This window comes from Ochotona princeps, chromosome 8 (assembly GCF_030435755.1).
Source record: "Ochotona princeps isolate mOchPri1 chromosome 8, mOchPri1.hap1, whole genome shotgun sequence".
NCBI lineage: Eukaryota > Metazoa > Chordata > Mammalia > Lagomorpha > Ochotonidae > Ochotona > Ochotona princeps.
This window is the reverse complement of record NC_080839.1, coordinates 80,078,941-80,151,029: the sequence shown is the minus strand read 5'-3', so window position 1 is coordinate 80,151,029 and position 72,089 is coordinate 80,078,941. Positions and strand designations below refer to the sequence as shown.

The following is a 72,089-nucleotide window of genomic DNA, read 5'->3' as shown; positions in this document are numbered from 1 at the left end:
TTCGCAGCCAGACAGACTGGGTTGCGATGCAAGCGCAGTGCTCACGGCTGGCCAGCCTGGTAGTGCTTCAAATCCGCAATGCGAAGCTGAGATTCTAAAGGAATAGACACTGTCCCAGTCTAGGCTGCTGTGAGGACTGAATGCAACAATGGGTGCTCCATAAGAACTGCTTGGATTCCCACAGGCAGCTATACACCGAGACCCGCTGCCCATGGGACGCTCCTCCAACTGCGAGGCCCTGAACATGCCCTGGGAAGCTCACAAAAACGTGCTGTCCAAACCTTCCTCCCACCCAAGCTTCTTCTGTGAGCTGTCTTGGTCACAGTACCCAGCGAATGTGTGGGGACCTCTGATCCAAGCTCTGGGCAGTGCAGAGCAGGCAAGCCACTTTCAGGCTGAATGAAGACACCTTGCTTTCTACTTGCAGGGTAGTGACGTGGTAAGGGTTGTTAACCGGTCTGGAGCAGCTCTGCTTTCAGGAGTCACAGAATCACCACGGTAAAAGGATGTGGACAGGCCCGTGCTGTGGCTCTTCCTCATACGGAGGAGACTGGGAAGACCGGTCCCAGCCCTGCCCCCAACACTCCCCCTGTGTCATCAGGGGCAGAGAGAAGTCCAAGTTCCTCTGGTACTCCTGGGGGATGTGTGTATCTCAACAGCGCAACTGAGGCTTACGGGAGATGTGTAAAGCCTGCTGTACACACTCAGTACTCAGCAGCTGCTGCCCTGGGCTCCTGAGCTCCTGCTACCGCCCCCCTTCATCCAGACTACCTCCTTCCTGCGTGCCGATGCATGACGCTGCTAGTAGCTGTCTAAGTGTGGCCCATGCCTCAGTACTGTCTGCCCACTATTTTCTCAACGCTGTAGGATCCAGGTTTTGAATCAGTCCTGCTTTGCCTCCAACCACGCATCTTGAGATATGTCCAAGGCCCCATAGTTCCAACCCTCAAGCCACATTCCCTTCCCCGCTAAGTCTGCCTGTCCACAGCAATAGACGGGAAGCAGTGAACAGACTGCAGATTCTATCTCTGACCCAACAGACGGGAAGCAGTGAACAGACTGCAGATTCTATCTCTGACCCAACAGACGGGAAGCAGTGAACAGACTGCAGATTCTATCTCTGACCCAACAGACGGGAAGCAGTGAACAGACTGCAGATTCTATCTCTGACCCAACAGACGGGAAGCAGTGAACAGACTGCAGATTCTATCTCTGACCCAACAGACGGGAAGCAGTGAACAGACTGCAGATTCTATCTCTGACCCAACAGACGGGAAGCAGTGAACAGACTGCAGATTCTATCTCTGACCCAACAGACGGGAAGCAGTGAACAGACTGCAGATTCTATCTCTGACCCAACAGACGGGAAGCAGTGAACAGACTGCAGATTCTATCTCTGACCCAACAGACGGGAAGCAGTGAACAGACTGCAGATTCTATCTCTGACCCAACAGACGGGAAGCAGTGAACAGACTGCAGATTCTATCTCTGACCCAATAGACGGGAAGCAGTGAACAGACTGCAGATTCTATCTCTGACCCAATAGACAGGAAGCAGTGAACAGACTGCAGATTCTATCTCTGACCCAATAGACAGGATTCTTGGGGAAACCAGAGCCTCGTAATCCAGGATCCCTGGAAAACGTCTTGCACGGTCAAGCAATTGCTAGGAAAAGTAGACAAAGAACTTTCTGGAAGTGGTCAGGTCTACCAGTAGATGTCCATATCGCTGCTCAGCATTTTCCTGCTTGGTATCCATGCCTCCTGTTGCTTAGTCAGGGTAGTGTCAGCATCGTGCGTCATCCTTCTGTAGAGAACCATGACAGCGCTGCAGGAGGGCTGTCCCAGGTGAGGGGACCATGAAGGCTGGTGGCATGCCTGTGAGCTGGCAGAGGAAGACCAACACATCTGTCGTCCCTGGCAGCCATCATAGGCTCCTTGAGTGGAGCCGCCTGATGTTCTGACTCTGTCTCTCATTGTGGGATGTGCCTTGGCGTGAACGCTGTACCTATCGTAGGTGTCACTGCATTTTCCTGATCATATCGCCACAGCCTGCAAGAGCTGAGGAGTGGTCTGGCTGCACTCACCCTGTGGCGTCATGGGAAGGTTGTTGGCTGTCTGGGGACATACTACAGTGCCAAGCTGTCTGCTGCAGGATCTGGCACCTGAACTTCGTCATAGATACATGCGCCTGTTCCACACAGCCTGCGTTGTGCCCGTCACCTGCTCATGCACTGGTGTCCTGAGTTCTGGAATTTTTCTCTTTTTTTAAGATTTATTTTATTTTTATTGGAAGTCAGATCTACAGAGAAGACAGACAGACAGAGAAGTCTAATGTTCACTGGGTCACTCCCCAAGTGGCCACAAAGGCCAGAGCTGAGCCAATCTGAAGCCTGGAGCCAGGAACCTCTCTGGCTCTCCCACGTGGGTGCAGGGTCCCAAGGTTTTGGACCATCCTCAACTGCTTTCGCAGGCTACAAGCAGGAGCTGGATAGGAAATGGAACAGCCAGGACACGAACTGGTGCCCATATGGGATCCTGGGGCATGCAAGGTGAGGAATTAGGCACTGAGTTATCACATCGGGCCCTGTTCCAGAATTTCTAAACCTACCTGCTCACCAATGCCTTGTAGAAAATCCTCTGTTCACAAACTGAAAGCAGCTTATCTGACAGGGCAATCTGGAAACCTTCCGTCTTCTAAGAACAGCAAGTCTATTTCCTTCCGCCACCCCCAGTGCTTGGTTCATGTTAGCCAGCGCCAACTACAGACAAGTTTGAGCACCTGGGCATTTGCAGTCAGATCTGAAACCAGGAAGTCACGCTCAAGTTTCCTTGCCCTGCTTCCCAGAAGTGGCCCCTAAAAACTGGGAGTGGCACTCTGGACCTTCTCCTTGAGCAAGGAGCCTCATGGCACAGGCACCGATGGCAAGGAAAAAACTGAATAAAACCTTGCTGACAAAACCCTGGTCAAGATCATTCCTTTTGGTTCTGTATCCATAGAAATACAAAAGGCCTTATTTCTTTGGGGCTTCACTCTAATGTAAATGAATGCGTTGTGCTTTTTTGTTAATCTGTCTTTTGTTAAAGAACCCAACTCTCCCGGAGCCTCCTGACGACTGAAGAGATGTTTAGCACCTTCACTTTCTGTAGAAGAATTGATGAAGTGAAAGCTAGGTGCTAAACATTAACTCACTGCGCTTTCTTTCCTCTTTCTTTCTCTTCCTCTTCCTTCTTCCTTCCTTCCTTTCTTTCTCATCCTTTTTCGCTTTGTTTCTTTCTCTCTTTCTTTCTTGATTTCATTATTTTAATTGAAAGGCAGAGTTACAGAAAACACAAAAAACGGAGAGACTGCTCATTTGTCTGGTGGTTCTCTCCTCAAAGCACTACAACGGGCTAAGATTGGGCAAAGCACAAGAGCCAGGAGCTTCTTTCAGGCCTGTCATTGGGGTACAAAGGCTCAAGGCCTTGGGCCATCCTCTGCTGCTTTCCAATGTACATTAGAAACAACTTGGATCAGAACTGAAACAGCCAGGACTCAGACCTGTCCACATATAGGATGCTGTTTTAGGTAGCAGCTTAATCCACTACAGCACAGCACTGCTTTCACATTCACTTGGGGTTTTTTTTATAGTTAGCCAGAGAGATCACAGTCCTACAACATCCCCCAAGCTGTTGATCCTCGTCCCTGTGCAGGCCTGACTTTGTCAGACATGGTATTATTAGCTTATGTGAAATGTGAAATCTATACCGAAAGAAGGAAAGAAGGAAAGAAAGAAGGAAAGAAAGAAAGAAAAGGAAAGAAGGAAGAAAATATCGTTTTGTAAGGTTTTTTTTATCTTAAAGATTTATTTTCATATGACATCAGTTTATTTTAAAAAAAAATTTGTTTATTTTATTGGGAATTCAGATACATAGACAGGAGGAGAGACGCAGAGGAAGGTCTTCCATCCGCTGATTCACTCCCCAAGCGGTCACAATGGCTAGAGCTGAGCCAATCCAAAGCCAGGAGCCAGGAGCCTCTTCCAGGTCTCCCACGTGGGCACAGGCTCCCAAGGCTTTGGGCCGTCCTTGACTGCTGGATGGGAAGTGGGGCAGCTGGGACATGAACAGGAGCCCATAGGATATCCTGGTATGTGCAAGCTGAGGACTTCATCCACCAGGCTGTAGTGTTTTGACCTCTTGCCCCTTCCTTCAAGCGATCTTTGGACTTCATTGCGGGGGTCGAGGGGGGGAAGCCATCTCTGTGGCACGGGGTTCACAGACATTGCAGTTGCGGTCTGCGTTATTCTTTTATAATGGTGGTATCAAACATACCAGCTGTCAGAAGTGCAGCAGCGTTTCTGGAATGGATTTACTGTTTCCAAACATAGTTTCTGTTGGTTCCATAAGAAAAGAGAACGCTAGTGATTGGCAATGTGAAGGAGTTTTTAAATTTAAGTCAGAGTTTTCTTTCTCTTCTTGGATTATAACAATGTTATTGTGACCATTTCAGTTAGCTCCCGCCAGCTATCAAGTTTCCCCAATCAAGAAACACTTCTTCTTTTCTGTTGCATGTCCTTGCTCTGACAATTGATGCGTGCTCTAGCATGGATCCTCTGCGAATGGCAGAGACTCACCCAGCCAGCCCCAGCTGCTCAGGAGGCAGAGCCTGCGGCTTGGAGGCCACAGCTCGCCCTGAATCTTCCATGTCTTTCTCGTGATTCCTGGCATCTGAGAGCCAGCAATGAGGCACAGAGGACTGTCTGCCGGAAGCCTGTATGGCAGAATCCTGCTTCCAGTCCTACAGCTGCTCAGCTTCCGATCCAGCTTCCGGCTAACATGCCTGGCCAAGGCAGAAGCCCAGGGTGCAGGTACCCTCAGTGTGAGAGGCCAGCCTGGCCCAGCCTTGGCCACTGTGGCCAGTTAGGAAACGAATCAGAAGAGGGCAAGAGCCTCTTTCTTTCTCTGACTCGGTCTTTTCTTCTGCCTTTCAAGCGAATAAACAAATCATAAAAAAACCTTTTTAATATCTAACTTATTACCCTGGATCCCCTAGATTTTCCTGAAAGAATCTTATCAAGGCAAGCTTCTATCTGGAATGAAAGTCTGTGAGAAGAGCTTTCTCTGGACGGCGCATGCGGAGCTCCCCGCACCCAGGCCACAAGGAGCCATGCTCTGATTGCTAGCCCAGCGGCTGAGGAAAGCCAGGCTCAGCGTTTTCCCCAGCCGAGCAGTCTGCAGGGCAGCTGGTTTCCAGTGCAGGCAGTTCTGAGCGACCCACCTGCTCCTGACTCTTACTGCTACAGTCACTACTCACCTTACTCACATGGGTCTCCGTGTATGAAGTGACAAAACGAACTTTCTAGTTTTGCCTTTGAGTCTAAGGATCTTTGAATCATCCTGGATGTGAGTGGAAATGAGAAGTAGCTCACAACACAAATGTACTCCGAATTTTGGTGTAACAAATCTTATTTCCTCCTGCATCCAAATCCAATATTTTTAGTGCAGGTTTCAATTTGATAGGCTTTACTCACACAGCAATGCAAACCAGTTGCCTCCTAGAAAGAAGCTTAAAGAACCAAGTAAGAGATCAGAATAGGAAAGCCACTAAAACACGTGACAGTTAGGTACATTGCAACAGCTAAGGTCCATTCACTGGGTTGAAGTGAAGAAGGAGGGGGTGGAGAATAAGGAGAGATGAAGAGAAGGAAGAGATCGGAAATGAGGAAGAAACGAAGCAAGGAAGGAATTAAAGATGGGGGGAAGGGAAGGAAGCAAAGAGAGCGAGGGAAGACAGGGAGGAAGCGGGAAGAGAGAAGCCCTCCTGGTGAGCGAGGCATTCTTTCTGCCTTCCTTGGCAGAGCCTGGCGACCAGCACCTGTGTCTTGAGTCAGCCCTGGGAAGGGCTGCAAGGGAAAACTCACTGTTACCGAAGAGAACGAGGAAAGTCCTTGGCTGCAGGTGCTCTCAGAGCGTGTGCCCAAAATGGCAGCCCAACTTCCGGGGTATACTTTTTCAAATGTTTCCATTTTCTGTATTTTCAAATAATAATGTCACCCTCATCTAGTGTGCTTTATCTCATCACTTTCCAAGGCTGATTTCTAAAGGGTACCTAAGAAGAATAAATTAGTGTAAAAACCCAGGTCAGTGGGCACTCCTCAATGCTGGAGGTCATCACTGCTCTGTGTTCAAAACCAGCTCTGAGCTTATGAAAACACAGCTGCCTGCCTCATGAAGAATCCATTTTTAATTTCTTTACATTACAATGTAATTTTCAGGATGAGCACTGAAGTCTCAAGACAAAAGCTTCAAATTAAAGGCAAGAAAACTTATTAAGCTTTTCCCAAAATGTATGTGTGTGTGTGTGTGTGTATATATATACATATATATCAAGTAATACAAGTACTATGTCATATTTATTTAATCTCTCTATGGATGCACATCAATATTCATATCTCTAATGTTCTGAATGTTGAGTAACACTCGCAATCTGACTGATTTGACTCAGTGAAGCTCCCTCAGAGGAGGCCAGTGGAACTCCTTCTTATCTCTGCGTGTGGACCGTTGCAGGCGTGCAGATTCTCACGTCTATTAAATTGCAGCTGTAAATCATTCCTTCCCTTTCTTTATGACTCCACTGAGATAGGCCAGCTGTGAGTAGGAAGGAACGGCTATCAGGAAGGAGATAGCCAGGGGCTTTCGCAGCAGCTGGCAGCAGGGGCCAGGAGGTGGGGGTGGCGAGCCTTTGCTGTTTGGTTTAGGAGGGTGTTTTCTCTCCCTCCCCGAAGGGTTTCTTTGTAATTCTAATGATAATCTTACCTAACAATGAGGTGGGGGCCCCTCCACCTGGGGCTCAGTGTCAGCTGCCCAGCTTGGAGGCAGTTCCTCTACCTGCTCTTGCAACAATGCCAGTGCAGAAGCTAGAATGAGCGCATCTCAAGATGCCTTCCCGTGATGAAAACAAGGGCAGTTAATCTGAAGAGAATCTTGCGGAAGCTGTTGCCTGTACACCGGCCAGAGCGGTGCTGGCATCTCCCTGCTTTTCCTTTTTTCTTTCTTTTGATGGCTCCTTTTTTCATCATCCCACTATTTCTGTCTGAGTTACTGAGAAGTAAATAACTGCTTCAACATAAGCAGAAGAGTTAGAAATTTGGGTTTGCAAAGGAGAAGAAGTGTAAGTCAGGCCAGTGCTTCGCAGCGCTCCGCCTCTGGGCTGGAGTTTCACAGTGCAGGTGTGTGTCTGTTCTGATTTTGCGTGAGATGGTACGGCAAGTGCGATTTCCTCACTTGCTCTGCTCACCCAATAGTAGCAGAGACCTTTTTTTTTTAACATATTCATACTTTTTATGATTTATTTCTTTTTATTGGAAAGGCAGATTTTACAGAAAAAAACAAGAGACAGAGTAAAAGATCTTGCATCAGCTGGTTCACTCCCTAAATGCTCACAAATGCTTGAGCTGAGCTGGTCCAAAGCCAGAAGTCAGGAACTTCTTCCAGGTCTCTCACATGGGTGCGGGTCCCTAAGGACTTGAGCCATTCTGGACTGCTTTCCCAGGCTGCAAGCAGGGAGCTGGATGGGAAGAAGAGCAGCCAGGACCTGAACTGACACCCGTATGGGGTCCCGGTGCGTACAAGGAGTAGATTACTCACTTGAGCCGTTTCCTAGGGCCCAGAGGGAGGATGAGAAAACACGGGAAAAAGTCACTTCCAGGGCTTGGAACTACCCTTTCCTTTTGCATCCAGAAACAAAGCAAGAGGCCTTGTGAGGAGACCCCAGCAGCTGGGAAAGATTTCTGGACACCTGGGCTCAGCAGAGCAGTCCTGGGCACAGCAGGGGCAGTCCTTGGCACCTGGCACAGCAGGGGCAGTCCTGGGCACTCACATCATGGAGCACTCTGCTTAGTGATCACCAAGCATCCTAGAATGAAGATCAGGAGCACTTGCCAGTTCTGGTCTAAAATCCCACTTGACTCTTGGGACAATACTTCAACATTTGGGGGGAGGGGTAGGAGTGGGAGAGGTGCAGTATGGGGCTGGGAGAAGGGTCAGGATGTATGATGAGGGAAGCAGGAGGAGAGCGCAAGAGAGAGCAGGGGTTGAGAAATCCAGCAAGGCTCTCGAAGCTGTTTGCAGCAGCCCCTCCGCCTGCAATTTGAGTGCACTGTGCCTGTGTATGTTTGCTTTTCCAGGCCCATGCTGAAATCCTGAAATCTGACCCCTCCAGGAGCTGGCTTGTCTCAAGCTCGGAGGCCCCACGCAGGACCAGTGGCGGCTGTCTGCTCCACCGGGACAAGGCAGGCTCTTCAGACAAAGACATGCTCCAGCTGCTTCCAGGGAACCACGTCCCTGCACCCGCCCCGCGTGGAGAGGCGCAGAGAACTGCAGTGCAGTGCCTCTCCCAGTCCTGAGGGCTGCGTCTGAGCAGAGGCGGCTGCACGCAGACAGCTGCGTCATATCACCCACACTCTCAGGGAGTCCCAGGGATTCAGAGATCCAACTCGCATTTGGGCAAGTTTAGTGCAGAAGTCCCTGGGTTGCTGTGAATTACATTCAGGGTCATGGTTTTCTTCTTCTAATATTTAGTACCACCTTTATTATAATATCTCTAAGCTGCAACTTACAGCAGCAAAATATAAAATAGAACCAAGGGGAAAACACATGAAGAAGCTTAGTCTACCATTACATAGTATTTTGCATAGCTTCATGTTAGTTTACATTTTGTCAAATTTTAAAGATGCACTTATTCAATGTTATGATCAAACTATTACATTTGGCCATCAATAGGATAGGTGCTTAAAAAGAGGTAAGAAAATATGATAGGGCCTTGTTGGGATGCCGTCCATTTCCAAGGAATAGAAAAAAATAATAATGTATGTTTCAATTGGTCTCCAATGGAGTTCTCATTTTTATTTGTATTTATTTATTTGTTTTTTGGCCCACATGCACAATTAAGGTCTAAATCAAGTCTTTCCAACAGCTCGGCCCTGCCACCACTGTGCTTGGATGAGTTCACGAATCTGCTGTGGTCTTTCTCTGGCCTCCTCTTCTGTTAAGCCATGTTGCCTAGCAGTTGTTAAAACTTTCTGCCAACCACAGCGGCACTGAAGGCAAGGAAGAAAGTTGTTGCCTCTCCTAAGGTTGAAGTCAAAGCAAAGCCAAAGCAAAGGCAAATCGTTCTCAAAAGCGTACACACACACACGCGCGAGTTGTATGTCACCCACATTCCCACGACCCACGGCACTAATGCTTCCAGTGACAGTTAAATGTCTGCAGAAGACCACCTCCAGGAGAAACAAGCTGTCATCAAGACCCCCCTGAACACTGAGACTGCAGTGAGGAGTATAGCAGAAGATACTCACGCTCATTGTGGATGTGAAAAAAATCCATGAAACCGATGTGGCCAAAGTCAATCCCCTAATCAGCCCTGATGGAGAGAAGTGAGCATGTATTCAGCTGATTGCTGACTGTGATGCTCTGTAGGTCACCTACGAGCTCGACATCATCTCAACTGAATCCAGCCATAACATTCTAAATAATTCGCTCCCCATGAAGCAAGAAACAAGCATCCACGCCCCCCCCCCAAAAAAAAAGCTTCTGTGCCACTACTGCTGCTCCTGGAAGCACCACAGCCACCGGGACTTCGCGGTCTGGCAAAATCCTTGTTGCAACATCCACAGAGGCCGATGAATCTGTCTCAAAGTTCCAAAGCTTCATGAGTCCAAAAATTTTAAATTAGCTTGAAAGCGTGCTAATTGTCAACATCATTGTAGCTTCCACTGCCTCTAGAATGGCTTCTGCTGTCAAGAGCACATTGTAACCATCCCCACTGCCACCATTCCCACAGCCACCTTGGTGCCACCAAAGCCAGCATGATTGCTAGTTGCCTTTACCATCAAAGTTATCACTGCTCCCCAAACTGCCTCATGACCACCACCACAGCTCCCAGGACCACCGTGAGCTCTTCACGTGACCTCCACCACAGCTCCCAGGACCACCGTGAGCTCTTCACATGACCTCCACCACAGCTCCCAGGACCACCGTGAGCTCTTCGCATGGTGAAGCACTGCCCGTGTTCCGCTTGCCCAGGGTTGACTTGACTTACAGCTGTGGCCACTCACCGTCATGGATGACAGAGACAAAGCCAGGGTTAGCCGTGGTCTCAGTCTCTTCAATTTTTCCTCTCTGCTCAAAGCCATCCCTGAGGCGATGTACTTTAGTATGTGATGTCAGCAACAGGAGGCTTTTCCCAGGTGGGTGAGCCCCTGCCCCTTGAGAAGCTTCCCGTGAGGCAGCCAACTGACTTCTCTACCCAAGCTTCCACTTTGTGTGGTCTGGTGTTCACAGTGACATCCCCCTCATCCATGGTGCCTAGGAGAGAGCCCAGCATCCCAGGAGCAAGTGGCGCTTGGCTCCTCCATCCCACCCTGACCGTAAGTATTCCCTTGGCTCAGAAAGGCTCCTTGGGTACTCCTCTGCGTCTCGAAGCTCAGTCCTGTGGGCGTGGGCGTCCACAGCTGTCAGGATCTTCAGGAGGCCCTGACTTGGACACTGGTGGAAAGAGAGCCCTTGGTGACGCCTTCTCGGCAGAGGCTGTGCACAGAAATGGGCCCTGATTCTAGCATGATTATGTCAGACTATATAGACATAGGAACGTACATGTATACATGTGTGCCTTTATAGACAATCCTCTAATAACAAGGAGTTTCCAGGTGCATAAAATACCATAAAAAGTGCTATACTATCCACAATGTTAGGAATTAGTGGCTTCTGTCATCAGGCACCCATCATAACACTGATGATAACATATATAGTTTAATAATAACAAGAACTGTTATTATTGTGGTTGTGTTTTATTCTCCTCTTGCTAATTCAGAATGCAAGGGCTTTCACAAAGCACACAGAAAAATAGAATTAGGAGATAATTTTAGGGACAAGTGTTGGCTTGGTACTTAAAATGCCACCTCTGATGGTCGCACTGCAGATCAGAATGCCTCCATCTCAGTGACAGATGTGCTGCCAATTCCAGCATATGTACCTATTGACAGAGGCGGCAGACAGATAGAGTGAAACAGACTCCACTCCATGCTGCTAATCAGATAGCGAGTCCAGGAGGCCTTCTGGGATATCTATTACCACAGCCCTCAGGGGGACGGGACCTCACACACATTAACCCATGCATTTTCCTACACTCGCTGGGTTTTTCAAACACATATGTTGTTGGAGATCACCACGAGAAGCTTTTTAATGTTTTATCAATAAATGTCTTGGTTCAAAAGATAGCATTCCTTGTCTGTCACCCTGATGTGCTGAGCCTATAAAACATGACATATGCCCAATGTTTCCTAAGCCAAAAATATTCCCACGTGGTGTTGTCTGATGTTGGTGAGGGTGCTGTCTCCCATAGCAGAAGCATAAATGCTTGCAAAGGAAGCTCTCCAATTGCCTTCATAGAACACCACACCAGGTTTTCTGCTTTGCTGTCCCTGCAACACTGAGATCTCATTGCAGGGCACCAGGCTTAAAGCATCTTGGAAAGTTTCATCTTCTTAAAAGTTCCTCTGATTAGCTACACTCCTGTTTGGGAACATCTATTTTTGCACAACACACAGTCTAGGCTTCCCAAGTGTCAATGTAAAATCCCTTCAGAATCTTCCCCAAAGGGAATGTTTCAAGTGTTACTTCGTGCTGTTCTCTAAAGCTAACTTTCACTTCACACTGAAAGCCCTTAAAAATGCCACACTCAACATTCCTAAGCCAGTGTCTGCAAGCCACACCTAAGCTGGCACATCTCAGTAACCTGTGCTGTTTGCGGACTGCCTGCCACCCAATCCACAGAAACTGTTGCAGGCCTGTGTCAGTGTGGAACACTGGCCCCTGCCCTGACCTGAGCAGGGCCCTGGCAGGGACTTCCTCCAGCCAAGCCTGTGCAAGGCGCCCTCTCCCAACCATGATGGTGAGGAGAGGAGGCGTCCGCATCGTACGAACGGATGTGCCCGGTAGAACACACTTCACACAGAAGCGTGAGTCTTGTTTAATCCTCAGCATAACCTCATGAGGCTGCTGAATTCCCAGAGTGAAAGGATGGTGAAACTCAATCTCAGAAAGGTTAAATGATGTGTCAGAACTGTTATTTGGAAGGAGTGAGATTCAATTTCAAGTCTTTCTGATTCCAAAGGTCATGGTCTTCCTCCTGAGCCAAGAGCTGTGTTAAGTAATGAGAGAGCTTCCTAAGAAAAGGCTATGTGATACCTGTGCTCAAGTGGTGGATGGCCTAATTGAGACACAAAGATAACACATTCGTCTGGCAGGAAACCAAATCAGGGAAGAGATTCTCCCAGTGGGGGTTGGCCTTGCATTGTCTCCAACTCAGCAAACACAAGTGCTTTTGCTTTGAAAGGTGGACTGGGCAGAGCAGCTGCTCCATCATACACATCAGTTTATAAAGCAGGACCCCTACTGCCTAGCATGTCAACCCAAGATCGCTTGTGGGATCATGTCATATCAGTGCACACGCAGTAAGCATGTAAAGCATAAAGATGTTTCTATTTAAACACATTGTGTTTCCATGCAATATATGGTGGTAAATGCACTTTACGTATTTCATCTACTGGCTTGTCTCTTGTTACCAACAGAGAGAAACATAAACACCAAACTAAACAAATGGCAGAGTGAGTTGTTCTGTGAGAGGTGGCCCTCCGCAGCCCAATCAGCCTCTTTCGCCTTCTTGTCAACTTCACGCTGAGCTTCCTCTCCTGCGTTTTTCACTCGGGATTCTGTGCACCTCTCTCTCTTGTTTCCTTTTTTTCACATTGCCTCATTTTTTTTCCTAAGAAGGAAAACAAAATGTGATTTCCAAATGGCAATACCACTGCTTCAAAAGCCACCGTCGTCTCTCCGTTGGGACTTGTGCGGGGTCATGTGTGGTGTTCATAAGGATTTGAAAGCAGTTCATCTGTATTCTTACCAAGAATTATTTCTAAGAAGTCACCTCCTATGATATCCAACAGTACAGAAATATGAGTCATGGGCCTTACATTTCAAAGAGATAAAATTTTAAATTATCTCTATTGTTTTGAATATGATGACCAGATGCACATGCAATCTTTGAACTGTTTTGCAATTACCCGATATGACATATAATCTGAGTACCAGAACTCATACGTTGCTTGTCCTAGACCAGCAGTGACAGGGTTAGCCTTAAACCCAGGCTCTAGGTGGAGTTGGTACCCTGAGTTCTTGGGTACACCAATCTTTAATGGTACATTAGGAACCTCAGAAGACAAATTCAAAATCACATCAGAGGACTGATCGTGTAGGCCATGCAGCCGAACTGGCTCATCTTGAGGCTGCGGCCGCGTGAGCAGACAAGAGACATAGAGGGAGAGCAATCCTCTCCAAGGCAAACCCAGTAATCAGGGAAGGGCAGCACTGGGCAGAGCTCTGGAGCTGGCAGCAATCAGGGGATAGGCAGATTCCAAGTACGTTCAGTGCTGAAACCTGTAGGGTTTTCTAATGGCTTGGATATGTGATGCGAAGCTTAAGGCCACAACTGTTAGTATGGTGTTTCCCAAATGTGGGAAAAAAGAAAAAAGATTCTGCATAAGGCATCTCCAAGAGGTCTGCTTGAGTTCCACGCGGAGAGGTCCAGTTCCAACTTAGAGACACAGGCCTCAACTTCAGGTAAGAGGCATTGGAAGGTAAATGCGTGAGTCGCCACAACAGAGCTGATGCTTAGATCTTTCAGGCTTAAGGAAATTTCCTTGAGAGGAATGTGGGAAGAGGCAAGGCAGAAACTTCAAGGACAAAGCCTATCCTTTTAGACATTTGAATGTAGAGAAGAGCTGATGAGAAATGAAAATCCCAGTGACTAGAGAGGTTTGGCCAGGGATGAAGAGGAAAAATCAGAAGTCGGGCAAAGCAAGCACTTCAGAGAGGAGCAATGGATGGATGGCATCAGACGCAGCTGAAAAACAGATAAAACGGGGGCTGACCAACAGATTGAGCAGCGATGAGAGCCTTGATGAATTCAAACAACTGTCTCCCTACGTGACTAAGGCAAGAGCCTGATTTTACTGATTGAACACAGAGCGCAATGGGAGACACCCAACACAAATGAAACAGGCAGCATCTGAAATTTCTGTTGCAAAACCTGAAGTAAACAAATAGATAAATAAATAAATAAATGGACTGTTTGTTAGAAGAAATCTGGAAGCCACCGCAGGGATAAGTTTTTAGCCGAGAGAAATTATGACATGTTGGCACATGGGTGATAGAGCCAAGAGGGGGAAAATCAATGATTTCATGAAAGTATGATGATATCCGTGAGTGGACCAAAGGCAGGATCTTATTGCACTTCTACTGGGTGGGAACAAGGAGTCTCTCACAGGCATAGGAGCTCAGGCTGCAGTACCCCAGGAGCGTGCTGTAAGGGATTCACTCCATTCTTCTCAACAATAGGAGGCAGCTGAGAGTTAGGGTAACGAAGACTATACTCCGATGTGAAAGAGAAAGGAGCTACTTATCCTGGACAGACAACACTTAAGGAATCGGGAATCTGCAAGGGTTTCTGGACAGCACTGAGCGCCCAACTAACCATGCTGATCAGCTGTCATAAGGGGGGCTACCTCCATACCCAAGCCCCTTTCCTGGACACAAGGACAGCCCAGGTAGAGATCTGGATTTTACCAGGGTTTTCATGACAAGAGAAATGAGCAAGGGAGGGCTTATGCAAGTCATTGATTCTAATTTGGAACAGGGAGGAAATGAGGCCCTGAGGGAGATGAGGTGCAGAGAACATGGCACAAGACGAGCTGAATGTCTTCCTGCTTTTGTCACATTGCAAAGTTTCCGGAAACATTGGAGGGCACACCTTATGATCAAAGAATGGGACACTTGAACGCATGCTTCTTAAAAAATAAAAATATCTATGATGAAGGAGCAGTCCACATCTAACATGTGACCTGGAGGCTGAGGATTTGAGACAATGGGGAGCAGAAACACCAGGCCAAGGGGAGGCCAAGTTGTTGAAAGGCAGGGTGCTGAAAGGGTGGGCTCTGCAGCCAGAGTGCTTACGGAGAGGAAGGGCAGAAGCAGCTGGCCCTTCATGTTAGCACACACTCGTCCATCAGGGCCCCTAGTTCTCTTGCCTTGGGACGGCAAGGCTGACACCAAGGGTGGTGCATCCCCATGCTTGTTCTCAGGCCCTCATACTCAACCTCAATCACACCTGTAGCTTTCCTGGTTCTCTAAGTTGTAGACAGGAGTTAGCTGGACTTCTCAGCCTCCATCAGGTTATCCATCTCCCTCAGTAGGCCCTCTCTAGGTGTGCTTTTTATTTATCTCCCGTGTATATAGCCATCTGCCTGCTAGTTGCTTATCTCCCAGCTACTACCCGCTGTTGCCATCTCCATGAAATATGCTATTATAGTCACTGAACTCAATGTTTTGCCTGTTCTTTATTTATAATTCAGAAGAGCTGAGCACTTTTGAGAAAGCATGACTTACTGTTTGCTTCCCTGTTCCTTCGTGGCTGCCAGCTTCAAGTGACGCATTAGCTACACAAGGCAATGCCTCTGTGTTTTTCTAGATTGGTGATGGTCAAGTGATATTCTGATTCAAAATCCTGTAGGATGGGCATTTAAATCTGCACTACTGGGCTCCATCACCAAAGATTCTTTTTGTTAATAATAATAATTGATATTATTAACATTGTTGTTTAAAGAGAGTCCCCATCTGTTGTTTAACTCCTCAAACATCTGTAACAGCCAGAGCTGGGCTGGGCTGAAGTCAACAGCCAGAGCAACTTAATCCAGGGCTGGTACTCAATCCGGGTACAGATTTCAGCCCGCGTTTCTCATTATCTGCTCTCCCCCAGGGTGTGCATTAGCAGAAAGCTGGATCACAAATGGAGTAGACACTGATGTGGATGTCCCAGGAGACGACTGTGGCCCGGATGCCTGCCTCACGTCTGAATCTTCAGTACTAATGTGTTAGACCACCACACACTCTTCTCAGATCTTTCCCTGTTCTGTTCAGCATCAAGGTCAAAACCTTTACAATGGCAAGTGTAGATCCTCCCCCCACCAGTCCTCGGTTTCTCTCCCAGTACCCAGGGCCCTCTGTGTCAGTCACAGGAGTCGTCTCCCAGCCCCTCTGTGCACTTCCTGTCCTGCCCTGCCCTGTGCCGCCCATCGTCTCCAGTGGCCTGCAGGACCAGCTCCTCTGTGCACTTCCAAACTGTGCTCCTTGCTAGCACTGTCTCCACACAACTTCTCCCAGGACTCGGGCAGCGGTTCCTGCTGCCCTTCCCCTGCCCTTCCCCTGCCCTCCCCCTGCCCTCCCCTGCCCTCCCCCTGCCCTCCCCCTGCCCTCCCCCTGCCCTTCCACCTGCCCTCCCCCTGCCCTCCCCCTGCCCTCCCCCTGCTTTCGTGCTCTCCCTTGCCTGAGCCACAGCCAGAGCTTGTCCTGCCTTTCCCACACAAGCTGCAGTACTGGCCCCATTTTTCTCTGCTGCTTTCCACATAAACTGATAAGCAAAGCCATTTTCTGCAGGAAGGCATGAACGAACACTTAGGGGCTGCTGGAGCGCTCTCTGCTCTGCCCGCTCGGGGGCTGTGCTCCAAGCCCAGGAGCACGCTCACCGCCACGAAGTCAGATGGCCAGTCGTCTTGACACCAGGCTCTCTCTGTTACTGCTTCCAGCCTCCTGCACATTGCCCCGGGGACTTCTGATGAACTGCCAACCCCACAAAAGCTGCTGGCTTCCAACTGAAGGACACTGTCCGAGCAGCAGAGGCAGCTTCTGTGACTACGATCTACAATAGATGATTAACTCTCACAACATTCCGTATGCTAAATGTCAGCTGAGTTTCCAAAGCAATCCTCCTAATTCTTTCCTCATGTTGGAGGAAAAACACGGAATTGAAAAACATGGAATTTTGCAATGATCCAGTCTTACTTAGCTGATTACCTATATTCCTGAAGAAAAGAACACCAAAGAAAAGAATGCTTGTGTTCTGAAAGCTGTGTACTGTTTCCGGAAGGACTGATATCACCTTCACAATAATGACTCACCTTGACACAATCCCCCATTGGGGATTTGTTTTTAAAACCGGTGTGCTTTTTCCTGTCTGCTTATGCTTCCTGTGCCCGCATTTGATGACGACAAGTTCATCCAGATGTCAACTTCTGTAAATGCTGAGGGATCGCTGGCACTGAACACAATATCACACTTTTGCCATCGCTGTGCTTTTAGTGCTGTGGATTTTTGGCAACGGAATGGGACCGACTGTTAAGGGAAAGGAAAGAGTGACAGCAGGTTTGGAAAGGACTGGGCACCTCTAACAAAGGCTGCTGAAGCTGGCCTCACAGTGTGAAGGTGACAGCCCACCGAAAGGGGACTCCAGGCACCTCTGCCACCTGCAGCAGCTGGGAGTCTCAGCTTTGGCACAGGGAGGCTACAGACCCTGCTGGGTGTCGAGATGGCCAGTGGGCACAGCAGCACAACTTGTAGAATGCTATCCAGGAGCCTCCATCGTGGCTTCTCACTATCCGGACACAGCAAAACCACTACCTGGGTGACCCGGGACCTCTGTGCCACGTGGGCGACTCGGGACCTCTGTGCCACATGGGCAGCTCGGGACCTCTGGCCACCTGGATGACTCGGGGCCTCTGTGCCACCTGAGTGACTCAGACCCTCTGTGCCATCTGAGTGACCCGAGACCTGGTGCTTCAGGGGCTCCTGACTGGCCGGACGGAGAAAGCAGCTCCAGCGGGAAAGTCCTGTGCGCCCAGCTGTCACGTCCACGGTGAGGGCTCAGCAGGGCCTTTCTCCATGTCCTGCGTTAGCACATGGTTGTCTTCAGGGATAGAGCTGCACCTGCACCTCACGGCTTCACCTAGCTGGGGAGTTCAGAGCACCACTCCGGTTTCGCCCTGGTCATCTTTCTTTCCCATTTCCACTTGAGCATGTAGTCACTTAGGGCAAACGCTGCATCAAAAGCCATACTGGAAATCCTGGTGTTTACAGAATTCTCTTGTTTCTTCAGTTTCCAGGGGGTCCTCTTGTCCTGAACCCACTTGGGCCATGTGAAATTTAACTCATCCTTATCCTCTAAACACCAGGAGTGCAAGTATCTTTCTTTCTGCTCCAGCTCCCTCCCCCCACGAAGGGCCCCAGCCTTCACGTCACTCCCAGTTGGGGTCAAGTACCAAGTCAAATCCTCTCCTCTGGGCTCCAGACATACCAGGTTCCCCTGAGAGTTGGGTGCTCCTCTTTGGGGGATCTGCTGCTCACACAGCCTCGGGCCAGGAGATGTGGTGGGGGTTTAGGGGTCAGCTTACTCTTCCTGCTGACCACCCCAGTTTCACAAGTGGTGTCTTTGAGCTCTCCACTTCTCTTGAAGTTGAGGGAAGAGATACAAAATAATGCCGTCTACTTGTGCAACTTCCTGTAATAAACACTCACCCTGTGGCATCTCCCTGAAGGAACGTCGCTGTGCATCTTGGGAGTTTACAACATGGTACTGAGTAGACACAACTGGAAAAATGGCTCCTAGTGTGAAATATAATAACATATCTATCATTCAATAGCTGTTTTTTTTCTGTGACAAAAGCAGTTAAAACCTGCTTATTTAACAGAACTCCTTAACAAATGCAATTGTGTGATTTCAGTCCTCATGTTGTCTATTGGCCTTCTCTCCACATCGCTCAGCTTTCCTGCCCCTGCTCACGGCAAGCAGCCTCGCTCCCTCTCTCTCTGTAAGCTCTTCCTAACTGATGGCACGCTAGTGACACTGGGTAGCGACTGCCTCACCTCACTTGGCATTCTGCCTGGCAACTTTGTTCTCACTGTACCAAATGCCAGGACTCTCTCTCTTTTTTTAAAGATTTATTTGTTTTTATTGGAAAATCAGATTTATGGGGAAAAGGAGAGACAGAGATCTTCCATCCTCTGGTTCACTCCCCAAGGGGCTATAATGGCCAGAACTGAGCTGATCTGAAGCCAGGAGCCTGGAACCTCTTGAGGTCCCCCACCGTGCGTGCAGGTCCCAAGGCTTTTCCTCTATTGCTTTCCCAGACCACAACCAGGGAGTTGGAAGGAAAGTGGAGCAGTCGATACACAAATCGGTGCCTTTAGGGGTTCCCGGTACATACATGGCCAGGACTTTAGCCACTAGGCTACCACGCCGGGCCCAGGACTTTCCTTTTCTTTGAGATTAAGAATATTCCTTCTTGTACACACACGGATTTTTCTTTGTTTGCCCATTAATGAGCATTTAGATTGTTTTCATATCTCAGCTACTGTGACTAATGCTGTAATGTATATAGACATGCAGGCTTTTTTAAAGATTTATTTATTTTTAGTGGAAAGGCAGATATACAGAGAGGAAGAGAGACAGAGAGGAAGATCTTCCATCCAATAATTCACTCCCCAAGTGGCCGCAACGGCTGGAGCTGAGCCAATCCGAAGCCAGGAGCTCTTACAGGGGTGCAGGGTCCCAGGGCTTTGGGCTATCCTTGACTGCTTTTCCCGGCCACAGCAGGGAGCTGGATGGGAAGCGAGGCCTCCAGGATTAGAAGCAGCACCCGTATGGGATCCCAGCATGTGCAGGGCAGGGCTTTAATCACTACGCTATCATGCCGGGCCCAACATGCAGACATTTTACCAGTGATTTTATTTCCTTTGGATGCATACCTGGGAAATGGATTGCTGAATCCCAGTCTAGTTCCATTTTTAATTTCTTCAGAAACTTCATCTTTTTTATAATGACTGAACCAGTTTACACCGCTATCAAAAGGACAGCCTTTTCCGTGTGCCCTCACCAACACTTGTTTTGTCTTTCTGATGATAGTTATTATTTTAGGCATAGGGTATCTGAATTAGGTCGACAGTGGGACTATTGGGGTAACAGCTTTAAACTCCCATCAGGCAGCACTGGGGAAGTGTCAGTTTTTTCCCATGAGAGCCATTGTCTGTTTTTCTTTCCATAAAGTTCAAGGGGAGTCCCAGGACAATAAACAAAGCCCAAGCCCACCTAACACCCTGGTTATTCCTCACGCTGGGGCCGCCGGACTGCTGGTGACTGCATCCTGTTTTCCCTACCCGTAAGGATGCTCTTGCAACGGAAGCACTGCCCAGGAGGCCCCTGCCCTCGTGCCATGGCACAGCTAGCGGAAGGCAGGCCTTGATTCTCCGAGAGTGTGGCATATACACAAGGCACACGCCGCCCCACAGCGCTGGTTCCCGCCATTCTCCCTCCCGAGGTTTCCCAGGTTCTGTTGGTAACTTCCCCACCCAAAGGAATGTGAAACAGTAGACCACGCTGCGACCTGCCTCCCAAGATGAGGCGAGGGGCATGCGGACTAGACGGACACAGTGAAAGGAACTTTGGGTCCTCCTCTCCGCTGGAGGGCAAGAGGGATAGAGGAAAAGCCCCCTTGGGACATGGGGAAGAATACCTGTGTGTTCATCTTAGAGACAAAACAGTGTTTACAGGCTGTTGCCTTGCGTATGGCCACTCCTCAACACTTCAATTTCTGTTGGAATATTCTTTAGCCCACTTCACATTTCTTTTTTCTATTTCTAGAAAGTTTGTCTCCTCACGCTCAAAGAATCAGAGAGCTCCCTGCTTGAACATGGAAACTCTTTCCAAAACGAGCAACACCCCAATGCTATTAAGCTCATTATACACTTCACTCGGGGGCTTCTGAAATAACACTACCTAGTAAAACCCGCTGTGCGTTCCAAAGTCCCAAGATTAGAATCCCGTATGGATCTGAGTTGGAACAAGATTATCGTTTATATCATTCAAGAGCCAATTTGGAATGTGAACAGAATTCCCAAAAGGCCCGGGCGATGCTAGTTGTTTCAAGGCTTTGGATCCAAGAAACCAAGCAATTATTTATTTTATTTTTTTTTAGACTATATGTGCCCCTTTATTTCATCGAGAACTGTATTGGACATTAGTTGCCATACAACCTATAGATTCATTTTTTGTGTGTGTGTGTTTCTATGGCTGAAAGCAAGCAATTATAAGGTCTAGAGCCATCCAGTCCCTGACCCGAGGGGCTCCGCTGCATGTGTGGAGCCCAGAGTAGCCTGGCATAGACTTCTGAGGGCTGTGACCCCACCCCCCCACTCACAAAGTCTCATTCCTGTTGAGACCTCTCGTGGCAGCTGGGTATGTACTTGACATTTTTTCAACATAGGTCAGAGAGAAACCACCTGCTTGTCACTGGGCATCCGGGCTATCGAGAAATGTCTCTCAAAGGACGTTCCTAGAAATGCTCTAAAGCCTGCAGGCCCAGCTTGGTGTTCCCACATCTGTGATGTCATGTGGGAAAATGGGTGGCCCCACAGAAACTCTAATGGTGGGTTTGGATGGCTTTCTTCTAAGACACAGCTTGATAACTCACCGCGAAGGATGGCAGGGTGAAGAGGGAGGGGGTGGAGAAGAGGGTGCGAGGAGGAGGAAGGATGGAAAACAAGGAAGAAAAAAAAAGGCAGCCTTTTTCTTCACATCTGAATGCAGGAGTTGCGATTTGAATGGAAAGAATGTCTTTGCAGACTAGCATCCTATGCCGTGCGCTGTGTGGGGAATGCTGACCCTGCAACATCACAAGAGGTACAAGTTCTGGGTCAGCTGGCTTGTGATGCCAGGCTTGGGAGGAATCTGCTACAGATATTGCAGAAGGAAGGCTGCGCAGAGACTCCAACCCCACCCCGGCAATCTGCACCTGCTCTTGGTCTCCATCAAGGAGACCTGAGTAACCTACATTGGTTTCTAACGAGAACTGTGCCTGCCCCTTTCTCCCCAACCCACAGTTATCACTGTAAGGAAAACACGTGGGCATTTCATAATTTGATTCGAGATATGTTGTAGAAACAGTTTTCCAAGTCAGAGTGGAATGAAACAATGTGGCAACGCCGTTGACTGTGGCCAAACTGTTTAAAGAACTGAAGTGACCTTTGATCTCTCGTGAGTGCATGAAGAACTCATGGAAACATACATAACGCAGGTTGCGTAACGGAGACCATGGATAAATGCTATTAAAGTGTGAGTTTGTTTTGAGGCAGAAAGTTGTGAAACACATACATAGTATATACTTTCATGATACACATTTTCCCATGAATTTTTGGTGGAATCCTCATAGGCATGGGTCTCAAAATACTTGCCTACCATGGTACACTTCCATTTTACACAAGCTTTTGGAAGTCTCCACGTCCTTTCAGGAAAGGGTCATCTCTTCACTGATTCTGTAAATTAGAACTTAACGCCTTTCCCAGACTCTCAGGCTCCACGGCAGCTTTGTCCAAAGCTGCTTCGTGGTTGGGACTTGTAGTTTTTCAAAAGCTGATCCCAGCTGCCTGGCTCAGTTCATCACATTGCACTCTATCCAACCGCTAGCAGGTGGCAGGCAGCACTGGGGCCGTCGGGCTGCACAGCATTATCCCTTGGATCAGAGACACCGGATGAGCTCCCCGACAGCTGCCCCAGCTCCACTTCCTTCACTGTACCCATCAGTCTTAGCCTCAGTCTCAACTGGGTTATGTTTCATTTCCAACTTCTGTTGCCTAAACCAAGATATGGACAAGAAGGTTAACCCCTAGCAGAACCCCCTTGCAAAGCCAGGCTCAGGAAAAGCCACGGCTGTCAGAGTCGAGTTTACCCAAAGCAGTGAGGTGCCTGGAAGCTGGGACACAGCATGAGGTTCTTGTCACTAGGAGGTTGTTGACTCTCAGCCAGCAGTTAGGGTGTCAGCTAACTGTGAATTTGGGAGGAAATAGTAGCCTGTGGAACACATTGATTGCTTTCTGCTGGAGCTACTTCTGATCTATTCCATTAAATGAAGCTTTTGAAATGCTTCTAACAGAAGCAGCTAGAATGGATGATATCGAGAGAGTAGGGTTCATTTCCATCTTGGATTTCTGATACAGCAGCCAAAAGCCACAGGTGCCTATTTAAATTTAAACTTAAATAAAATTAGGTTAAAAACCCAGATGTTCAGTTGCAACAGTTGCATTTCAAGTGATCAACAACTCAATGCAGCTCTGTTGCATTTTGTGGGTCCAGATTATTTGTCACCCAGAAAGTTTTACCAGGATGTGCTCATCTGGAGGACGATATTCAAATTGTCAAATGTGACTCCAAAAAGCCAGATTCCCCATACATACACAGGATGAATTTCAGAAAGCATAGTTACAACACACTAGGAGCGTGCAAGAAAGAGTTACTCTTGTTTCAAAGGTAAGAAGTTTATAGCCAGAATACAGAGGAATCTGGTTTAGTATGAGTTATACATGTAGCAGCAGTTCAGTTGGAAGAGGAGAGAAGCGAGGTTCTTTGGGGGGGCATGCGAAGGACAGAACACAAAGTGGGAGCTAAGACAAGCATCTACTCTTCATTGCACGCCAGCTGTGCATCAGTCATTATGTTCAGTACTAGCGACACAGCGAGGGTCCACATGGGGTCTCACAAACCAAGTGCAAGGATGCTTTCCTTAGCTTTCCAAGTGGTACCAATGTCCTCTTCCCATCAAGGAGCAAAGTGAGGCTCGTGGGCCCACGCGCATTCAGCAGAAGTGGAAGGTGGAAAGTGATGTTCTTCCCGTCCCAACACAGTATCTGAGGCTCTACCAGGTACAGATTTGATCTCTTCCGGTTTGCATTCCCAGCACCCAAGCTCTTATGTTATCAGTCAACAAGAGTGTGAGGGAAAGAAAACCATAATATATGTAAACCACAAAGCAATTCCAGACACAGACTTCCACGCGTAGTGAATGCCACAACCACCAGAATTTGCCATTCTGTTCCATACAGCAGGTGTCAGCAGCTCCTGTGTAGCGTCCTGCTGTTCTCATCTCCCCCAGGCCAACACACAATCTAAACTAACAAGCTCTCCTGACCAACCTGGCTCAGGTCTTCAGGCCTCAGGCAGTTCCGGAAGATGGTGAGAAAGTCGTGCTCCACAGCCTGCTCGTTCTGCGCTGTGATCCAAAACAAACCATTTCCCAATTGACACAACTAAAGCAAGCCCAGCCTCACACTTGCCCCGCTCCACAGCTGTGGCCTGCCCCTGCAAACAGCGGCATCCTGGATCCTGATCAACGTCCTCCTTCAAACTTTCATGCAGGCCTTACCTTGGGAACATTTCATCTCATCATTGTCTGAATCCTATAAAGTGCTAGAAATTCTTGGATTGTTCCAATGTTGAAGAAGATAACATTTTAGAGACAGAATTCCCAGGGGTGCTGCTACTCAGAACACCATTAATTGTTTGTCTTCTTCCACATCACACGTATCACCACTCTGACCTCCTCTACCGTCCACCAGCCCAGGTTTTTCCAAACCTTGACTTCACAAGTGGCTTTGAGAGAAGCCAAGTACACAGGCTTCCACCATGACCCTTCATATTCCAAATTCCCAACAGGAGTCTCTTCCTCTCCCTGTGACCTCAGCTCAAGAAATGCAGCCTCCCAACTCAGTTCTTTCCAGATCATCATTTCAAGTGACGGGAGCCAACTGCTGCACCACACTGGACAGGCAGTGTAGTGAGAATGGCACTTCCATCTCTTGGCAGAACGAGAAATTGGGACTTGACCCTCTCTGCTACCAATGTGCGGGTGTTCTTGAGGTCCGAAGCCCAGATTACTTTCAACTGTGTCTTTTCCACATGTCCTAAACATGTGGCACCTGCGTGCTTGGACTGCAATGTGGGGTGGTACCCCATAATTCTGTACAATTATCAGGGACCACACTCTGTCTCAGTGGGTTAAACTGTCGCCTGTGGTGTCAACAGCCAGCATGAGAGTGCTTCACTGCTGGCTGCTCTGCTTCTGGTCCCTGCGCCCTGAAGACGGCTGCCCTGCCACCCACAGTGCAGACCGGATGTAGCTCCTGCTTCTGGATCTGCCAGCTGCTGAGACCACCTGATGATGAACCAGTTGGTGGACGCTATCTCTCTATTTCTATCTCTTTTCCTCTCTCTGTTGCTTTGCATTCTGAATAAACAAATAATTATACAAAATGTACAAGTATTGTTCATTTAAAATGTTTTTATAAAGTGACCACACACACACAAAAAAGCCACTGGGCTATGTGATCCTCAGTCCCCTTTATCTTATAAATGTAATTTTAGGAGAAATTGGAATAATAAAAGAACACAACACAATATAAACACTGAACACTGAACACTGCTACACACACAAACACCCTTCCATTCTCTCATTTCTCTCTCCTGTTTTCACATATTCTAAAAATTAGGGACATGCTCAGCCTACCGTATTTTCTTGCTTTCAAAAGGTAAAAGGGGAAATTGATTCGACATCAAGCTTGCTGATGCAGCAGAAAAAAAAGCCATCAACCCCCGCAGTCCCTGTGCAATGGCTCCCTGTAATGAGGTAACCAGCACCTGAGCCCGGCGAACTCCCATCCCCCACGGAGAGTGACCCAGGTACTGCGCTCACTGCACCTGCAGCAATCCCTGCCCCTTGCGTGTCCTGAGCACTGCACAGAAAGGACATTCCATTCCATTTCCTTCCAAATTCCACTGTCCTTCCCCAGATTTTTTTCTCTGATGCTTTCAAACTGTGGTGTCACGTGAGTAGTTTTCAGGAAATGATCGGACCAAACAGGGCATTAAGCAAGATGCATGGTATAGGGTTGGCCTCCCATTCAACATACATCCTCTCTCCTATGTGCATTCACATAGAAAGCTGCAGAGGAAGAAAGGCCTGTCTTAGCAGGCTGTGCAAATAGGTGCCTGCCCTTTAAAGCTGGGGGATGTGCAGAGAAAGCCCAGCTTTTCACGCTGCAAAAGACAGCTCGACCATTCAGGGTGGTTTTCTTGCATGATTTCTCGCTTGTGTAGCCAGAGCCCGAAGGTGCCTGACACCACCATTTCCAGAAATGCACTTTTGTTCCAGATGCAGCAGTTACAACGCCCTGGGTATGCGGCTTAATTGCGGTTCCCCCACCTGCCAGCCCAGAGAAAGACTGCATTTATAAGAAGCAGGCATGTGTTGCTACTTCCTTTTGCATGCAGTAAAAAAAAACCCAAAAAACAAAAATGAGGCCTGCGCTGTTTCTACTAGGCACTAAAATCTTAACAGAACATCAAATTTTAAAAAATATAAGGGGGTTTTTAAATTTTATTCCTTGCTGCTTAACAAGTAGCAAGTTTCCACTTGCTTTCATGTTGGGGAAGCGGTGCTTCATCTTAAAGCTTGGCGCTTCCAACAGGAAGCTTCTCCCAACAACAACCGCCTGGTTTATGTACTGTTTGCTGGCAGGGAGACTGGGAAAACTGGATGTTTGGGTGATTAATTGGGGCTCCAAGAAGGGTCTTAGGGCATCATCATTCTTTATGGGAAATGGGATTAAAATTTGACTCTTCTACAATTTTCCCTCTTTATAGCAAAAAAAAAATCTCATTTTTCAGCAGTTAGCCAAATCATTCCACATGGAGTCATCCCTAAATTAATCTTGAATTAATTTTTGACTCTCCTGCTTGTGATATATAATTTGTCCATAAGAACATGCAGAGCCATCTATCTTCCATGGAATCCAGAAAGAGAGGCCAGAAGACACCCGCACTGCTCGGAGGTGGAAGGTCCCACATCTGGTGTGGCCCACGTATGGACTGGCTATGCATGTCCACCGGAACACTGGCCTGCAGCAAAACTGCCTTTGCAATGCTGTGTGCTGAAACCTGAACCAGGAGCCCCAGAGCCAGCTGGGAACAGGGTGCGTGTGTAGGAGGCTAGTTTATTAGCTGTGCATAGGCCTGGACACTGTAAAAGGGCTACTATCCAAGTGATCTGTCACACATTTAACAAGCTGTGTGTAAAGCTGGCCATGGCATACTCAGTTGGGGAGGTGTTCCCCAGGCATTGGAAAGACCTGATAGGGATGCTGTGACCCTGCAGGGCTGCATGGCACATTGCAGGGTTGGTATTAACAGACTCATGCCCTTTGCACCATTGTTGTATTTGCCTCTGGAGCTCTGCTGGGGGTGGGACTTCATGCTCTCTACACATTCCCTCAGCCATGCCTGTACGTGGCCTCCTGCATGTCTTTATCCATTCTCCACAAGCAATGAAAATTCAACAGAAGCTCCAAGAATGGAACACAGACTCAGATTGCAGTGGCCCAGCTGAGGAAGGGGTGAGGACTTGGCCTGGCCTGGCTGTATTTACACCAAGCTTTCAGAACCTATTGCTGTACTTAGTTCCTCTGTGACTGTAGGTGGGTTTTGTCCAATCTGCCCAGGGAATTCTTATAACTCTGTTGCACCCAGGAGGGTTCCAGGGATGCTGACCACAGCCAGGGTAAGCGGATCAGTCACCGGGGGTCTCAAGGGCAGAGAGCTGGACTTCACAGAGCCAGGGCGGCCTTGCAGTGAGGGCTGCTGGATGTCCAGGAGAGGTGTGGCCTGGTCCAATGTCCCAGCAGGTGGGACTTCTTTGGCTTGTGTTTCTGTGTAAGGTTGAGACAGAGCGACCTTGCCTGGACTGCACGGTCACTCACGGGTCTCTGGCATGCTGCTGCTTTGTCGAGTTTGCTTTTCAAAGGTACTTGGTGTAACAGAGCCCTGCTCACAAATTTACAACTGGCCAGGGGAAAAATATCCACTGACTCAAAAGAGAAGCAAGACCAACAGCAGCCGAGGAAAGGGACAGAATGGTGAATCCATCATCAAGCTAAAGGGGCCCCGGGAGGGTCCTAGCAGATACTAAGCACTCAGCAGCCGTAAATACCACACAACCATTCTCATCTACTCCTCAAAACCAGGCTCTGAGAAATCCTGGTGCTGCCATTTTGAGATTTATTTATTTATTTGAAAGTCAGATTTACAGAGAGAAGGAGATACAGAGAGAAAGTCCTTCCATCCGCTGGTTCACTCTCCAAGTGGCCGCAACAATCAGAACTGAGCTGATCTGAACCCAGGAGCCTGGAGGTTCTTCCAGGTCTCCCACACGAATGCAGGGTCCCAAGGCTTTGGGTCATCCTCGACTGCCTTCCCAGACCACAAGTAGGAAACTGGAAAGATAGTGGAGTAGCCGGGATACCAACTGGTGCCCATATGGGATCCTGGCGTATGCAAGGTGAGGACTTTGCCATTAGGCTACCACACTGGGACCTGGTGAGGCCATTTTGCCAATGAGACTGCTGCAGTGGTGCCAAGTTTGGGAGCAAAGAAACACAGACACTCCTGTAAATGTGAATCTGAGATTCTTGCCTTAGTCCAAGTGAAAGGCTTTGTTCTTTTTTTCTTTTGCTTATTTGTTTGCTTTACCTTTAGAGAAAAATAACATGTATACAAGATTTATATCTCATTTTGTTTCTTCATTATTATTGAGACCAAGAGACCAATTATTATGAACACTGGGGAGATAATATGTTGATATAAACAGTTGCAGTGTCTCTTTGAATTAAGTGAAATGTATCTGATTATATTTATTACCCACAAAGTAAGGGGTGATCTGGTTTGTTAGGAAAGACTGAGAGGGGTTTCTAGAATTGTAGCTACCAAAACACAGTTAGCCATGATAGAGAATAGGAAGCAGAAACGCCCGTATGGGAAGTGATGCAGTCAGCTGAAACGCCAGCCAAGCCAAGGCTGTCTGCATCGTTTGGAGGAAATAGGGCTATGTCCCCAAATCTATACTGTGTTGCAAACCCATGGCTGCATTTCTGGGGATTTGGTACAACTTGCGGGTGCACACGGCAATCAATAGGCCGGCCAACTAAACAGAAAGTTGCCATGTGAACTCCAGGCTGCAGGCTGAGCTAATCAAAGCCAGACCCACAAGACCAAATACCAGACACATTCAAAACCCAGCCCCAATGATTTTAATGCTTCTCCCCCTAACTTAAGGGTCATCTTCAAACTTTGTTAGAGAGTAAATGAAGATACTACAAAAACTAGAAAAGACAATCAAAACTAAAGGCAACCTTCTATGTGATCGGAGAGCCCAGAAACGTGAACCCAGCAAACAGTAATGATCACGTCCATTATTGGCAACAATCAGCAGCAGGTGATGGAGAACGGCCTGCCGTGGTGCCTCTTCCACTTCAGCCCGTCACACTGCTGGAATCCATGTCTTTTCACAGGTATGCATTTTTCTACTTGTGTTTTTAAGACTCTAAAACAAAAACAAATGAAAAAAATGGCTCTCATACAGACAGGACATAAAAATACGTGGAGTAGAAAGGAAACAAAAATAAACATTAAGTAAAGGAAGAGTGAAATCTCTCAACTCTACTGAATGCTTTTCCACCCAAGACTGCACAGAGCGGTAAGGCAGCCGGATTGTCACTGTGCTGTTATCCTACACAGGCTGTGGGCAAGCACTTGACTACTATCCAAGTGTATGACTTTGAAATCAGAAACTCCCTAGTTCCTACGCAGTTCTGCTGTTTATCAATGCTGTGCTCTCAGCCAAGCTGCCACGTTTCTCTGAGTCCTTTCCATGCTTATGATGACTTGAGAATTTATAAATTTGAAGTTCTAAATGGTGTTCTGCATATAATAGGCCATGGACTGAATGTTTGTGTGCCCCTTAAAGTCTGCATAATGAGGGTCTGGTGCATCAGGCTAATCCCCTGCCTATGGTGCTGGCATCTCATGTAGGCACGGGTTCATGTCCTAGCTTGCTTCACTTCCCAGTCCAGCTCCCTGTCTTGGGAAAGTCGCAGATGCTGAAACAAGCCCTTGCCTTTGGGGTGCTATCCTATAGCAAGATAGTTGGGTATGAGCAGCTGTGTTTCTGCTTTGTAAGTAATCTTCATCCTGTTTTCCACAATGATTGTACTCATGAAATTCCCACCAGCAGGGGGTAGGAGCTACCCTCCCCCATTTCCTCACCATCATTCATTACTCTCTTTTGGATAATAGCCATGCTCAAACAGATGAAATAGTATCTCACTGTGGTTTAAAATTGCATTTCTCTAGTAGCTAATAATAAGTAGTTATTATACACAGAAGAAAACTGCATTCCCTGATGCTTTAAGAAAATCAATAGCTAATTTTATTATCAATACACTTTGCATTGGTATTACTCAGATGGATGCTCCTAGGTGACTCAGCCCTCCGGGACAGCTACCTCCCCGTCGCCCCGCTCCACACACCTGGACGGGCAGCTGAAAACGCGCGTCTCGCTACTCATCATCTGATTTCACGCGGATGATCTGTTCATAGTGGCTGGTGACTAGCTTTACACAACAAGGAGCACTGATACGCAAAACAAAAGGGGCACTGACTCCAAATTCTTGATGTCATAAAATCTTTGGGGATTTATTTTCCTTGGGGTTAAAAAAAGGATGGATTTTCATTTGCAAAGCATAACTGAAAATACTGGGGGATGGGATGAGAGAAGATTGGGCAAGACCACGGGCTTGGGGAGCACAGCGTCTTCCCTGCTCTCGGGCATTCCTCAGCGGCAAGCAGAGAGCTCCCGGGAACCCACCAAGAGAAGCCTGCCCACACTCTTACCACGTTTCTGATCATGACACCTTTATCTGTATTAATAGCATGAAGATCACCAGAGAGCTAAGTTATTATGGTGCAAATTACAGAATGCACCATTCTTCAGATCTCACAATTGAAACCTGATCATCTTCGTGATCACTCTATTCCAGCATGCCTTTAATTTATCTGTTAGGCAGAATGACAGAGAGAGAAGAGAGAGAGAAAAGGAGAAAGAGATTATACAGTCACTGGTTCACTTCCTGTGACTGCAGCAGGGCCAAAGTCAGGAGCGAGGAAGCCCATTTGGTTCTGCGACGTGGGTGGCCAGGGAATCGTGTCCTTGAATCATCGTCTATTGTCTCACAGCACATCAACGGGAGCGGAAACCACGAGTAACTGGGTTGGGGACTGCACGAGGACATGGAGTGTGGGATATGGACTTCCTAAGCAGCAGCCTGCCACTGCCCCACAGCACTCACACCAAGATTCCAGTTTAAAAACTGGAATAATCAAATCAATTTACATCAGCCCACTATTAACTTTCCTTCTTTGTGGATTATTTTTTTCTTCAAATTGTGACCCACAATTTAGGAGGGACAGCTCAATTGCTTGCAGGACCTGCTAGAGAAATCTAATGGAAATGAACTTGGAGAGTTCATGTCTGATTAGAAGGGCTTGGAGCGGGGTGGTTTGGATTAGCGGTTAAAACTAAAATATCCTCTGCTCGTTTCAGATGCTGCCAAAGACTCCGAGCTCCCTGCCAGTGTACACCCCAGGAGGCAGAAAGTGACAGCTTAAGGTGTTCAGTCCCTGCCAGCAGCATGAGGCACCTGGACTGAATTCTTGGTCCCCATCTTCACCTCAGCTCAGGTCTGACCAATATTTGGAAACTGAATCTGTAGCTTGAAGATCTCTCTCTCTTACTCTGTGTGTGTGTGTACCTCTCAAATTAATACAATTTGGTAAAATAAAATATTAAAATATTCAATTGTTTGCAATTTTGGTAGACTCTATCCAAGAAGGAGGTGGTAATAGGATCTAAGGCGTAACAGAAAACTACAATTCAGGTATTTGTGAACAACCTCTCCATTTTAAGATGCCAGTGTATCAATTAAAATAAGCCACGACAGCTGCACTCCATTTCTCCTGAGGTCAAGTGCTGTCTGCACTGTCCTCTTGCCTCTGCTGTTTGTGCTGACCCACAGGTGCTGCGCCTTAGCAACTGTTGGTGTCTGCCAGCCCTCAAGGCTGCAGGCTCTCACCCTGTGCCCCTTGGTGCTTCCTGGTGCCAAGATACTCGAAGTGATGGCTTGAAAATCTGCCCATGGATTTACTGAGATGAAATTTCTTGAGAATGGGTTCAAAATTGCCATGACCAGTGGTCTTTGCAAACAATTTTGATGCATAACAGTGTTGAGCATCACCAACCATAAGATGCTCAAAGTAAGCTGACCCCAAACAGCCAAGGAAAGGGGTCAGCGCAAAGCAGAAGGGAAAGGGAATCTGATGCCCAGTGCACGCATAACAAGGATGTGCTTCCTTCCGCTCTGGAAACTGTAAATACGAAACACATGAAACCTGCTCCACTTCTACAAATTTGTTAAAAAGCTTAAGAAAGGGAAGACGTATTTAAGTTGGAAAAAATCCTCCTCCGGCATGCACATCTTTCAAATCTCCCAAGCAAAAGCAGAGAAGGTTAAGAAGTGGTTCCTGACTACCACCACTTCCGACGTCAGCACTCACATCCCTGTCGTCTTCCATCAAAGGATCTTAGTATTTGGGGAAAACAGGTGATGCCCAGGAGTAAGAACCAACTTGCCAGCAGAAGACCCGTCTATTTCCTTCATCCCCTCCTCCAGATACTGACACAAGCACAGATTAGCGAAATCATACATTCAGATCATGGCAGACCCAGAAGTCAGTGTTGTGTCTGCAGTGGGCACACAGCACACCCAGCACCTTCCTCCCGGTGGACATGCAGACAGGCCTGCATCAGTCACCACCTAAAGCCAATCAATCAATCAATCACTATGTATCATCATCTGCCTTGTTTTCCAAACCTGCACCCTCCTCTTGAGGAGACTGCCGCAGGGATACCACAGGAGGTTCACAGAAAAGCATATTGAAAGTTTATTTTAGAGCAAAAAACATTTGAAATCCATAAATACACATGGTCATAAAAATGGGTACCAGAAAGTTATGCATGGATTTCAATCATTTTTACCCCAAAATGAACTCTTCATTCCATTGTCCACGAATGCTTCCAAGTGACCTCCTGTGGATCATCCAGAGCTGATCGTTCACACGACACATCTAAGGTTGCCTTCATCGGCAGAGATGAATCTGCTGGAGTACTGTGTCTGGTTGGTAGCACACCGCTTGCCAAACCCTACCTCATCCTACACCAAGCTAGAGCCAAAACGAACATGGTACCCCAGAGGTCTCCAATTTTCCCAGAGTGTTGTGTGATTCCAGTAGATCTTTAAAGCACACTGAGACGTAAAAGCTGAAAAAAAATAAATCTAGTTGGTAGTGCTTTCTCATTGAGCAACAAATTTTCAACCAGATCATCCCATAAAACAATGCACGTCTTCTCTCTGTCATTCACAAGATCCTAAGCTGTGGCCTAGAATAACTAGTCAGAAATGACCTAGACCTTCTGAAAACCTCACGTCTGTGGCTCCCAAGTGAAAATGGATTGCAAATTGAAATGTTCAGCAAAAATAATATGCATTGCTTGCCAGAAAAGCAAACCATAGGATCATGCTTGACACTCACAAAAGTGCTTATGAGGGGCTCGAGCAAGGGACATATGGCTCTCATTAGGATTGCTGAGGAGTCTTTTCTAAACATTTGAGTGTAAATCATAGCAGTTATTACCCATATTTAACATTCAAATGTCCAGAACCAATGGTCTTCTGGAAGATTTCGTTTTCTGCAGCACAGCATCAATACAGTCATGCATGGTGTGAGGCATGATTGCTGCACTCGCCATGCGGTGCAAAGGATCCGTGGTGGCCCTAAGCTTGCAGCCAGCACCAACGCAATGTGCGTCCACTTGGTCCTTAGACCACACTGAGGCAGAATGGCTGTCAATCTGCTCCCCGGCGCCCACACTGGTTTACCTTACCTAGACAACAATTCCTATCTCTTGATTTCTCGCCTTCTGAAAAGCAAACCTTGGTAAACTCATTCATAATTAGTTTACTTGAAAATAAGTACCATGCAGCCATGCCGACAGAAGAAATGTGCTTGCCGGCTTGTTTAAACAGTATCCAATCTGTGTGCAACCAATGAGTCACACAAAGCAAAGGATTACTCGAAAAACCCTTACAGTCGGGGGAAAGGCACAAGTTGACCTTAAGATTTTTTTGTCTCTTAAAGTTATTTAAGATAGCACCTGGAGTCACTGACGTGTGTGTGTGTGTGTGTAGCTAGCATGTGCTGGGGCTGAGGTCCTCCCTTAAAAAGCCCATTTCTCACCTGATGGTGAAGTCCACAACAGCTCACACTTCTCCTGGTGCCAAGATGGCTGTGGACTGCTCTGATGTGCTCTGATGAAAGCATTGTGTGCTCTGACCAGTCCGTCCATCATTTTGTTTTCGTTTATGCTACCCAATCGTTCGCATCACCAGAAATGACCATAGATCATTAGATGTGGCTGTATTCCTGACTTATATCTCAGGAGCTGAGTGATCTAAGGGTTGTTGGACATGTATTCTAATCACATCAGTTTCTAGAATCCCCAAAGCAAACACCTCGCCCAGCCTTTTGGGTTCCTTGTGCCTTGCCAGTGACTTCCCATCAAGCACCACCATCGCCCCCTGGGAAGCAGAGTCCTCTGCTAGGAAAATAGAGTCTCACGGCGCCCAGGGACAACTCTGGCACCTCCCAGGAGGCTGAGTCTGTAGGCTGAGCTGAGTCCAGCATTTTGTCAAGCTCAAGTTCAGGTTCAGAGCCTTTGAAACACATCAGAGCTTCCCAACCAGTTTTATCTGAGTGAGCAACTAAATCTCTGCTACCCACATGGGTCTTTGCATTGGGTTCCTGCTTCCGGGCTCTGTCTCCAACCCAGTCATGACCACTGAGGACATCAGGGGGATGAAGCAATAGGCAGAAATTTAAGTATCTGTCTCCCTTCCAAAAACTTTTTTAAAAGATTTATTTATTTTTATTGGAAAGGCAGATAGGCAGAGAGGAGGAGAGACAGAGAGGGAGATCTTCTGTCCAATGATTCATTCCCCAAGTGGCCGCAACCGCAACGGCTGGAGTCTAGTCAGTCCAAAGCCAGGAGCCAGGAGCTCTTCCAGGTCTCCCATGCGGCTTTGGCCTGTCCTCGACCGCATTCCCAGGCCACAAGCAGGGAGCTGGATGGGGAGCAGGGCCACCGGGATTAGAACCAGCGCCCATATGGGATCCCGGGGTGTGCAAGGCAAGGACCTTAACCACTACGCTATCATGCTGGGCCCCAAAAACTTTTTGAAAAAAGTCCTGAAAGGGGCCTGAGTGATGGTTCAGTAGTTAAATCCTAGCCTTGCATGCTCAGAATCTCATATGGGGCCAGCTCATGTTCTGGCTGTTCCAATTCCCATCTAGTTCCTTGCCTGTGGCCTGGGAAAGCAGCAGAGGATGGCCCAAAGCCTTGGGACTCTGCACCTGTGTGTGAGACCTGGAAGAAGTTCCACGGCTTTTGGCTTTGGATCAACTCAATTGTGGTCACTGTGACCACTTGGGGAATAAACCAGCAGACAGATCTTTCTCTCTATTTTTCCTTCTCTCTGTAAATCTGCCTTTCTGATAAAAACAAATGAACTTTAAAAAAAAAGCATGTGAAAAACTGTGTACATGCCTGTTTCATATTGTATTACTTATTGTCAAAATACTGATAATTAAAAAAAAACAGAGATAAGCTTATATTTTATCTATCTATTTATTTATTTATTTGGAAGGCAGAGTGAGAGAGAAGGAGAGAAAGAAAGGGCTGGGAGGAGAATCATTGATCAATTGATTCATTCCCCATGATCTCAACAGCCGGGTCTGGCCCACAATGAAGCCAGGAACCAAGAACTCCAACCAGGAATCCTTTGTGGCTAGAAAGGACCCAATTGATTGGCAATATTCCATTGCCTTGTCAAAATCCTCAGCAGGAAGCTAAATTGGAAGCAGCGTAGCTGGGACTCAGCCAGCCTTAGAACATGAGACGTTAGCATTGCAAAGAACCACCCAACCAGCTTGGCACAGCACTGGCCCCCCCTGTCTTTTGTTTTCATTTGTCCATAGACTTTTTCACTTCTAAATCTTTAATTTTTGTGTGATGTTTCCATGTCATTCCAGTGTTTGGATTTCTCAGCCCTAATTAGGTTGTGAAGGATGAAGGAACACATTGGATTACACCTTTATTAACTATTCATTTCAGCCTAATTTCATTTTCAGTTATGTTCCTGGTTTCTCAGTACTTTCTAATATTTTCAAACGAAGGCTTTGGATGGCATATGTACAGTAGAAAAGCAAATCAGATGTTCCAGTCTTGAATTCTGTTGTTTTACAGCCATTAGCATGTGGCTGCAAGCTCCAGTAGCACCAAGTGCTGCATTTGAAGCAGAAATGAGTAACAGCTAAGTTTGCCCCTGGACATGTGCCATACAAACAGTGCTGTCCCCAGCATGTCCCTGATCCCTCAGGGCTGCAGTGTGTTCCTACAGTGTCTGTGGTGTAGTCACTTTAAGTCATCCTCCTGTGAGTTTGTGGGCATGGATAAGCCGGTGGCGCAGTCCCGGTATCTTTTACCATGTGTTCCTGTTATAACTGCTTACCCTGTTTCATGACTCTCAAAGGGAAGTCCAGGACCCATGGGACAACAAGAGCTACCCTCTTCCACCCAACTTAGGGCAATCTCTAACATGTTTTCCATTGCTTTTGCTGATTTTAGACGTGAAATGCAAGTGTGATCACTAAAGAGTCATCCTGTGGTGTCTATATGACTCCACTTAGCATAATGTTTTCAAAGTTTTTCAATGTGTGTCACATACCAGGACAATATCCCTCTGTGAGGCTGAATACTAATACTACAACTCCGCCTGCAAATGCCACAGTTTGCTTATCCACTCATCAGTTGACAGCCGTAAGTTTCCGACCTCTGGCTGTTGTAAACAAGATGGCTATTAGTGTGTGTGTGTGTGTGTGTGTGTGTGTGTGTGTGTGTGTGAGAGATGATTTCCATTTGTGTTTGCCATCCCTTTGGGTATGGACTAGTTTCTGGCTCATGTAGCAGTTTATCTTTAACTTCCTGAGGTCTGAGTCTATCCAGAGAGCTGATCTACAATGTGGTGATGGCATAAGGATATTTATTCAACAAATGGACATGCAATCATTTTATTATTAATATCCACACTCACTGTAGAGTGGCTTCAGCCAACATTCAGCCACGTGTGAAATCCAGTGGACAAACAAGGAGATGTTGACTCAGGCAAGGTGTGATACAAGAGATGAGATTTTGTGTCTCCTGGAACCAGACGCTGAGGAAGGAACTAGCAGCGGAGTGCATTCCTGACTCTGTTAAAGCTGCTTGACTCTGTGACGGAGCTGACAGGCAGCAAGTGGCAAATGCTGCGCTGCAGAGCTGTTTCAGTCAGGCGGGATAAAGACCAGCTGTGCAGCCTGACCTCCGGGGGCCTCTGCATGGACTCCATGCCACACCAAGCTGGGCAGTCAGAGAGCCATCCCAGGCTCAGGGTCTGTCAGGAGAAACAGTAACCGAGCAAGGCGGTTTCTTGCAGGCTAGAGGCTTTCTTCTCGTTTAGGAAGGGCATGACCATCTAAGCCTGTCTCCAGAGCAGAAAGGCAGGGACAGTGCTGCCCTGTCGTGCAAGGGCGGATCTCCGCAGGGCAGGGCCACTGCTCTGCAGAGCTGGCTCTTCACTCGCTCTTTAACCTATTGCCTGTCATAGAAATCCAGATCTGACAGAGTCCGCTGTGGGGCCTCCAACCAAGTGAGTGTCAGCATCTTGTTGGTCTAGTTTGGACTGCTCAAATAAACCAACCACAAGGAATTCAATAGTTTCCCGTGTGGGTGTCACATGGACACCCAAGAAAGCACAGCTGACTAGCCTGCATGTGGAACCCCAAATCTACGTAAGAAAAGCACAGATCTGCTTCAACCCTGCCTGGTGTTCTGGGTAGAAAAGGGTAGGAGGCAGTGGAAAGTCACTGAACATTAAGACAGCTTTGAAAGCAATGTTGTGTGCAGATGTAGGTCTACTGCGCATGATTAAGAATGTTTTTGAATTGTTGCCAAAGTTTGATTAAAGAGATTTCTTAATAGTTTTTAAAAATTTGTATTTCTGATCTCTTTTGAAGAAATTTGAAGCCACAACAGTGCTGCCTGATCCATCAGAGCATTGTTGGTGGGAGGCGAGCAGCTGCCTGAGCTCCGTGTGAGATGCGCATGTGCCCCCAGCAATAGGCCCTTTTCCACCATCCAAACGACCCCCTGCCTGTCATCCCACTGTATCCAGCACCTCCACCGCCTCCCCACTCCACAGGTTCCACCACCGCCTCCCCACTCCACAGGCTCCACCACCGCCTCCCCACTCCGCCCTCTCCACCGCCTCCCCACTCCATAGGCTCCACCACCGCCTCCCTATGCCACAGGCTCCACCACCGCCTCCCCACTTCACAGGCTCCACCACCGCCTCCCCACTTCACAGGCTCCACCGCCTCCCCACTCCACAGGCTCCACCACCGCCTCCCCACTTCACAGGCTCCACCACCGCCTCCCCACTCCACAGGCTCCACCGCCTCCCCACTCCACAGGCTCCACCACCGCCTCCCCACTCCACCGGCTCCACCACCGCCTCCCCACTCCGCCCTCTCCACCGCCTCCCCACTCCATAGGCTCCACCACCGCCTCCCCACTCCATAGGCTCCACCACCGCCTCCCTACGCCACAGGCTCTACCATCACTGCCCTCTTCACTCCCCCATCCTTCCCGCTACCACCCCATCATCTCCAGTCCTTCTGGTTCGCTCATTGGCAGTGGATGGCAGGGATGCTGTGTCACCAGAGAAAAAAGATACAAAGAAACAACCATTATCTCTAACGGAAGTACTTTCAAATTATGATTTATCTAATTTTGTTCCAGAACCAGATAAGACCGAAGATATGGGGCCCTGAGCACCTATGAGCTCAATAGCACAAGTCCAGCAGCTGGGAAGTCCCTGGAGCAGCCCGTCACCAAGGCTTCTACCCAGCCCCGAACAGGACTTCAGCCCAGGCAGGACCAAAAAGGAGAGGGCAGCCATTACTATTATTTTTTTAAGATTTATGTATTCATTTCAAAGAAGAGTGATAAAGAGAGACAAAAGAAGAGAAAGAAGTAGACAAAGATGCTTTCATCTTCTGGTTCATTTTATAAATGGCCACAAGGTCTGGGCCTGGCTAAATCCAAAGACTTCATCTAAGTCTGCCATGTGAATGGTAGGGGGCCCAGCAATGGGGATGCCTCTGCTATGGCCCTAAGAGCATTAGCAGGGAGCTGGGTCTGGAGCAGAGAACCAGACCTCAAGCCAGCACTCCCACGCGAAGGGCAAAGCTGCAGAGTGAGGCTTCACCTGATGCGCCACAACACTGGCCCCACCACTTGTTTTGCTTTGTTTAATTCTCCACACATATTTTAAAGATTTTTAAAAATTTTTATTGGAGAGTCAGATATACAGAGAAAAGGTTAGAAAGAGAGGAAGATCTTCCATCCACTGATTCACTCCCCAAGTGGCCGTAGCAGCCGGAGCTGCACCAATCCGAACACAGTAACCCAGAGCTTCTTCCGGGTCTCCCACACAGGTGCAGGGTCCCGAGGCGTTGGGCCGTCCTCAACTGCTTTCCCAGACCACAAGCAGGGAGTTGGATGGGAAGCAGGGCTGCTGGGATTAGAACCGGCACGCATATGGACCCCCAGCACACACAAGGTGAGGACTTCAGCTGCTAGGCTACCACCTTAGGTCCTGGCCCCATCATTTGTTAATACAATATTAATGACTGTGGGATGAGGCCTACTTTGGGCAATTCTTTCTGGCCAAAAAAAAAAAATGAAAAAAACGAAGCTTACTCACCAGAAATAGACACTGATTATTAAAGTTCTACAGCCTAGGGCCCAGCATTGGAGCCTAGTGGTTAAAGTCCTCACCTTGCATGCACCAGAATCCCATATAGGCACAGTTTCTAATCCTGGTGGCCCTTCCTCCCATCCAGCTCCCTGCTTGTGGCCTGGGAAAGCAGTTGAGGACGGCCAAAAGCCTTGGGACCCATGTGGGAGACCTGGAGAAAGTTCCTGGCTCCTGGCTTCGGATTGGCGCAGCACCAGCCCTTGCAGTCACTTGGGGAGTGAAACACTGGATGGGTGATCTTTCTCGCTGTCTGTCCTCCTCTCTGTATATCTGACTTTGCAATAAAAATAAAATAAATCCTTAAAAAATAAGTTCCACAGCCTAGAATTTCCTTGTAATTAAACTATCAGCAAAGTCTTCTGAAGGGACATTAGTGTGCCTGTGTGAGCACACTCATGCTCACACACATATGCAAACCTAAGTCAGCAGGTGCACCGGCTGGACACTGGTGCGGCTACAGAATGGGTCTGAACGGGACAGGCCCTCTGACCCCCATCTGACACTCTGGTCTTTGCAGAACTGAGCTGAACCACAAGGATGGAAGCTACTTGTCATGGACCTGAGGCTAGTCCCCTGCACACGTCAAGGCAAGCCCTCCAGCAGGGGCAGTGTGAGCACTCCTGGAGATGAGGACAAGAGCAGCTGAGAGCCACAGGGCCGCCCTCCTGGGCCTGGGGCGGTAACAGCGATGGGTTCAGACTCACATTGGTAAAAACTGCCCTGAACAGTCCCTTTACATTGAAGGATTCTTCCACCCAAGACTACTCTCCAAGAACGCCACCATTTCCAGGTGGCCACTGAGGCCACATCATGAATTTCTGCCAGAGAGAAAGACACAGTCCAGAAACCTTTCTAAAATCCAAGAATTGTAGTCATTATCTTTCAGGGAACGTGTCAAACCTTTTCTAAAACCTCAAAAATGTGCTTAAAATCTCGGAGACAAATGGTACAAGTGTAAGCAGAAAGCACTCTTCCTGCACACTAACCTGTCGCCAGAACTCAGGTCTGCCCATCCTGATCCTGCCGTGCAGAACAGAGGTAGGAGAGACCATGACTGTGAGCACACTGTTCCTCTAAGGGTGAGGAGGGCCTCGGATTAGTTCCTCCCAAGGCTGGGGCTAACTACCTTGGCTTTGAAAAAGTCTGCAGGAGCCCGGCCCACTCCAATGAGAGGCAGTGGCAAGCAGTAAGTCACGTGGTGACAGCACAGGCTCTCTGGCAGCAGTGGGGCCCCATCCCCTCAATACTCAGCATGCCCTTTGTCTATAAGGGGTGAGGTGTTCTCCTAGGAGTTCTCTCAAAAGAGCTTTAGGAAGAAGACGGAAGCTTCTGGGGCAGAAGGCCTCTCCCACGAGATTCCACATGCCCATAGTACAGTGGATGGCTGCCCAACCCCTCCAAGAGTGCCCAAGGACATGTGGCAAAGTCAAAGGCAACAGGAGTAGCCACTTGAGCCCCAAGAACAGACCCACTTTCAAAGAAAGACAGCTTGTGCTTGCTTAGGCAGCACATATACTAACATTGGAACGATACAGAGATTAGCATGGTCCCTGCATAAGGTGACACGCCAACTCAAAGAAGGACAGCTGCTTCACACACTCCAGAGGCCTAGGATGCCATCTCCAACACAGACCCACTCTCAGGTGCCTCTGTGTGGCAACTGTGGCTGGCCTACAGGGCAGTCTTTCCTCAGGCAAGGCTGGCCAACTTCTGATACTGCTTCTTCCCCCTACTTCTCACACCTGTCCCCTTCCTGCGGTCCATGCTGCCACCAACTGATGTCAAAGCTGAGCAGTGGGGGACTCATCAGAGTGGAGCCAAAGTAAGCCAAGGAGGGGCTGCCCCTCCTCTTTCAGCCTCTGCCTTTACTGGAGCAAGGAGAAGGGGGCAGCAAGGCCAAGGAGGAGACAGAGTGAAGTGGCCATGCCTTCAGGGGCCCTTTCCTTTCTTTTAAGATTCAATTATTTGAAGGACCAAGTTACAAAGAAAGAGAAAGGAAGAGACAGAGAGAGATCTTCCATCTGCTGGTTCACTCCCCAGTTGGCCCCAGTGGCTGGACTGGGCTCGGTAAAATCCAGGAACCAGGAGGTTCTTCTGGATCTCCCACATGGATGCAGGAGCCCAAAGATTTGGGTCATGTTCTGCTGCTTTCCCAGGCCATGGCAAGGAGATGGTTCAGAAGGGGAGCAGCCGGCTTTGAACCAGTGCCCACATGGCATCTGGGATCTCAGGCAACAGCCTCGCCTGACACGGGCGTCTGGGATCCTAACTTTGACGTTGCAGCTTTTTGTAGACAGGGAAGTCTGACTTTCGCTGAATATTAGCACACCACAGCTGTGTCCTTTAGAACTGTCGAGAGCATCTCCCTGCTTAGTATAGATAGCCCCAAACCTGGGACGTCGGTGTGCAATTCACTCATGGGATCTTTGACCTACAGATTAGCCTCCTGTGATCTGGAAGCACTTTAGCACCCCTTGGGTGAGGGAGTTGTATATACACACATATTTTCAACTGAACACAACAAAGACAAAATCCTCTCCAACGCTGCAATGGTTGTTGGGCTTTGGTGCCTGGAGTCCAGGTGACAACCTGTGTTCATCTCTCAAGGCACACAGCTGGCTGATGGAAGTTAGCATCCTGTCCCAAATCCCTAGCTAACACAGAGGCAGTTCAGTGGATTATGATCAGCAAGCCATTGTCACAGCAGGCTCCAGGTTTTGATCATAAGTTAATAAAAATGGGCTACAAAATATTCCAGTCTGAGATTTAACTTTGCAGCATAAATAATACATACTATTTACAATGAAAAATAAAATAATCTAACTTAAGAAAATTAACTTGAGAAAATTTAATGTGTATGTGACAGAGAGAGAGAGAGATTTTAAATTAGTTTCTCTGCATTGGACTCTGGGTCTGCACTGATGTTACAGAAAAGCGAATGTATTAACTGTAGAGGCTTTATGATTTAAGCCAATGAGCAATTAAAGCCTTTACCAAAACAATGCTGCTGGAGTTTTCAATCTAGAAAAAAAAAAAGCCAGGGTTTAGCAAACACTATCAACAAAAAAGCATTCAACTACATAAATCTGATTGAGCGAGCGAGCATGATGCTTGGAAATTTTTTACTCTGAAACTTGACGCTGCAGTGGCAAGCAAAACACACCTCTTTAGGGAAGATTGGCTTGGAAGCAGCAAGGGACAGAGCTGCTTTGTTTACCTGTGAGGAACACTGAAGACAAGAAAGCCAACAGCAGATAGACACGCCCCAGCCAAAACCAGGGCTGGGGGATTAGGAACTCTCCGGGGATGGGAGGAACTTCTCTTCTTGTGTTTTTATAGGTGCAGAAGCCTGTGCATAAGGGGAGGCACCTGCTAACCCACAGCCACCAGCACACGTGGGGAGGTGAAGCAGGTAGAATGCGGAGAGTGTGTGCTGAACTGCAACACCCGTTGGTTTGTGTAGAAGACGGGGCTGGGGTCAGAAGTGACCCAGCAATTGCAACCACCAGCATGTGCATAAGCTGATTAGGGTGACGGACTGTGCCGGATCCTGTAACGGCAGGCACACACAAGAATCAGGTCTGGGATCACCTCAGATGAGGTTTCTTTGGGAATCCCTCCCCAACTGAATTGCTGGACCCAGAACCCCAACCATGAGAAAATTAGTGCCTGTGTCAGTGCTGAGCCTCCTCAGTGGCTTAGACGGAGCAGTGGACAGCATATCCAGGTGCACATGGAGGACATGGCAGTACATTGGAGTCTGCAGAGAACACCTGGTACTACAACAGAGGATGGAGGACAGAACAAATCGATGAACTACCCAGCCAAGTGTTGGCCATTGGAAATGGTGATCTCACCTGCCTTCCTGTAACCCTTGACCCTTATCACCCTAATTAACTACATAAAAAATCATTAAAAGAAATAAAAATGATTAATGCAAAAAAAAGAATGTGGAGATTCCATCCCCCCATAACCAAACTAGTCCTTTCATTAGGTAATAACTAAATATCACGACATTCTCAAAAGTAAGCAAATTCTACTCAGCTTGAAGTTTCAAATCTCAAGGTCCATGCCTGTGCCTGTTCAGAAGTAAGATCCTACTGGCACGAGCGAGTACCCACAGGGCAGGGAGAAGGACTGTCCTCACACCAACTCTCAAGTGTCTCTACCTGAAAGTCAGAGTCAAAAAATGAAATCAGAACACTGTGCACGCATACCTGGATTGGTGCCTGGGTCTCTCCAATTATGTGATAGGCTTAGTGTCCAGTCCTGGTCGTGGTGCACCAGTTGCAAAGCTTCTATAAGCCCATATGTGGGGCCTTATTTTGGTTCCCCTCTGACAGTATATTTTGAAGTCTCAAATTCTTCTTCTGATACAAATAAGTGCCAGCCCCAGGTCATTTTGCTTCTGATTTTGTAAATGTGCTCCTCTTAATCTGGTTTTCCATTCTGCTTGGCAGAGTTACGCTTCATGCAATTTTCAATCTTTCAGAAGATCTTCCCCGACCACTACAAGCAGAGACCGCCCCCCTCACGGTCTCACCAAGGGTTCCGTACATACTTCCTTGGTAGCAATGGCTAGATCTTCAGAAAGAGTTTGTCTCTCCCTCTCAAACTCTGAACTACTCCTACGCAACACAGGCAAGAAAGTGCTTCCTTCACCTAGGTCATGACATGCCATCTTCGGCAGCATTCAATACGCTGAATGGATATTCTATGTTGATGTGCTTAGAAACTTGAAAGTTTTCTAAACTGCTGCATGTATAGGCCAGGAGTCAGAGCTGAGAGAAATGTGCTTGTGTGGGTTGGGCAGGCACTGACAGTGAGACCGTTGTCCAGTGCTTAGACTGCTGGCATGTGAGCTCTTTCTGGTGACCTCCATCATGCTGTCCTGGGTTCAATTTGGAGTTTCTTTCCTGGATAAATAGTCATGTCTACAAATCTGAAGCCAAGAGTTAGCGTTGAGAAAACATGAAATGTTTGAACAATAAAGGCATCAGTTGTCTGTTTCTCTAATTGTTACCTTTGGAGCTGTGCTCCACATTGTCGGCAATAAAGGATATGTTTCACTTGACTTTCATACTCAAACTTACAGAATTTAAAATCCTTCGCAGCATTGCCATATTACTCAAATCTATATCTGTCCATAGTTGTCCAATGGACCATATTACTCCAGTGGCTGTCTGTCTATTTGCCACACATTCTCAAAATCCTCCATTCTGGTCTTTAAGAAAAACACATATTTCTGAAACTGAAGTTGTTAACATACTGACACTGGGTGTTAACCCACCGTATGCAATGCCAGCATCCCACAGGGACCCTGCTTCAACTTTCAGCTCTCCACTTCATATCCAGCTCCCTGATAATGCACGTTGAAAAAGATAGTACAAGTACTAGAACCCCTGCTCACCACGTGGAAGGCCGACACGGAATTCCAGCTACTGGTTTCTGCATCATAGCCCTGGCCATTGAGCCATTTGTGGAACAGAAGAGCGGATAGTGAAGGCAAGATGATACAGCAGGATGGGAACTCATTAAAACAGGGAAGGATTGGTGGAGGGAAAGCGTAGAGGACATGAAACCCAGGTAATGGGAGTGGACATGCCAGGGTAAGAGAGGCATGTGGGGCACATGGTTACCGGGATGCAGCCGAAATAGTAAAGAGGTGCCCCATCAATGGGCGGGAAGGGGCAACACCAGAGACATGAGAGCTGAATGCAGCCTGAGATCGGCAGGTCTCACTGACTGTTTAATGTGATTATGAGCCCAAACAGCAATGACTCCCTTGCAGATGAGTGGGGGAGAACAAAACTGAAATGGGTTCTTTCCAAAAAGAACAATTTATACCCAGTATCCATATTTCCATGCCGCTAATGGAGACCAAAAGAGAAACTGCTACACATTAGCCTGGCACCCTGGCTGATTATAAGCAGCCACACCCAGCACTGACTCACACTGGACAGGTCACACGAGCAAGAAGATAGTTTGATATTACTCTTAGGAACTGGGAATTTCTGAATTTTCTTTACAATCACATAACCTACATCTAACATAAAGGTTCTGGAGAAAGGTCACACAGAATGCCTGCTGTGAAAAATCTCTTCCTGGGCCAGCCTGATGGCAAAGCAAGTAAAACCACCATTTGCAATGCTGATATCCAATTTGGGTGTCATTTCATATCCTGGATGTTCCACTTTGATTCAGCTGGAGTCTGGGAAAGGCAAAAGAGGATGGTCCAATTATTTGGGCTCTTCCATGGCATAGGAAACCCAGCTGTAGGTCCTGGCTCCTGGCTTCAGCCTGTTCTGGAGCCATTTGGAGCATGAAGGAAGAGAAGGTAGACCTCACTGAAGGACTGTCATAGACAAGGCCGCAGTACTTGCAGACAAGCGAAATGCTTGGGAACAGAAGCACCTTTAAGGGTCAAATTGCAGTAAATGCACACATGGAGACCTGAGCTGGGCTGGTTAGCATCAACCATCACCAAATACCACTCACTGGCACACACTAAAGCTGGGGAGGGGGCCTGCCTGCTGGGAATGAATGAAAGTGCCCACCAGTGAGAATCAGAACAGGGGACAGATTATGTTAGGCTGGGCCATGACGCAGACCAGCACATGGAAGGATTAGGTCTGAGGGCAAAATCTGGAGGTTAAGGAGCAGTTTGTGGGCTCACCCCCATGGAACTTGCACATTGGTATGCGCAAGATTTGTGGCTGGGAATAGGCCTGGTTGAGGAGCTAAGAGGATGCCCCAGTTGGGCTGGGGTTACCACTGGTGAGCCTGAAAGCTGGGGCAGCAGGCTGGGCTGGACATGGTTGCAGTGTCCCTCGGCAGAGCTATGGACTGGGTCTACAGAGTGACAGACTGGGATAAACTCCAACATTCACTGGTACTCATGAGAGTCAGGATGGGCACAGAACGGTCTGGGCTAGGTCTTGGCTTTCATTGAACCATGTGAGAGCTGTGTTTGGATGTGGACCAGGTATGACTGGGCTGTAACACCCAACAGTCACAACCAGAAAGGACAAGGACACTGTTCCTGCCAGGACAAGAGGTTGACAAAGTCAACCTGGGCCAAGAACCCATTGGTGTGTGTGAGAGCTGTCACTGGGAGAAGACCTGATAGAGGAGCTTGGGGAACTCCTTTTTCGGGACACAGTCCCTGCAGGTGAGCACAAGAACTAAGGCTGGAGCAGCCCAGAGCAGGCCAGATTATATACTCACCAGTATACATGTGGGTCAGGTCTGGGAGCGGGCCAGGCTGGGCCAGTTCATAACATCCACTGGCAGATCTGACAAGATGGGGTGCACAAGGGCCTGGTTTGGACCGCAACACCAGCCAGTTCACATTGGAACCAGCACTGGGGACTGGATGGGCCAGTCAAAGCTATAGCATCCACCAGCAGAAACTAAGAACTGGGGGCAGGCTGGCCTGAACCAAGCTGAAGCACCTGCTGGTAGATGCTGAGGTGAGGTGAGCCATGCCAGTCTTGGGGCAGTGGGTTCCGAATCTGTGAGCCCCAGGGATACAGTGGGGCCCAAGCTACCTGGCCCAGGCCCTGATACACACGGAGGATATGGCAGCTCATTAGGGCCTGAAGAGGTTGTCTAATAGCATAGCAGTACCATAGCGGAGGAAGGAAAACAAAACAAATTTGACAACTACCCCAATCAAATGATGACAGCAAAATTATGGTGAATGGAGATTCTAAGGTCAACTATGTCAGCCAATGGACATTGGAAGGGTTTCCTCATCCTTGAATGAACAAGATCTACAGTATTTCAGAACTACTGAACCACCTGGACAGAGCCCTCGGAGTATGCACCACATTGGGACCCTGGGTTGATATCCGGTGGCCATTCGTCATCCCTTGGGTACTGGGGCAGTTGGGAGACTGGGTATGGCTTCTCCCATTACCTCCCCACTTTCCCTCAGAAACAGGAAGAAGAAATAGAAAATTGAGAAACAATGATCACATCCACTTTTACTTAACCCACAACCCTTCTCACCCCAATCAATTATATAAACATCATCAACCCATCAACAATATAAAGAAAAAATTTAAAGAAAAAAAAAAGATGGAAGATCTTTCTCTCTCCATCTCTCTCTTTCTTTCTCTCTCTCTCTTTCTCTCCTGTCTCTTCTTTCTCTAAGACTCTTTCTGTAATGCTTTGGAAATAAATAAACCTTTAAATAAAGAAAGAAAAACTGCATGGATTTACACATTTAAAAGAATAAACATCTTTTGATTTCATTTGTCATGAGCGTTTCAAAATTGTCTCCTATGCATGGCCGCTTTACCCTGCACTTGTTCATTATAGGGCAAAACTTTCCAATTCGGGAAAGTTGAATGTGGAGGAATTTATCAAATATGAAATTATTTTGAAACCCTTGAGCAATCAATGAGGAAATTAAAGTGAAAAACTGAGGGTAATGTAGAAACTAAACCAAATAGATAGAAATTCAATACTTCTTATTGGGAAACAATTAACAGACCACAGAGTGATACTGGCATATTGAACATATAGAAATGCTGAAGAAAGGTGGGCAGCTTTTCTTTTTTATTTTAATGTGAAGGCTAAGAAACATATGGAAAAGGTTCCAAGACTAGGCTGTTGAACGCAACAGCGTAAATGAGTTCAATAACCACCTCATCCTTTTTCTGGAAGTGGAAGGGATTAAAGGGCAGAACGAAAATGCAGGCAGCAGGATTAAACCACGAGTGGAGACAGAGCAGACGCCCATGGGTCTTCCTAGAGCGTCTCACAGACACGCCTCCGTCGCAAACCACAAGCCGATAAAGTGTCCTCAGAAAAGGCGCGTATTCCGCTCTTGAACTTGCTCAGCTCACAAGCAAATCATTTTCAGATGTTCCCAAATTAGGAATGTCCACAGTTGAAAGGAAGGTTTGCTTTGCTCTCCGACATGTGTTTGATCTTCTCTGTTTCATCAATTAACTGCTCGTGTTTTTCTGTTTCCTCACTGCTTAGTTAGACAATGCACACAAAGAAAATGGGCTCACGTCTGCGTGGAGACCCCGTGGCGTCTGGAGGGCTCCCCAGCAGCCGGCTCTGTGGCTGCGAAGCGCTCGGTGCGCGTTGTTCCTGGAGAGGTGAGGAGTGATACTCAGAGAGCCTCAGTGTGAGAGCCGTGGGGGCCTCCCCCAACAAGGCACCGAGTGATCAGGAGTTTGGCATTGTGCACATTGCTGAAGACTGGATACGGGCTTCACAGTGCAAAGAACAGTTTCCGAAGCGGCCCTGGAGACCCGTCTCGGGTCGCACAACTCACTAACTCAGGTCTCTGAGCAGCCCTCCTAGACTCACCCTCGGCCACAGTCAGGAGAGAGAAAGACATACGTTCTACCAACTTCATCTGACGCTTTAATTTTCCCAACACTTTTATGAATTACATGGTACTCATTACCGTTTGACATGGAGGTACATTATTTTAAAGAGATTACACCGGAGCCCTACTTCACACAGTGAGTAACACAGGCACAGCCAGAACCAGACGGTACGTTTTTTTTGAAGATTGTATTTATTGGGCCTGGTGGCTGGCCTAGTGGCTAAGGTCCTCGCCTTGAACGCACCAGGATCCCATATGGACGCCAGTTCTAACCCCAGCAGCTCCACTTCTTCTCTATCTCTCCTCCTCTCTGTATATCTGACTTTGCAATAAAAATAAAATAAATCTTTTAAAAAAAAGATTGTATTTATTTTTATTGCAAAGTCAGATAAACAGAGAGGAGAGGCAGAGAGAAAGATCTTCCCTCCGATGATTTATTCCCCAAGTGACCACAGGGCCAGAGCTGCGCCAATCCAAAGCCTGGAACCAGGAACTTCCTCCAGGTCTCCCACGCGGGTGCAGGGTCCCAAGGCTTTGGGCCGTCCTCAACTGCTTTCCCAGGCCACAAGCAGGGAGCTGGATGGGAGACGGGGTTGCGGGATTAGAACCGGCGCCCAAATGGGATCCCGATATCTAGAGGCAAGGACTCCAGCCGCTAGGCCACGCCGCCGGGCCCCTGAAGGGACTTTCAAGCTCCACAATCTCCACGTGCGCCATGGAGCTCATCTTTGGAGAAACAGGACAACCTTGGGTACTGGGGAAAGACCAGCTGGCTTACACGGGTATAGAGGTGAGATCCGGGAACAGCGATTACATATGAATATATTCATTTAATTAATTAAGTGTATGCAGAATATGCTTAATGCTGAAATGTCTGAGCCTTAAATATCAGCTTGAAGAATTTTAATATTTAGTATAAATACCTGTGTATATGCCTGTGTATATGTCTATCCCTCCAATAGACTTACATAAAGTTGGTGAGCATTCCTACCAGTTCATTTGCCCGAGTCACACTGTTAAGATTCTGACCACAGATGTTCCTGTTCTTGCATTAGGCATCAATGTGACTACAGTATCACACCCCTGCATCTGGCCTTTCTTACATGACACAAAGCTTTTGCTTCTAATCTATACTGATGTCAATGCCAGTAACTCTCCCATTCCCAGACAGCTGTTCATTATGTAAATATAGTGAATATTATCTTTTTCAATTCTTCTGTTGATAGTTTTTTGTGTTCATTTCAAAGTTTAGGATGTTATAAATATTTCTATTCAATTCTTCCTACATTACTCAACTTTTTTTTTGATAAATGCCTAGGAGTAGAATTATTGCAGTGTCTGTAAGAAAAGGTATGTTGCAGAGCATTGTAACTTTTTATGCTTTCATTAGCAACGCTTCTGACTTCAGTTATTCAGCATGCTACTGTCAGTCTTTCTAGTTTCAGTTATTTTTAGAATGTTATTTTATCATGTTTTTACAAATACTTATGTTCACATACTGCTCTGTACTTTGAAATGCTGCTTTGGCTCGTGTGGAAAGTGTGCACTTCTCGGCACTCACTGTGGTGCCGCTGGGGATGCCCTGATACCGACAGCAGTTGGCCTCTTGTGCTGGCTGTGCGGTCCATCCGCCCTTTTCCAGGCGATATGCCTGCTCACACACTACGCTCATTTTCAATGGACTTGCTTCTCCTTCAACTATTGGTGTGTGGCAATCGTACATATATTCTAAATGCAAGTCCTTTGGCAGTTACAAATATTGCTAAATACTTTTTTGTCAGTCTGTGACTGATTTTTATCTTCCTAATTAATTCTTTTGATGAATCAAAGTTGCTCATTTTTAATTAAATCAATTGACTATTATTTTCTTTTAAACCTAGTGCTTCTTATGCTCCACTACCACAATTTTGCTAACACAAAAAAACACAGATTCACCAAAAAAATGCGCTTCTAGAAGTGTTAGATTTTATGCTGTAATTAAACAAGACAAGGATTTCATTCCGTATGCAATTATGTATCCACTTATCTCTTTTTTTTTTTTAAAGATTTACTCATTTTATTACAGCCAGATATACACAGAGGAGGAGAGACAGAGAGGAAGATCTTCCATCCGATGATTCACTCCCCAAGTGAGCCGCAACGGGCCGATGTGCGACGACCCGATGCCGGGAACCTGGAACCTCTTCCGGGTCTCCCACGCGGGTGCAGTGTCCCAATGCATTGGGCCGTCCTCGACTGCTTTCCCAGGCCACAAGCAGGGAGCTGGATGGGAAGTGGAGCTGCCAGGATTAGAACCGGCGCCCATATGGGATCCCGGGGCTTTCAAGGCGAGGACTTTAGCCGCTAGGCCACGCCGCCGGGCCCCAGTATCCACTTATCTCAATGCCATTTGATAAACATACTTTGTATCCTGTATTGCCTTTGCACCCTTGCTGAAAATCAGTGCAGTGCACACGTGGGATTGACTTTTCACTTTATCTTCATCATAGAAGCTCTCTAGTAAATTTTTATTTTTCCAACTCTCTGTATATAAATAGAACATATTTCACTGGCAGTTTCAGCCTAAGATGACACGTCATACCCGTCAGCCCCGCTCTTCCTTCTGCTGTTATTTTCTTTCAATTTTTGTGAAAACACAATTTCAATTTACCTAATAATTGCTTTATACTCTATTAAATAAAGAATTCAATAAGTGGCAACGTCAGGTTATGTATATCTAGCTTTATTGTCTAGGATTGCATTGAATTTTGCAGTACTTTGTGTTTCTAACACAGTTTAGTCAGTTTAATGTAAAAAAATCATTTAAAAATTTGAGGGGGTTGTATGGGCTACAGATCAAATGCAAATGAATTATAAAAAATAGGTATAGCATGTTTCTTAGTGTAGATAATTAAAAATATCTTTCAGCCATATTTTGGACTTTCCAATTGATCATACACCTTTTCATAATTTTTTAAAAAGAAGCTTTGTCTTTGGTGATATAAACATGATCTTTTACATTTTATTTTCCAAATTCTTTGATTTTTTTATATTAATACAATTGAGTAAAAGAATAGATTTTGAAAGCATCTAAAAGTGATCAGCCCTGTGTTTTAACAAGTAAAATTGTCACCTGTGTACAAGTTCAAGTTGTGTCTGCTTCACCTCCTGTGCAGCTCCTGCTGCTGAGGCTAGAGACGGTAACCCAGAGGTCGCAGGTTCCCCAGCCTGCAGCTGCAGGGAGAGCCACACGACACTCCCGCCATGGGTCTGGGCCAGCCCCTGCTGCCACTCTTTCTTTCTCTATCTCCCTTTATCTCTCTTTTTAACTCTGCCTTCCAAATAAATACAATAATTCTTGAACAAATGTTTTCAGTTTGAAAGACGGCAAGAGGGGAGGTGCTTGGCGGGAGGGATTAAGCTGCTGCTGGAAGTGAACCAGGAAATGCAGGATTTTGGCCTTGCTTGGTGTCTCCCTCTCTCTCTTTCTCTCTGGGACTGAATTTCAAATAAACAAAATAAATCATCTTTAAAAAGAGATATTTTTAAACAGAGTGTAAAAACTTTATATCAGTTTGTGAAATTGCATTGAAAACCAGAGCAAATTCCCATAGAAAAATTACAAAAAGTCATTTAAAAAAAGACAAATCATACCACTTACAGAGAAAAGAAAGAACACGAAAAACACAGAGCAAAATAAAGGAAGGGCTGAACACATTACAAGATATTCGGAAAATAATTAATAAATTAATCACACCCTTTTCTCCCAGTAATTAAACTGAGTAAAATTATTATAGATTAACATACACAAATATAAGACTAAGATCAGTTAAATGGATAAAAAAAACAAACAAAAATATTCAACTAGTCTAGCAGCGCCTCAGCTTAGAGAGAAGGATACAGATAGCCTGAAAGTGAGAAGTAGAAAGATACTCCATGCAGCAATAGCGAAAAACAGTGAGAGCAGGTGCATTCCAAACAAAACAGACTTTCAATCAAGTACTGTTACATGAGACAAAGCACTGCACTTTACAAATATGACTCTACCTCACCCACGAAATGCAACAATTCTCCTAAGCGGAGATTAGCTCCTACCCAGAGCTGTGTCCACTATGCAGAGGACCCTGAAAAGGGGTACTCAGGAAAGCCAACTGATGACATGGACGGTGAATCTCTCTCCCACAGAACATGATCATGGAGCTCACAGATATTATAAAGGAGTGCGAAAGGCCTTGAATTCTGTGCTAGCTAAACAGCATCAGAGATCCATCCAGACGCACCCACCACCGAGCTCAAACAAGCCCAGGGCCCAGGGAGAGCCCGACGCAAGGCAGGCTCCATGCAGCGGTTTCCGTCTTGGCCAGCAGAGCTCCCTTCGCGGCTGTCTCTGTCTGCCAGCCTCCTGGCAGCTGTGCTGCTTTGCTTCCGCAGGCTCTGGGACAACAGTGGCAGTGCTCTGAGAAGAAAACAAGGATTTTATGTGTGCCTCACAGGACTATCAGACGAGTATTTCTTGGTCCTACAGAATGTCAGCAGCGTATTGAAGACTGTAGCAAGGCTTACCCAGAAAGAGGAAGCTGCAAGCGCTGAACTGTTTGGCTACCTTGTGCACACAATACTCTTTCCTCACCCAGATCCGATGCTTAGCTGTGCAGCCCATGCTGAGTGATGTCAAGGAGTGGCTCTGCTATTATTCTGGCAAGTATTTCTTTTTGAAAAACATTTTTTTTCTCACATACTAACAAATCTCTCATCTACTACTTCACTCACCACAATAGTTATTGGTTTTGCTGGGCCAACACCAGGAGTTGGAAATCCAAGGCAGGTCTCCCACGTGGGGGTCAGGGACCCACGTAGTTGAACCGTTACTTGCTGCGTGCCTGGATGCGCATTAGCAGGAAGCCAGATTGGAAGTGGAGGAGTGGGGCATGAACCAGGCCCTCTGATCTAGGTTGGAGGCATCCCAGCAGCGTCTTAACCATAATGCCTGTCCAAAGAGATTACCTCTTGGAAATACTTCCGTTAAGTTTTTCCCAATTATAAAAGACTCTGCAACAAAAATCAAAGCAACAGAGCTCCCAGCCAGTACCAAATTTACCATTTTCCTCCATTCTTTCCACAGATGCTTTGACTAATGCAGAGGTGAAGAGAAACTTGGGTCACTTGATGAGAGCATAAAAACAGATGAGTCTCAAATTCCAAGGAAGAGATTATCACAAGGGCTTCTCCCAGGCCCAGCAATTTGATCCCACACAGACTGAGAATCACTGAAAACTGCTTTTCTCTCTCAGAGGTTTTGCCCATGTTTTGCAACAGCCTTCTCCCGGAGCTACAACTCCAGGAATTACTTGTTCTTTCAGACGAAGACAGTTAGAGACCAAATCAAGTGCACCAACATATGCTCTTCCAGTGCTGCACACTGTCCAGACTTGAACTGCATCAACCCTCCAGGGTCTCGCAGCTCTGGGGAGGGAGGAAGGGCATGGAGAATCCACAATAAATCAGTGAAGGACAACAGATGGAGGAGGCCGAGCAGACAGAGCATAAATGTTTAAACCAGCTTTGGTGGCTGACAATCCCGCACTGCACAATGTGGGAAGGCACCACTGGCCCACAGAAGAAACCCCAGCCAGGAGACAGAGAGGCCTGGGGCCTAGGAAAGCAGTTGTACCCATAGGGCATGCCACACTGGCACCTCAAACCCACAGCTGTGTGGAGCCCGGCCGTTCTGCTGTTGGACTATCACAGGGCCTTCAACAGCAGTGGAGCATGGGGTCCCCAAAGCAGTGTTTTAGCTTGGAGCATGGGACACATGGGACTTTGACTTTTAATAAACATTAGAAATAATGGGACAGAACCTTTGGTAGGAACCCACGGGGGTGACAGGCAGCCATGGGATGCTTACAGCAGGGACTGTAGGACAGAGTCAAGGCCACAAGGAAGCTGTCCATGCAAGGCAAAGGAAAACTAGGTCCCATCCGAAGGTCAAGGTAGAAATTCCTAATCCCTGGGCAGGGCAGGAACAGACATAGGATGCCACCAGAATAAACGATGGCAACATGCCTTCCTTCTGCTCTAAGTAATTCTCATGCAGTAGGCACACTGGGAGCAGGAGGGAAGCAGCACCCGAGAGCCACTGAAACAAGAGAGCTGGCCCAGGCTGTCCTCCCAGAGTGGGACTTCTGCCTGGATCCTTCAGAGAGTACTTCAGAGGAAGCCCACTCCTCTGTCCACACAGAATTGAAACCCCACTTTGTTCTCTGTGCAATTTAAGATTTAAAATCTATGAGAAGGGGGCCAGGATTGTGGTATAGCACATTAAGCCACTGCCCGGGAAGCTGATATCCCATTTGAGCACATGTTTGCTCCACTTCTGATCTAGTTCCCTGCCAACAGCCTGAGAAAATCATTCAAAATAAATGGTCCAAGGGCTAGTGTCCCTGTAACCCACATGAAATTTCTGGCTCCTGGATTTGACCTGGCTAGACTCAGCCATTGCAAAGTGAGCCATCCCAGCATCATTTGGGTACCAGCAAATGGAAGATCTCTATCTGAGCCTTTCTCTGGCCTTTCAAACAAGTGAATATTTAAAAGCAATCTGTGCTGAATGAAGGAAAAGGAAATGGCAGGATGGTTTCTTGGACTGGCATGGTAGCCCGTCTGAGCAGAGTCACAGGCTATGGAAAGCTATCTCAAGTAGACCACAAATCATTTTTAACTCAATCTCATCCATCCCAGCTTTGCTGTCATCTGAACGAAGTTGAAGATGTGTTTACCTTTGTTGTGGTTGTTATAATTCCAGAGAAAAGTCTGTCTGAACAATCAGGGAAGTCTTCGTAGAAGAGAAGGCATATTTCCCAACAACAAAGCAACTAGAGACAGAGAGAGAGGGAGGGCCAGAGGGCAGTGGTGACATGGGCATGAGGATGTGCTGGGCACAGGGAATTTCAGATGAGTTCACAAGTGCCAGGTGGAGGCAATGAGGGATTCCGCAAGATGGAAGCAGAGGCCAGGGTCCTGTGTGGCTGCTGGAGCTGTAGAAAGATGTGTGCATCAGAAAATGGTACCCTCGCCTCATCTGAACTGAGTCCCGCAGGCAGACTGCAGAGCGGACAGGAACTGCTGAATGCTAGAGCACCTGCCACTGCAGAAGAGGGCAGCCCAGCCTCTGAATGGGCTGTGGAACTGGGTGATCACATTAAGGAAAGAAAATCTAGGACACATGACTGAATTTGAGCATCAGATGAAGAGCAACAGAGTTGGGGTTTTGTGTCTGTTTTGGAGTTTTTCGGTTGCTGTTCTGCCGTGCTCCAGGAATTTCATAACAGAAGAGAGGCAGGAAATTCAAAGCCCAGGGGCAGGAGAGAGTGAGCCGGTGCTGAGCTCTGACATGTCCTTGGCTTCTTCTTTATTTCACTGTGCAGATGGACTGCTGCTGGGCTTTGAGCAGAGGGCTGCTGTGCTGGGAAAGCGCAAGTGTGCTCTCCAGGCCAGGAGGCAGCCATCCACGCCAGCAAGCAGCATTTCCGAAACACCCGCGCCCATGTGGCTCAGCCCTGGCATAGGATTCTTCTTTCCAGGAGCCTACAACCCGAAACAATGGGTCTCAAGTGCCTGTAGATGCACATGGGGCCTGTACCTGGCAGAAAAGGATGAATAGGACAGCAGGGACAGTCAATGGGATGGTATGTGGGAGGAAGAGAGTTTGCATCTCATTGTGTCACAGTAAGCCACCAGTGCTAGCTGCCAGAGTGAGCAACCACGAAGCCCTGGTCCAGCAGCTGCTGTCAGGCTGCAAGTGGCACTGAGCATGAGGCCTGGATCTCTCTCTGGGAAATGCTTGCACTGGCTGGACCAAAGCAGAGAGTTCCGCTCGGGGCCGTTCCTAACGACCACCCGCAAGTTTCCACAGGGAGTACCACATCTGGTCTGACCCAGAGAACACATTGGCAGAATACAGATCGTGCAAGACACAAGGCAGGGGGAAGGAAGCAGAGCAGGATCTCTTACAGACATGACACAGCACTCTCCCTGCCTAGGATCACCCATGCTGTCCAGTTCTGCAATGGGATAAGCAGGGCCAGGAGCATCTCGCCATGCAGATGTGTGCAAATCTTCCTGGGAGATTTAACATACCAGCTGTTCCAGAGAGGGTTCTAGCCAGGGGGTCAACATGAGGGGAATATGGTGCTGGTCCTGTGGCATTTGACTTACCCCTGAACCACAGCTTGCTCCAACATAAGAGAAGCTGTCCCTTGTCAGTGGGTGTTAGGTGAGGTTCCCTGGAGCCCCAGGGTTCCTTCAGCAGGAAAGCAGGAAGTGAGAGTGTGGCCTCCCAGCCAAGCCCTGCCTGCCAGGAGAACAGCACTCAGCAACTGCTCAAGGGCAAGGTCCTTGGCATTGTTCTGGGGGGAGAAAAAGAATTGCCAAGAAGCATCTAGAAACACATGTCTTAGGGATGATCATGTTTCTCCAAAGCTCCACCATTTGTGATTTTATGAAATACTGGCCATGGCTTTCAAATATTTTAGCTGGATGAACAGGCATGAAAGAAGAAAAGAAGCCATTTGGGGAGCTATGGAGTTAAGGCTATCAGTTGAATAGCAGTCCCATGAGTTCCAAATAAGACTGCAAGGCACTAATGATCTACCCCACAATCTGTACAGCCTGGAATTCAGAATGAGCATCCAGCTGGCCAGGTTGGATGTTCAGAGGAGCACAGCGCTTGGTAGAAATCCTCCTGAGAGAAACATGGGGCCACAGGTAGCTCTGCAGGAAGTGAGGATTGGCCAGGAAGAGAAGTCAGGCGTGTTTCAAAAGCCTGGCAGGGTGGTTTTGATATGAGCAGAGTGGCATCAGTTTGGGAGAGATATGGAAGGACACGTTAGGCAGCAGCACTGGTGACATGAGCGTGATGTGCACGTGCTGGGGCCTCAACACGGAGCAGGCAGGCCTCGCAGCAGGGGTGGAGGCGAGGACACAAACGCAGGGACCTCCACTCCTGCGTCATGGTGTGTTCACTGTTGCACCCTGCTCTTTCTAGAGAGAAGACACACATTGATGTCGACTGAGGATACTGCGCAGGGCTTGCCTACTGGCTTCAGGGTGATTCCAGCAGGAATCTGTGCCTTCTCACACGGTTGTAATGAGCACACCACCCCAGTGCAGGGACCTGGGAGCAGCCCAGACAGCAGCTGTGGACAGGCGTGTGCCTTGCAGGGGAGGAGAATGGCAGGATCTGCTGTGGGGACGGAGCGTTGGCTCCCCATGCAGTCTGTAGGTGCTCCGCTCTGCAAACGGTGCCCTGTGAAAATGGCTGTGGGGGAAAAGCAAGGAGGCCTGGCCCCTGAGGACCTTGACCACTGAGGTGGTGCTCTGCGCTGCTCCTGTTCAACATAACCAGTTCAGGGGCCTCTTGGGTACTTGCCTCCTTCAAATAGAGGCTTGGCTGAGGATGGGGGCCTGCTCGGTCTCAGGCAATGGCAATGAAGACTTGGGTGAAATATTCCCATGAATGAGTTCAGTGTGCTTTCAAACTCAATTTCAGCTGACAACTTCTAAGTGAATGACACAAACTTAGGGAGTATTCGAGATCAACCAGAGAAGGGGAAAGAAATGCTACAGCTCACGCCCTGCTCTCTGCTGGGACTCACGTAAGCTCACAAAACGTCCAAGGGTGAACCAGCCACGAAAACAGAGACTCCCCTGCATAGTAAAGCCAAAGCAAAGCAATGCATGGAGAAGGAAAAGCCATTTGGGTGGGACAAATGCTCGATGCCTCCAGGTCACCAGGAGCGCTATCAAAGACTCCCCCCAGCCCAAGGCAGCAAGAAGAAGTCCTTGTGGGTCTCAGAGGACAGATCACGGCAAGCTGACGTCCCTGCACGGTCTGCAGCTGTTTTCTCAGAGCTGAAGCTGATTGAGCAGGGTCTCAAGAGATGCTTGTTGAGGCAATAAGAGAACAAGTAGTGAGTATGGATGTCTATTTCCCTGTTAGTAATCCTGAACGTTGTCAGACACAGAGAGATTTCTTGCAGCGATTAGTTTCTGTGTTCAAAGGCCGAGATGGAGTCAGTGTGGTGATACAACTTGGTCCCAGGGGTTTCCTGCTGTGAAGATAAAAGCGGGATAAAGCACTGTGGCGCCCGCGTTGAGCCACTGCTTGCTGTACCCGCTCATCCTCCTTCTTGATCCTGTGCCCGGAAAAGCAGCAGACAATCGTCCAGGAACTTGGCCCCACCAGCGCATGGAAGCAGGAGCAGTTTCTGGCTTTGGCTTGGAGCAACCCTGGCTGTTACAGCCATTTAAGGAGTAAACCAAAGGGAGGAGGCTCTCTCTCTCTCTCTCTCTCCCTCTCTGCTTCTGTCTCTCTCTGCTTCTCTGCCTTTCTAAAGGGGAAATATTTCAAGGGAAAAAAACCCATGAAGGACGTGTCTACTTAAGACCTAGCTCAGTGTATTTCAGATTTTGTTGTTGTTGGTTTTTTGGGTTTTTTTTTTTTTTTTTTTTGCACGTCCAGATGTGCTGGTGTGCAGGATGCTGGCTGAAGATTTGAACACAGCAGTGGAGCTTGTTCTGTGCACCATCGAGGACACTTAGCTGCTTTCCGTGCAAGCTGGGTCTGGGAAGCCACAGAGGCCCTGTAAGATTGGCACACTGTCTATTCTGTAGTGAGACCCAACAGGCTCTAGGCCAGCTCACAGATGGCCATCGGCAGGTCAACCACAGGCCCCATTCTTGGCAATACTTTTAGTCAACAGAATGAAAATGCTTTAATTCACCACAGACAGACAGACACACACACACACACACACACACACACACACACACGTGTCTGTACCCAAAAGATGAAGCAATGACTACTCTCCTGCTTCCAAAATACAAGGGTGATCACACTGACACACATACACCTCGGAGCCAAACTAACTACAGGGCAGCGCTCAGAGGAACTGTTTTGATTCCAGGATGTTCTTGTTGCCAAAGAGGAGCAGTCTTCAATAAAAACATCAGCGGGCCTATGCCGTCGTGAGTAGGTTGCCAGAATACAAGCTGCCAGAATCTCAGACAGGTGACAGTTCTAGCCCCAACTGCTGTACTTGCAATCTAGCTCCCTGCCTATGGCCTGGGAAGACAGCGTGGGATAGCTCAGGCACTTGGGCCCTTGCACCCATGGGGAGACCCAGACGAAGCTCCTCACTCCTGATTTCAGACCAACGCAGCTCTGAGTGTGCCGGCAGTTTGAGGAGTGAACCAGCAGATGGAAGATCTCTCTTCCCATCTCTCCTCTCCGTAACTCTCACTTTCAAATAAAAGCTAAAGAGAAAAAAATTAGCAAAGATGAGCTTTGAATAACCCCAGCCTCAAATCATTATGCTTTGTGCTTTTAATCACTAAAGTCAGGAAAATAAGTTTATTCAGAGATGAAAAAGACTAAGAATATAAAAGTTACATAACGGATTGTTCTCTATTGTAATACATTTGGCTTACATAATTGCAAGTAATTGCCTTTTAACTGTTCACTATTCACACTGAAATTCTCTTGCTCATGGATCATTGTATAAACTCATCCCAGCCTCATCAGGCCTCCACTGTGAGCACAAGGTTTAAAACAGGGATTTGAAGCCTATGTGGTTAGTGTAGCACCTGAACGCCATAGAACTTGGTAGTACGTTGTGAGTGTTCACTCATGCTTCATCATGCCACACGAGTGGACTGCTAGATTTATCTGTCTTGAGAACTTTTCAGCAAAACTAGAAGGTAGATTGAATATGGTGGATAAGCCTTGGCTATTTCAATTAATAATTGTAGGTACCTTTAAATCACTGTATGTTGGACAGGTGACATCAAAGTCTTCAAGAAATGATTTACGTCAACTCTAGAATGAAAACTCTCCAATTCCTGGTGGACAAACACAAGTGAATGTGCATTTTGAGATGCAGAGAAGGAAAGGAAGGGAGAAGGCCATAAAGTCACCATTTGCACCCTTCTCGATTCAGCCAGTCTAGAGTTCATCGAGACAATTTCCTGAGGAGCATTTCCTGTAAAGGAAAAGGCTTCTAGGACTACAGTTTAAACAATTATGGCCTGCAGGATAACTCCTTAACTTCAGAACAAAGCACACCTTGGCTTAAACCTGCTTCAGCATGCTGGTAATGGCACCAAGACTTCTATGAACAATCGCACCCACTCCACCAAAACCTTAGCAGGCCCATTCATGTCCTCAACCACGTGAACAGACGTAGAAGCAGCGAATCACAGCCCTTCACGAAATCAGCCAGGCACAGAGCAAACACTGCATGATCTCACTGCAGCCCAGCTCAGAAGGCAGAGTCAGGCAGCGGTTTCACAAGCTGAGCAAGCGGACGATGATCTAAGGGTGTGAAAACTCGGTCAGAGAAGAGGAATCAGTTCTTTCTGTTTCCTAGCTTTATTCACGGTGTGGCGAACATAGTTAATAATAAGTTACTGAGTATTTCAGAGTGTTCCTCACACTCCCCAAAATAGAGTGTTTGATGCAGTGAATATGTCAAATAGCTTGATTCAGTAATTCCATACTGTATTTGTAAATCAGAAACCATTTTGTGCCCCAGAAACTTATGCAAAGTATTAATTATCAGTTTAAAGTGAGAAGTAATTCTCCAAAATGCCTCAGGTAAATGAAGAAATGCAATTTCCAAAAAAAAAAAAAAAAAAGCCAAGAATGGATGTTGGATGTTGCGTTGGCATCGGCAAAGCAACGAGAGGAACGGCAGACTTGAGTGATTCCCATCAACAGTGCCATGGAAGGCGCCTCTAACTGAAGCCTAATCATGGGGTGACTTTGGGGGAGAAAGACTCGAGGAGATATGGAGGGAAACAGTTAAGCTTGGACATAGTTTAGGAAAGACTCAATGAAGAGTCCTGTCAGACCCATAAGTTTCTACTCCTTTGTAGGCAGAAAAGATCGCACACGGCTGAGCCTGGCAAGTACTCACAAAGAAGCGCAGCCATTTGTTAAGTTTGCAGCTGTAGCCCTGGAAATGCGCACCCTCAAATCACAAACACTCCCAGATCTTTGGTGAGTGTGTGTCGGTTAGGATTTATGCTACATTGGGTAGGAACAGACCCCCAGGCACAGGCTTGGGCAACATGTGACAGCAACACCAAGCTTCTGTGTCACCAGGCCCTCCTGTACCGCACTGCTTTCCTGTGCGCTGCTTTTAGGAAAGGCAAGCTGTGCCTTGTCCTGCAGCGGAGGGAGGAGAGCAGCAGGAAGCTCATCCTGGCAGTAACTCTCACACAGTTCTTGGAACTTAAGGCTTAAATGTACAGGGACCATGGGCTCTTGTATAAATAGATGCTATGGTGGAGTACAGAACTTCTGGCCCGATGGTCACGCCTGGGGCCATCTCTGCAGATCTATCCAGCCATCATTTAAGAAAGAGCAAGTGTTGCAAATCCAGGGATGTGTAACCAGGAGCAAGGAGAAAACAAATCTCAGCATCTCTTGCCCATCCAGACCCCGTCTCCTCACTATGCCCCTAGGATCTTAGCCCTGCTTTCACTTCTCAATGCTGAGGCCAGTGAGCCCCTCGAGTGATCTTGTCCTGGGCTGGCTTAGTGGAGGATCAGCTCTGCGGCTCAGCTCCTCTGCTGCTGTCGGCACCCGCTGCTGCAGGATCATGTGTGCATGCTGCCTGGAGCCAAGAGCCTCCTCAAGACGGCACTGGAGCGCAAGTGAGGACTCTGGCCTTTCTCCTAGAAGTGACGGATAGCTGTGCTCTTCCAGAATGCTCACTGTGGCCACAGCGTGTAGATGCTGAGATAAGCAGTGAAGGTGGGCCAGTTGGATCTGATGTTGAGTAGCTTTGCAACAGAGCCCATGGGAAGAGTTTAAAGTAAGAGCAATAAAAGTCACGTTTGCTCAGAACAGAAGATGGGAAAATACGATTTTAAAAAAGTAGTAATGTGAAAATCAAAAAAAAGTTGGTTCTGGATAGGTCAATAATTTGGTTTTGACAAGCTGAGTTTACAAGGATAAGGAGCCATCTACCAGAAACATCTGAGTAAGGCATAGAGGCCACTGTGATTACTGAACCCAGATTCTGGGCCAAGTATTTTACAAGGTTTAGTTCTAAGCCTTACAATAATCCCATAAAGACCATGTTCATGTTCTTATTTTACATAAAAATGGAGGCAGAAAGAAGTTTTCTTGCTCAACCCTAAGAGGCAGAAGAGGAATTTGAGCAGAAGTTCTGCTCAAAGATTAAATTCTGTGTGGGTTGTCAGCGGCTAAAATCTACCCAGATTAGGGCATATAAGCTCTGAATCCCGAGCTGTTTCTGCCGCAGCTCACTGCACGTGGGTCAGCCCACGCTGAGCATGCTGGGGCACCAGGAGAGGAGCCGGGACAGGCTGTGAGCAGCAGCGGCAAGGTGCACAGGGCGATGGGCATCACCTGCAGCTGTGGCCTGCTGGCTGAGTCCAGCACAACTTGATCCAGGCAGCATGCAGATCATCTTGACCCTTCCTGGTTCCCCATGTGCTGAACCGCACCCCACACGGGCTGAACCGCACCCCACACGGGCTGAACCGCACCCCACACGGGCTGAACCGCACCCCACACGGGCTGAATTGCAGCCCACACGGGCTGAACCGCACCCCACATGGGCTGAACCGCACCCCACACGGGCTGAACCGCACCCCACATGGGCTGAACCGCACCCCACACGGGCTGAACCGCACTCAGCGAACCGCACCCCACACGGGCTGAACCGCACCCCACACGGGCTGAATTGCAGCCCACACGGGCTGAACCGCACCCCACACGGGCTGAACCACACCCCACATGGGCTGAACCGCACCCCACACGGGCTGAACCGCACCCCACACGGGCTGAACCGCACCCCACATGGGCTGAACCAAACCCCACACGGGCTGAATTGCAGCCCACATGGGCTGAACCAAACCCCACACGGGCTGAACCGCACCCCACACGGGCTGAACCACACCCCACACGGGCTGAACCACACCCCACACGGGCTGAATTGCAGCCCAAACTGCACCTGCCAGGATGCCCTCTCTGTACAGCCCAGCAAACGCATCTCAGGTCAGTTCCAAGACAGCACTGAGTCCTCTTCAGAATCACTTCTTCAAACAAGAGCCGAGGGCAACAGCCTCACAGGTATCCAGCTGATAAAGTCCAACTGCAGACGCTGCCAGGAAAAAATCCAAAAGCCCAAACCCCATGAGCCGACTCAGGAGAACAGAGCCATTTCCCTACTGACCTGGCCAACTCAGATCCGGGTTCTGCGCAGTGCACCTCAGGAGCTCTGCTCAGAGACTGACAGGGTTCAGATTGGGACAGACTTCTCTGCAGCCTTGCAGGCTGGGGGCTAAGATGTGCTTTACACGTTGACAGCATCACGACCCACACGCAGCTGCCGCGGCTGTCCTACCAACCTCACTGGTACAGTTCCACTACCCGCTGTCTTCTGGGCACCTAGGGACCCAGAGATGTTGATGATCTACTCAAGGGCCACATCAAGTTGCAGTCTGCACTCAGAGCCAGCGTTCAGTCCCCAACAGTATTTCTACTCCCTGAGTATTTCAGCACATGCCTCCCAGTTTCTCATGGTCACAACTGCCAAGCTTCTCTCTTCACCAGAGCCCACTCTTCCTCCATTGAGTGCCACCTCTCCTGGCCCAGTGGCTATTCGACAGCTGACTGTGTCTGTCACCCAATGGCCTGCCCCTCCGGTGTGTCAACACTGAAGCCCAGGCCACACAGCGGGATCCAGCTACGTCTGCTGTGGCCATGATGTGTTTGACAGCTAACCCTTCCTGGCTCTACTCTAGCTCCTCTCTCATCCCTAAAATCCCCAGACTTTAGACTCATATCTCTGTGCCAAGTCTGCTCCTAGAGGCACCTAAATGAACACAGCGTTTAATCTGCTTCCAAGCACTTCCGCTCTGTCCTGTCCATCTGGGAAGAGTAGGATGAAAGACCACTGGTGTCCAAGAAGACTCGGGAAATCCGAGCACACAGAACTACTGGCCAGGCCAGGAGCAAGGCACTGGGACATCGGGCAATTCTGAGCAATGACAATGCCCATGAGAATAGCAAGAATTAACCAGCTCTGCACAGAAGCAGCCAGCTGAGGCCAGGGCCCCTTGCCTTCCAGCCTGTAGCGGAGAGGCTGCTGCGGGTAGGTGGCAGAAGCACGCACGCAGCGCGAGAACACAGAGAGAAAAGGCAGCGAGTACCAAGGGCAGCAGCGACTCTGCCTCCGGTGCAGTTGGACCCTCAGATCAACAGGACAGGGCTGCACAGGTGGCCGTTACCGCCTGGCTCCTCTCACACGGCATGCTAGAACTCTCCATGCTTGACTCTCGGTAAAGCCTGTGGCTAGAGGAGAAAATGCTTTGAAAGGACTCGGGTTTGCGTTTCTGCTGGCTGCAGCAAATCCGGTGTCTTCCTCCGTGCAAACGGGAGTCCCAGGGCCTGTGTCGTTAGAGGGCTCCTAAGGAACAGCACAGATGTGCGGATGATTGATGCCTTTAGCATGTTAATCCATCTAGGCGGAAATAAAAGTGAGTTAGTTGGCCTGATGTGGAAATTCTCGGGGAGGATTTTTTATCCTAACTTAGGGCAGGGAGAAGGAGCCCCTGGACAGTTGACGCCCTGGTGTAAAGCCACAATGGTGATATTTCTGGCATCTGTAAACAGTCAAAGAAGTTCTTTTGGGTGAGGCAGGAGTTCCATTTCAGCTCTCCTGAAACCAAAATGCAGAAGTAGACAAAGCGTTTGTGGGAGAAAAGTCTAAGATTTGAAGGATTCCCTTGAGCCACGCCTTTGTACACAAACTGGATGTCAACAGTTGTACCAGGTGGAAACAGGTTTTCAGCTCTGACGACGGGACCCCAAGTCTTGACTTTTTTTCACCTTCCTATATATAACATTGCACAGAGCAGTGCACTTTCTGATTGTCAAATTATGGTCTACAATAAAAATATTTGTGTACCACCCAGTCGCTGGAAAGTTAAACAGGAGAATGTCTGAAAAATAGTATTTCAGAAACACCACAAAGCGTATGTGACAAGCTGGCCATCCTGTTTGTCCCTGATGCCACTGTGAGCTACTGCAGCATGAGTTGTTGGGATGAAAAGAAACACAAGGTCCCACCGTAGTGAGTGGGCAAAAACCCAGTAAAAGCAAAAACGTATCTTTGGGGAAGTTATTTACTTTATCTATGAAGTGAATGATATTACACTCAATACAAAGACATTGAGTATTTTAAGTTTTTAGTGTGGTGGATCAGATCTAATTATGAATGTTGGGGAGCAGGCATCGCTTTCCTGTTTCAATTAAATAATCAAGGAGTGTCACAAGGGTGCGGTTTCACTTCCCCCTCAGTGCACACAGCTGTCCAGGCACAGCGTGGCCTGATCATGCCTTGGACTGAGCTCATCAGCTTCCTCCCACATCCGTGTCTTCCCCAGAGGCCACTGCATCTTCCTGCAGGAGCCACAGCAGCTGGACTGCAGCCCCGCTGTCTCAGGCTCAGACATGCATTCATCTCCTGTCTCCACAATCAAGGCGAAGTGTCCTCTGCTGGTGTTGCTGTCTCCATCAGCCGTGCCATTGATGAAACACCCGATTTGCCTCCTCAGGTCTCGGGTCCAGCTTCCCCAAAGCAGTATGTGACGCTAGGTCACAGGTGGCTCTTAGGATTTCCAAAGTAGCACAGTTTTAAAAAGAGAGAGAGAGAGGAGAAAGGAAGCCTGTGAGATTGGGTCCGTCATTCAGCTGATGACAGCTGTAGTCAAGCCCAGCTCCACTTCGTGGGGATGCACTGAAGAACCAGAAGGGGTGACTGTCAGCCGTGGCCCCACAAAGATCAGGAAGCTACAGCATTTGTCTGTGGTTTGAAGGCCTTAATTCTTGGGGATTACCCTGAAGCGCCAACATGCTTACAACCACATAGTGCAAGGCTGCAGGGAGTGAGAACTCCCAAGGCTTCTTGTGCTGTTCCTGGAAGCAACCTCACAGTGAAAAGCTGCAAGTCTCCCAGCCGTGTATACCAGGGCTCATGTCATCCCATTGTGAGAAGATCTAGCAAGAAACTATTGCTCTCGCCAGAAACATCAAGTTACCTGCCATTTTCCAGGTTGGAACACTTGAGACTGACTCCTCAGAGGAATGGGGTTTAAGTGCTGTGAGTGATGCCTAGGAAGATTGAGTCTTAGTTCAGAACAACAGCAGACAAGCAACACACTTTTGATAAATTGGACTCTGTCAAAAAATGAGATATATTCTGTATTAATGCAGTAACCACTAACCACATGTGGTTCTATAAATTTGAATCAATTATGAAGAAATACAATCAAATTCCACATCCATGGTCACATTGGCCATTCTTTAGATGCCCGATAGTCACCTGCAGCCAGTACTACTTTACTGGGTGGTATAAACAGAACATTTTCTTCCTTGCAGAATGTTCTAGTGCACAGTGCTGGTATGCATTCTACATGGTTGATTGCAGAAGCAGCCCTGATTTCCTGCTTTGCCTGTGTTCAGGCCTCTTTATAATGTCATTTCCAGGAACTCCAGTGAAACGTGACTCTTGTTTCTCCTCCCCTGAAATCAGAGACAGCCACTCAAGTTGTCTTAAGGCCTGGGAATTCGGTGGATGGACGTAGCAGAGCGCCGGCCACATCGGGCCTTGCCACCTGGGAACTCAGTGGATGGACGTAGCAGAGTGCTGGCCACATCGGGCCTTGCCACCTGGGAACTCAGTGGATGGACGTAGCAGAGCGCCGGCCACATCGGGCCTTGCCACCTGGGAACTCGGTGGATGGACGTAGCAGAGCGCCGGCCACATCGGGCCTTGCCACCTGGGAACTCGGTGGATGGACGTAGCAGAGCGCCGGCCACATCTGGCCTTGCCACCTGGGAACTCGGTGGATGGACGTAGCAGAGCGCCGGCCACATCGGGCCTTGCCACCTGGGAACTCGGTGGATGGACGTAGCAGAGCGCCGGCCACATCTGGCCTTGCCACCTGGGAACTCGGTGGATGGACGTAGCAGAGCGTTGGCCACATCTGGCCTTGCCACCTGGGAACTCGGTGGATGGACGTAGCAGAGCGCCGGCCACATCGGGCCTTGCGGGTCACTGTCACAGTGTCTCAGGCCCCATCACCTCCTGGATCGGGTGTCTTCCATGTCTCTGCATCCTCTAAAGACTGTGCTGCCGCCATTCCCTCTGCAGGATGAGTCCTTTGCCCTCTCAGTCTCCAGGTGGCAACTGAGGTAAGTTCTGCTGGAACCTTCCTCTGCACAGCTTCTCTGGGTTGCTGGTTCCTTCTGCTACAGTTTCCTCACATGTCACACAGGCTCCTGATGAAGACTGAGCCAGTTAAGCTACAACACTTGTCCCCAGTCCCTCCACCTGTGCCAGAGTTCTTCCACAGAAGAAAGGGTCGTTCCCACATCTTTGGTCTTGCATCTGTCACAGCGCTTGGCATTTAGTAGGTACCTCGTCGATTGCCTGCAGGTAATTATAAACATTTTGCAAATGCAATATGCACTTCATTTGTGCATTTGTGAAACAGATGCAAATCATGCAGTAAGAGATCTGCTGCCCAGCCCTCATTTATAGTTTCTAAGCATTGCTTTGTTTGCCAATAGCTAACTCAAGCTCTAGGCTCTGCTTCCCCTACTATTAGCCAGTTCCCTTATTCTCATAGTCCAATAACCTCAGATCCCACACAGGAACAGCAACCTGGAAGATTTAGCCTCAGCCTTAGGAATCCTCTAAATTCCATCATCACATTGCAGTTTACTCTAATGCCAGTCTCTCCTTTCCTGCAGCCTCCTCCCTAAACTCCTAGGGTGAGGTACTCCAGCACAGAAAGGCCCCTGGGTGGGCTTGTGAGCTCCGCAGGGAACCCTGGGTGGGCTTGTGAGCTCCGCAGGGAACCCTGGGTGGGCTTGTGAGCTCCGCAGGGACCCTGGGTGGGCTTGTGCGCTCCGCAGGGACCCTGGGTGGGCTTGTGAGCTCCGCAGGGACCCTGGGTGGGCTTGTGAGCTCTGCAGGGACCCTGGGTGGGCTTGTGCGCTCTGCAGGGACCCTGGGTGGGCTTGTGAGCTCTGGAAGAACAGCCCAAGTGGCCTGATGTCACCTACATCTTTATTTTTGGACGGTAAGAACCATGCTTCCCTTCTCCTTATCCATGCCTCCCTTTTTCAGGTAAGATCAGTAACACCTTACAAAGTTTTGTAAAGACAATAATATTTCTACAATGTAACTACCCTGGGCATGGCCAAAATCAAGCCTCAACAAATACCAGCTATTAGAAATGTCAAATCTGGAAACTTCTAACTCTTCAGGTAATTCAAACGCATGTAACTCCTCCTATCAGAACTCTTATGCTTGTCTATATTGTAATGTAATCATTTGAACTACTGCCTGTCATGCTAGCATTCCAAATGAGTACTGATTCAAGTCCTGGCTGCTCCTTGTCTATTCTAGCTCCCTGTTGATATGCCTTGGAAAGCAGCAAAAGACGGCCCAGTGTTTGATTTCTGGGCTCCTACACTCACATGGGAGACGTGGATAAATTTCCAGCCTCCTGAGTTTAGTTTGGCCCAGTTCTAGCCACTGCAGCTATTTCGCGGTTGAACCAGCAGATGGAAGACCTCTCTCTGTAAGCTACCAAAGACATGAATTTAAGAAGAAAAGGTCTATAGTGGCCCCCAAAGCACATTTGACTGCCTTCAGGATCTTTGCAACTTCCCATTGGATTTGGAAATACTTGGTAGCTTAAATTGATGAATTGGAAACTTCCTAATTTCTAGCAGTTTTCTAGAATTTTCCCAGAATAGTCTAGCTAAGATTACCATATCAAAGTAATAGTCTAGTCCTGATGTGATAAATATTCAATTGAAAGCAAAGGAAAAAAATCACAAAAAGACAATAAGTAAGCAAGTCTACCACTTCAGGCCAATATTATCAATAGAAAATCCTATTGATTAAATTTTGTGTATTCAAAGAGAGTGTTTGTAACATGTTGGACTGTGTGGCTTGGCAATATAATAGCCAAGCTATTTAGGTAGAGAAAATCAAATTCCCGATTCTGTTAACCTGAGCAAATAACGACAACAAGGAAACAACCACCACAGTGCAGAAGCATGGCACAGAGAAGAGTGGCAGAATGGGACCCGTCTGGTCAGAGAGCAGAGGACCTTGGCCTCAGGCTCATCACCGTGACCCGCAGAGCAAGCACTCCCCTCTGAGTGACTTCCAGAAGTCTCCTCTCCACTCCATCTCAGCAAGCTTGGTTCCAAGATTCCTCCCACCTATGCAAGCTCTGTGTTTCATTGTCTTTGGGTTAGTTTGAATTTTAAGGAGGATTTTTTCCATCCAGATGGTACCAGTTAAAATGCATTAAATAATTATCACTCATTAATATGTTTCATTTGTCTCATAACTGAACACCTGTATTCACTGCGTGCCAGCTGTTAAACATGTGGACACATCATGTGCATCCTTACAGTTCTGATACTGACATGCAAACAGTGACTCTTCCGACAGTGAGCGTATGTCAACCACACCCTCTGCCCTGGATTCATTTCCGCTTGGATCTTTCACACCTTCTTTGGACACAACCGGGCAAGAACGATTATCCCTCCGAAGGGACACCATGGATTTCTTCATGGCCGGGGTTCCTGAGTGCTCTGCTTGCTCTTCCACTTTCCAGACACACAGATCCAGGACTGCCTCACTTTGGGCCTCACAATATGAGGTTGTGTTGTTTCAATTTGGCATTGTTAGGATGAAAGCATTGTTTTCAGAATCATGTCCCTCCTGGACCAAAGAAGTCGGTGAGAGTACAGCAGCCTGAACTGGGAGCCAGAAGGTCCAGTGGCTGACCACAGGGGGCCTGAAGAAGCATGGAGAATTTTCCAGGGCTGACTGTGAGGACCAAAAGTCAACTGTCCATAGCTGACCACTGCGTGTGGCCTCAGTGCCTCCTGGGCACCGGACTTGTAACTTGCTGCCTCTGCTTTCCACTCCAGGCCAGCTCCTTCAAATTCAGGCCCTAGTCTGGTACCTGTCCTGGGTTTCCCCACTTTCTTTCTGCCTCCAACAACTTTAAAACACACAAAAGCAACCAAAAAAATGGAGACTTATATCCAAGAAAATGTGGGCAAGAGAGGATGATAATGGAATCGAGTCCGCAAGGCAGAAGGAAGACCAGGAAGCAGGGAAGGGTGGGACGGAAGGAAGGCAGGACACTGGGCCTGGCGGTGGGGAGGGAGGACTAACACACGCGTGGGGGAAAGCACCGAGACATGCTCATTCTCCTCCAGGGCTTGGGAAGTTGATCCCATGTGCTGGGCTGAAGTCATCCCTGAGCTTCAGACTGCCAGCTTCAAGTAGCAATGTGGCGGGGCAGTAAATGGGCTTGAGCAACAAACCTGATCCCACTTCAGACCCAGTCAGCAACTGAGCATGTGAACGTAGCCCATTTTGTAGAATCGGGATGATGTTAGTTGGCTTCCTAGAAGCTCATCTTTTTAAAGACGAGGTGTACAGCGAAGACATCCCAGCAACGTGGAGTCACCATTGTAACAAACTTCCTATGGATAGCAGCTTCAAGCATGAAACTGCAAAATCATTTTACAGGCTGGGGCCTCCATTTATTTTCCCTATAAAGTGCAGATGATAACTTAGTGGTTAGATCACTGGCCAATGCAGAGGCCATTGACAAAATCGGAGCTCTTCCTTACCCACCTACCCATGCCTTCACCGTTACCATTCTCGTCCCACAGTTCCACAGCACCAAGGTAGGGCGCAAACAGGAAAAATCACCAGGGCTGTAACTGTTGATTCAAACTGTGCACAGCAATTTGAATAACAGGAAATTTTAAAGTGTCTGCCATCAAGAGAAATGGGAAACATTACCGTTCATTTGCTGGATGAATTATCAGCAAACAAAAAAACTCATCATCTTCCCAAGTAAAACAAAACCAAAAATCCAGTGAGTCCGGGCTCCTGCTGCTGAATCCTGCAGGCTGGAGTCTCTCCCGGGGAGAGGCACTCACCCACCCTCACCACCGTCCCCCTTCCCCTGCTGGGCCCCCCCAGTGCCCTGACCTTCCC

General features: G+C 47.9%; 1 non-coding gene across 1 annotated transcript; it reads left to right on the top strand.

The window, feature by feature from the left end:
- Positions 1-41,102: 41,102 nt before the first annotated feature.
- LOC118760732 (U6 spliceosomal RNA) lies at positions 41,103-41,206 on the top strand. Its single transcript, XR_004996958.2, has one exon. It is a non-coding gene; the product is annotated as a U6 spliceosomal RNA (small nuclear RNA).
- Positions 41,207-72,089: the final 30,883 nt, after the last annotated feature.